Genomic DNA, 72,089 nt, shown 5'->3' with positions numbered 1-72,089 from the left:
GCTACCATGTTTCTAATGATACACAGCTTCATGTAAATGGGTGAAGTATCCCTTTAAGCAATCAGCTCTTATTCTCGTCCTGCAACTGTCTGCTTGTTTAATTTATGAAAAAACATGGCTGTTTTTTTGTTGTTGTTTGTTTGTATCAGCAATGAGTTGTTGTTGTTTTCCACCAAAGTAAGGTCTGAATTGAACAACTATTGAGAACCTGATAATATTTATTTATTGATCTGTACAAACCACTGTAGAATTCTGCATACAATCAGCAGATTATCAAAATAGATTATGTCGTATTTCTACACCTTAAATAGTAATAATCACTATTTGAGAAGTACTGGTCTGTAGGGTCTTGAGGTTGGGAACTGGAGGGTTGCCGGCTGAATTCCCGGTAAGGACCAAAAAATGGAAGTCGGTGTGGTTGTTGGAGAGGTGACAGACACTTTTTTACTTGATGTAGCTAAAGTCAATTGAAATGACTGAACTTGTACTCTTGTCCTGTGCTGGGCACAGACCGCGGTCTCCTTGGAGCACGGACACAGTCGTGGCAGCCTCAGCAGCAGAGTTGAGCCTCGTTTACAGTATGTTGACGGTCTTCCCAGAGACATAATGGAGGGGCGATACAGAGACTTGTCTCTCTAACCTGTCTCTATGTTCAGGCTCATCAGGATCACTGAGTCTTTACGTGGGCCATGTCGATCTCAGTTTGTCACCTGTCAGTGTGCTCACATAATCTGCTATGATGCTCTGGCTGTTTGTAGTGGCGGCTCTGGTTCAGTGGGTAGAGTCATCGTCTCTCAATTGGAAAGTCAAGGGTTCAATCCCCAGTTCCTGCTAGCAACATGTCTGGTGTGTCCTCCTTGGGCGAGACACTTAACTCCGCCCCATCCAACCAGCTCAGGAGCATCTGCCGGGGGCCGTTCACTCACCCAGAGTGTAAAAAAATGTGTGTAATTTCCCTTCAGGGATCAATAAAGTAAATGTTTTAGTTCTTCTTGTCAATAACACTGATGAGTTTGTTTGTGCATGCCCAATTCATCATATAGTTGTCTTTTTCTATCTCTATGATATGATTGGCCCATAAGTTGTAAGACTTGGTATTGTGAGCCTCAGGATCTCCACTTGGTAATGCACAGCTATGCAACGTTTAGAGCTGGGGTCACTGGCTTTTAAGTGTCTATAAAGTGTGTCGGGGTCATGTGGTTGGTGGATAATATCAGTGTTAGCACTACTCGGATGTGGCATCTACGGAGCTTGGGTCTGTTCAAGGTGGCATTGCTGTTATAGTCGCGGTCGCAACTAATTGCCATAGTGTGGGTTATGGGGCATGACTGGAGCTTCACTGAACACCTTTAATGACTATCATGTGTTAATTTCAAACATCATAAATAGTCTCCATGTAGCTTCATGTATTAACATCCCTTCCTGATCCAATCATACGGTATGATTAAAAAACACCTGTGTGTGTTGACAGAGACTTGAAGTGTTTTAATGAAACGTATTATTGATGTCTTTGGTCACATCTAAACTCCTGCAACATCTCCACGTCTGTTTGGTTTTAAAAGAGCAGGTCTCTGGGTCGTTCTAGTTCAGAAGAACTATTCTTGGAAATGACTGTACTGACTGTGGTGGAGTCAACTCAGTTTGTAGTGCTTGTGTGTTACTACGAGAGCTGGTATTCAGCGAAGCAGTGTGACATGATACATATGACTAATTGATTTCTAGTTTGCATGCGAGATCGGCATCTCCGTCTGCAGGACTGTTACCAACTAGAAAGATGTGAGTTTAACACGGCACTGGAATAATGTTATGCAATGCTTCTTTTTTGGAATTTATGGGTCATTTACAGAGCAAGTGAATTCTGTATTATGTTTTCAAGATCTGTTTTTCTCCACTCCAAAAAACAGGATTCAGTGTGGGAGGTTGGACGTTTTTCCTAAAGCCCATTAGTTAACAGTCAAGTAATAATTATTATTTTTATTAGATTACATAAATATTTAACCCCGCTGAATCAGAGGATGGATTATTTTTGAAATCATTTGCATACAGATGAAGTAATAATAAACATTTAAACCTTCAATTACACGCTCTGTTAGCTTAACTATTATAGTTTCACGTCTTTGATGTCTTTAAGTTCTTTCTCCTTTTAAGTAGCTGTGATGCACAAAAGAAAACGTTTCCCGTAATAAGACTTCCCACAATCACAAAGCCCAAAACAAACACAGTCCAAACAAAGGTGGAATTGAATTGTTAGCATAACCACTGTTAGCTTTTTTTTTTGGCTAAACAACAAAGAGAAGAACATTGAGGGTGGCTGGCGGTCGATCGTCCCTGTTCTCAGGTACGTGTGACTTCACTGAAAAGAAGTTTGGAAATACGTGGACCTTCTGTGACCTAGATCTGGAAGCTGCATGAGACTCCTACACAAATGAGGCCATCACTGTGTTGTTGTTGACTCAGATTTTGTGGTGACCTTGTGGCTCCTCAGTACATGTCATGAGTGGAAAAGGAGAAACATAACAGGGAGATACATTTTTAAAGAACAGCCATTTTCTAGGTCAATAATTGATCTCCTGATGAATGCCACACATATGTACATTAATTATAATTTGTATATTTTTTTGGTAGGCTATCCTAATGTCTCCCCTCTTGTGTACAAACATTTTGTATGACTCATTATTACTGCAGGTTGTCTACATATCCAATCAGATGTGATTTTACAATGACTAATCTTGTCCTTTGCACTAAAATGAGCCTGACCTCACAGTTACCTAGTTCACAGGCAGCACAGTGGGGGGCAATTTCAACTTGGGATACAGTTTAATGTTAATTACATTATTTAGTAGGTCTAATAATCCTACCTAACCAATTTAATCTTCAAGGATTTGATTTCAAGTTCACTTCCAGCTAATCACTCTCCAGTGTTTTATGCTTATTGAAAGATTTTTCCTTTATTGCTGGGACAACTGAACAGTGAGACAGGACACGTGTGGAAGAGCATCAAAGCTTCCTGATGAGAATCGAATCTGCAACTAACTAGTTTGTCTCTTCAAGTACTGTATGTCTTAAACATCAACAGATTGAGAGGTTGGTGTGTTTTATTCTGCACAATAGTTAAACAGACATGTTCGTTTTAATTGAGGGTGTACTTAAGTAGAAATGCTGTGGTTTGAGTCAGAAGTCATCAACTGCATTTGCACAATGGGCAGCTTATTGACACTGAGGGGGCTCGAGTTTTAAAAAGGCTTGCACAGAAGCCTGACAGCTTTCAAGCCTGATGTGAAGAAATTGGTGTCAGAATGAATATAATAAGTTTAATATGATAATCATGAACTATTTCCAAAAATGTTGTTGAAGATTATATAGTTTAACTTTTTGAATGGTCCTCCCACAGACGGTTAGTAAATGTTACATGTTCTTTTTTCAAGAATAACACATTTATTCTCCATTTCTATTGATCAATTAATTATGTTTTGCTGAATAAAGCTTGATAAAGTTTTGTAAAACTGTTTCAAATATTCACACTTTGTTCCACGTTAGTTATTATTACGCAGCCAACAGTGACTAATCAAAATGTTTTTAATTCTGCTGACTCACATAACAGGAGGAATGGGAGGTTTTCATTATTACGTAGCATTGAACTGAATGATTTTGATCAATGTTATTTCACTGAGATGATACTTCTGCTAAACAGGACACTGGTTGCAAGCTGCTGCCAAACCAGGATGTCTGTAGCAATTTGTTACAGTGAAAACATTTAAAAGATTCAGAAAAATACCCAACAGAGGCTGCAGATTCAACAGAACCTGCATGTCAGGTGAAGCCACATTTCTGTTACTGCTACATTTACATACTTTGTATCAGTATGATACACTGATCCTGAGCCACTTCCTTATTCTGTTGATGTTTTTTTCTTTCACTTTTACCAGCCTTTAAGCGAGGTATAGTGGGCCAAAGTGTCAAGACTGTAGGTCCTCTGAGGCGGGGAGAAAGTAGAGCTTGTTGTCAGGTGCTGAGGAGTGCTGCAGACTGAGGCACAGTTATATAATGTATAACACAAGAAGGCCAGGTTAGAGAATTTAACACACACATATCAAAAGCAGGAAATAACAGCTTCATCCATCTTTCTCTCCAAACAGAACTGTCAACCTGGAGGTGAAAATATCTCTATCCCCTTGTCCTGTACATACTGAATGTAGACTGTGACCATTTATAGGCCCTGTATTAAAGCCTCTAAAAATGTCCACTTCCCATAAAAAACATGAAATAAAATGACAAATGTCACATGTGAACAGAGTCAGGCTCACATGTTTGACTCCTGTCCTATGTTGTGTGTGTCATCCCTCTCCAAAGATTTCTTGTCTTTCTGCAGCTTCCTGATTTAATTAAGGCAAACAAAGAATGATAATCAAACAAACAAACAAACAAAACTTGCTCTCGTTACATTGTGCCATATTTTGACGGTTCTGAACTCCCTTCCCCAAAGCTCAAAATCTGCCAAAAGAAAAAAAAAAACAACTTAAAAAATTGTTACTCACAGAGATTATTCATAAAATTACTGCAATCTTTTCTGTATAAATAACTCAGAGAAACAGGAAAACAGTATTTCAATGTAAAAATGTTTTTTTACCGTCAGCTTACTAATAATAATGATGATAATACATTTTATTTTTAAAGCACTTTACATTCGTGAATCTCAAAGTGCTACAGAGTTTGAAAGAATATAAGACATCTAAAAGCAAAATTAGCAGAAGGCATTTCTAAAAATATGAGTCTTTTAGAGATATTTTAACCCATTGTTGTAAAGTATCTTGTATTTGTAATATGCAGCCGCTTGATGCCCAACAGTGAGTTTGTTGCTTTACTGATTCCACCGCACTTTGCTGACAAAGATCTTAAAGCAGCAGCAGTCACATGGCTGAAGCAGTGAAGCTGTCTAATCCATTACTTTTTATGTAATCTTCTGTTGTACATTGAGACGTAACACGAGACAAACCTGTCCCCCAGTGATTGACAGCTCTGTTTATTTATTGATACACCCAAAAGTTTTTCTTCGGTATGGGTCAGGAACCTCCAAAGGTGAGATTCATCCAAACATTTCCTCTGTTGCAGTCATGTTGCATAATTTAAACTACCCCTCTGTTGCATAACATTAACCTCAGTACTGAGCGTACTGCTCTAGACCTTCATGAAACTGGTTAAATATCTTGATGTTGCAAAGTTCAGGAAAATGATTTCCTCATGCTGCAAACACCACTTGTTGTTGATGTTTTTTTTGTCCAATAAAGCCATGGGTAAACGAGTGGCACAAATCCAAAGTACTTTTCCACATGATGAAATGAACCACATTATTGTTCCTCATCTCACCTGTCATTGTTTGTGTTGTACTTCCATGTTTTTCAAACCACATTATCATCGACAGCACTTTTATCTCCCTTCATGATAGAAACCTCTCTTTTTACACAAAGAGCAAAGTATGTGAAATGTCTTTGTTTGCACTCAAACTGGCCCCCAGGTAATAATTCTGCAAATGCTCATGAGGCTCATTGGCTTAAACAACGTTTGTATACATAACCGCATTTAGAGAATAAGACAGATTGAAGGGAAAGGTATTTTAATGATAGATTAACTTTGAGTCCAATCTTTTAACCCTTCTGCCCACCTTATGTTAAGATGTTCAAAGTCTAGTTTTTTTTTGTATTTTTTGCAAGCCGTCACATAACTATTGACTTTTAATCCTGGATATCAGCGTACATCCTACGTGGAACCCTGTCAGCTCTTAATTTAAAGTGAAATCAGAGTATCAGAGTTATGTATTTTTTGTTTTTTAGATTTCTAGGTCTTGTCTTAGTAGTTCTGGTTTCCTTTGTGTCTGTTCTTAATGTTTCCTACTTTAGTCTTTAGTGTTTCCTGTTTTATTTTGTATTTGTTATCCTTGAGTTTCTCTATATTTGAGGTGAATTGTTTTGAGTTGTGTGTGTCTTCAGTGATTTACTTTGTAGTTGTCCTCAGTGTTTCTGGTCTTGTGTTTCTTCCCTCTGTGTCAGTTCAATGTTGTAAGTCCATGTCAGTCGTCCTTTTTAGTCCGGGTGCTCTGTGTTTTTTTTTGTACTCTTTATGTTTTTTTCAATTTGGAGATTATTCATAGTCAGCGTGTTTTGCTTTTTTACATTTTTGTTTAAAATAAAATAAAATAAAATAAAATAAAAGGAATCAAGCAAGACTTAGTCGCTTTCTTGGTTCTCAATCCAAGAGTTGTTAGGCTGCACATCACTCAAATTATTGCAATCAAACTGCAAGGCCACGTCTTTAACCAATGAAACGTTCACTTTACCTCTGAGCTTAACATTTTGCTGCTCATGTTATACGTATCATTGTCATGAAAGTGTGCTGCACACCTGCACTTATTACAGAAAAATGACTCCCATTCCTGACCGGGCTCGTACATATTTTGACTGGACATTACCAGACACCTTAAGGCGGTTACTGATGAAAATCTGCTTTTTCTTATTCTGCACCGTACTCTAGGAACAACACGCAGCATCTTCTTGAGTGAAATAAATGTTTACCTTTTGGGTATTTTAGAACACCTTCAAACCTCTATACCTCTTTAGACTGATTTTAGCGGTCTTGTATTTATCAGTCTTCTGTTTTCCTTTTTGATTTCATGTCTGTATTCTAATTATTTCTGTAATGACTCAATGTCATTGTAATTGAGGTTGTCTGAAAATGATCTTTCAAGTATAATTTAAGGTTGAAAGGATGAATGTATTACATTACATTTATTTACCACACCAAATATCATCATAAAATAATATCATCAATAAAATGGTGATTATGCTCTTTCCTTCCAACACAGTAATTGTTTCATCTGTCTTTTTGTTTGTGTGGGGAAATTGTGTTTTTGTTGCTCTCCAAGTTAACAGGAGTGATATTAATCTGGAGCTCTTATTTAGATGAACTGCGTGGTTCATTTTTTCCATCTACTGTAGTTATATCCTGCTGCAGCTCTCTCTATTGTGTGCTGCCAGTTAAATATTTGCCTGTGCCTGCATGACCACCTTAATCCAAATACCACTGAAACATGACAGCGTCAAATGATATTTCCTGTTCACCAGAGTTATTGGAGCGCACAATTACACAATGCTCCTGTAAACAGTGGCTAATAGGATACTGAAGGTTGCTACAAATGCTATCCAAATATAAGAAAAGAAAGCAAAACATTCACAGTTCGCTTTGACTCATAAAAAATACAGTTTCCACGTTAACAACAAAGAGAACAACAACCCCTGTATTCCTGACAGTTTAGCTGAAAGGATATTGCATATAGCTCATGTTAACTAAGTTAAGTTTCCATACTCTTGTTGTGTTTAAAGTAGATGGCATACGTTGAGATAAAAAGAGTAAGTAAATAACATTTTACATTTGTGGATGTACAAAACTTAATTGCGCAAGTCAGTGCCCCGGTTAGGCCACCCCACTCAAAACAGTCTGGACACGCTTTATTTTCGGGATCAATGGCTGAAAGAATTTGAAATGTAGTTTCAGTCCACCCAAATTTTTAGCCCTTAGCTAGTTGCGTGTCTCAAAGCCCTGTTGGTTTATCTCAATAATATAAAAGTAAGCTTGATACAGCTTCAAATGCATGGCGTTGTTCATTCTGATAGGAGCATAAAGCAGAAAAAATTTGATGACATTACCAGAATGTTCTGCATAGTTTCATATTGTGGTCTCTGCACATTTGTGTATATTAGCAGGAGTTATTTTGTCGTAGAACCGTGGTTAATTGAAATAGTTAGCATCTTGCTAGCTCAATACTAAAGTTCATGAATAACAAATCGCACAGTGTCAAATAAAAACAACAACTGTAACACTAGCTTAAAACGTTTTGCCTGAAGTAAAATGTTAACGTTAGGCTACACTACACTGTTGATGATTGTGAGCGAATTGATGTCACTACTTTTAATATCAAAACTAAACCTGATACTCTTAAATGGCCTTATGTAATGTCATGTTTTTAAGATAAAGGCCAAAATGATTGTTTATCTTTATATATTTGCGAGATGAGGCACAGTGACACAGCGAAATCCTTCTATATCTTACTCTTTCATCTTTAATCCGCTTCACAAAAAGCTCCTCCTTTGGCTTAAACTCTGTGTCTGATTCATTCTGAGTGAAATCCCCCGCTGCAAAGGAAGATTTTTTTTAATTCTGTTTCATATTTTGCTATAAACAGAAGACGAGCTGGCCACCATGACTGACTAGACAAAGAAGTAATATCACATTACTACACTTTACCTACCAGTTAGACTAACAAGTGATCTCTGGGAAGTGAAGTGCACAAACTTTAAAGCAAAGAACACCTGGCACAGTATATGTCAACAAAATGATAGCACTTTTATAACAGCTCCAAACATGAATACAGTCGAGTCCATTGTTCGTCAACCTTGGTTTCTCACACAGTCACTTACATTAACTCAGCATTTCCAGCAAATTGTGCTGAGTCATGCCATTTTGTGAGAGGATTAAATCTCCCTAAAGAAAAAACAGATCACGATGAACAAACAAAACATCAGAGACAACTGCATTATTAGGTTGACAAAAAAGGCTTTTTGTTTTAATAAACTTCCATCAGAAGCTCGGTCGCTCTGTAGGTTTACAATATGAATTCCTTATTGACCCTGTCTGAGTCTCTTGACCTTTAATGTACAATAACTTGCATGTTTCCACTGTCTCCTTCATAAAGATAACACAACTAAGCCTTTTTAAATGACAACTGTACATTCTGGCAAAATCCTCAGCCTTTTTGGAATTTTTAAGATATTGGTTTTGCACTAAAGGGGTTTCATATTGCCTGTGCTCTGGTTTGCAGTTTTAAAACTGCATGTTTTAGAAGCATGTCATGCATGTAGCACAGTAAGTTTTTAATATTGGACAAAAATACATAGGAATGCGTGAAATGAGCTGTCTGATCCTTTACTAAAGATGAAACAGCAGTGTGACATTGATAGAATACTCCATTATGACCACAAATCTGGCATTTAAAAATGTAGTCAAATTATGTTAAAACACTACAGCTGTCTCAAACATCCAAACCTGACAAATTGTAGAAAATGCTTCTGATAAAGGTCCTGAATTGCTTGTAACGTGAAACTTCCGTGTGTCTGAGGAGTATGTCATGAACTTTCTGACGGGACAGGACATAACCTAAAAAGAAATAGTAGTAATCGTGTTTAAAGTAACATAGTCGAGAGCTATTGAGACAATTTTTGCCCTTATACCAGTCCATGTGATTTAATATAGTCAAGGTATCAATTGGCAGGAGAAACTGCAGGAAGTGTGTGTTGGCATCAACACCTGTAACCCATCAGGAAGTTTTCAGTATTTTTTTGCATGTGTGAAAGCACCCTATGAATATTTACCCCCCCCCCCCCAAAAAAAAAGAAAAGAAAGAGGAAATGAAGAGGCAGCTCTTTTGGTTATATTCCTATTTTCAATTGCCTTTATCAGCACCTACCCCGCAGCAGCAGCACGTTCACACTAAAAAGTAACCATATAGAAGCGATCACTCTTCTTGATGATGATCTTGATTGCTTTTGTAGCTGGATGGAAGTTTCAGTATTTATTAATTTGAGTATATTCAGGCTAAAATCTCCTCATTGTTGCTTTAAGTATTGTTTTGTGTTTTTTTTCCTTTTTTTTCTTTTCTTCTTATCTTTTAGAAAACTTAAAGGTGTTGCCATATTGGAGGTCAGAAAGAGCAAGCAGGTTCTGAATGAGGTTTAAAACGTCGCTGACACTTTATTAACCAGCTTTATTTGTTTAGCTCCACCTATGTATGTCTACTAAAGCTAAAAATGTTTAAACAAAGATCCTCCTTTAACATTTGATACATAACAAAATAAACCTTTAAGACGTGGTAAAATTAGGGCACTGAAATCAGTCAGTGCCCTAATATGACTCTGCCTGCTTTTTGCATCTCCCATTAATGTTTCATGTCTGTTCTTGTTTGAGACTGCAACCAGGAAGTACAGTATGTCATCACGTGTACAGGGCAGGCCACATTTTTTGTAAAACAAAATTTATGCACATTTATGAAATTTTGACAAAATATATAGAAGTACTCTGTACTCTGTCTGGAAGCAGAACATACGTCTTTAACCATCAGTGGGTGTTAATAAGTAAACTAAAACAATCGGAGTTCTTGGAAAGAGTTGCAATAAGATGAGGCAACGTTTTCCCAGACTTTCACACTGGAGGCCGCATGGTCAATAAAAGTTGGAATGAGTTCAATTAGGATGTCTACCTTGTTGAAAGAGAGCCAGGGTACACCAATTAAAGACATACAATGCAATCATCCGCTCTACATATTTCTAGATTGCTGCCTGCCAAACAGCTGTTGTTGATGGCTAGTTTTGGTGCATGGGGCATTAGGCTACATGCCAGTCCTGCTCTGCAGACTTTTGGGTGTTTCGTTCCGGAGAGATACACCAAGGAGATTAGTGGCCTTTAAAACTAGCATGTTTATAATATCTTCAACGCCGCTTACAGCCGATGCAAATTGAACTTATGAGTAAAACTTGTGTTTATATCATTGGCAAAATCCTGGAAATTGTGGAGGGAAAAAAAAGACATTTGTGAACTACATGTCATGATTCCATCATGGCAGGTCCCTCCTTCCCCTTTGTGTGGTTTGTATTCCCTGTCTGTGATCCTCATGTTTCTTTCCCCTGTTAGTCTCTGTGTATTGGCTGTAGGCGTGGCTACCTGGGTGCTGGCTGCACCAGGTGTACCTAATCTCTTCATCAACACCTGGCTGTACTTAAACCTGGGATTCCTCTGCCTCGGTGCCAGATCGTTGCGTCTACCAGTGTGGTAGTAGCGTTCTTGTGGATCACGGCCTTTTGTGCATGTTTATCTGGCTTGGTTAAGCTGGGAACTAACTCCTCTGTGCTTCCTCACTTTAGATTGTCGTGTTTTTTGGATTCGTGTGTGTTCGTCACTACCTGCTCACTGCCTGCTGATCTTCTCAGAAGGAACTGCACTACGGGACTGGAGACTCACATCACACTCGGACCGAGTGTTCACCTCACCATTGGGATTCCTGGAAACATTACCCCCTCCCCCTCACTGTCACTTGTTTATTAAATTGGATACTGGCTTGAACTTGTTTTACGAGTGGTGCTTTTGGGTCCGATCCAGTCGGAGATCGCAACACTACACAGCATAAAACATACATTTCTTGAAAATCAGACAAAAAAAGAAAGAAATGTGACTTACGACTTTATATTTATACGATATTACCTTATCAATCAAGTACTTTCATAACCTTATGAAAGTACTTGCCTCAAATACTTTTTAGTATTTCCTGGAAGTTGAAGTGAGCAGCCTGTGCAAACATGGACCATTTTCAGTATATGGCGACTTATCAAACATATTGAGCAATAAACTCACCATGTCATGTCATGTTTTGACACTGCAGAAACACTGCAATCTTATCTACAGGAAGTTATCGCAGGAATGTCAACATTTCAAAGGTAGCCATGGAGATAAGAGTGTTGTAAAAGGCTTGATGTGGGTTTCATAAAGTTGATAAGAATAAACTGCCTCATGTCAGTTGTGTCCTTGGGGATGACACTTAACCTGCTTCCTCAGTGGCGTATGATTGGGCATGAATGGGATTAGTTACTTCTGATGGACACCTTCGTGTGTGAATGTGTAGATGTGATCTGCAATCTAAAAGTGCTTTGATTAGTTAGAGGACTAGAAAAGCGCCATATACATTCAAGTCTATTTACCTTTTAACAATGAATTAAGGCTGACAGGAAGATATTATTTTACATAATCTGCAAATCAATAAAAATGCATTCCAACATTGGACAAACATGTAGTGCAATGTAAAAGAAAAGAAAAGCAGAAGGCCCAAAAATGACCCTTGTGGTACACCCCAGTTAAGTTTTTTTTTAGAAAAGTTAGGCTTACAAGCTCCTTGGCCCATTAGATACAAATGTTCACATTAAGAACGTAGCTAACATGAAAATTGATATTGAAATTGATATTTTTTTGCCAATTTAGATCATTTTGCCTTCAGAGTCCCCAACTCTGTTTTCTTCGAGGAACAGGAAGTGCTTATGATGGGATGGTCCCACCATAATGTATATAGGTTCAGTATGTTTCACTGTATGTCACAGTATGTGAAACTGTATAGTTGGAGCTCAGTGTTTGCAAACATAGCAAATGTTTGACATTTTCTTGGAAAGGGTGTGATGTTCTCGGAGGGGAAAACAAAACAAGTGGAGCAGTGGGTTTAGAGGGAAGGGGTTGAAGAAGTCTGTGTGACGACGCTCTCCGTCAGTACTCGTTGACAATTCAATAAATTACAAGCTCAATGAAATAAGACATGAAGTCCAAATGATCTCCTTTGCAGGTTTGCCTAAGTGCACAATTTGTTCTCCAAATTGTCTTCACATCTTGATGACTCTGACAACTATGACTTAGTGCTCTGTTACACTTATATGTTTTCAACTGAGTTGTTTAAAACACCTCTGAGAGGTCAGAATCAAGACCATCATCTTTGTGTTTGTGTGTGTGTGTGTGTGTGTGTGTGTGTGGTGAGGTGGTGTGCTCCCGTGGCATGGCTGCCCTCTCGCACCAGAATGTGTTTTTTCTCGCTGTGTCACCACCTTCGAGTAAGACACACCAAATCACACAGCAGGCTATGATCTTTGACACCCGGAGAGTCTGTGAGGCGCTGCCATGTACCTGAGAGTCGGTGACCTCAATCCTGCCTCATACTGAGGGTATTGTATAACGAAGCTGAAATTCATCCGAGTTGGTCAAAGTAGTTCCCAAAGAAATGTGAGTTTGCTGGGAAGACAAATCGGATGAGAATTTTACGGCACAGAGTACTCCAAATTTATTTTTATTCTGAAAAGAAATGATTTATTTCCACTTTCCATTATATAATCAACAAAAAGATACAACACTTGATAATGGTCTTTTAACTTACTAAAATAGAATATGAAATTAGTAAATGAAAACAACGAGAGAAATTCTCTAAGAATGGATTGAGGCAGCTAATAATGCCAACATTGCTCAGACTCGAGGGCTAATTCACTGAGCATGTGCTAATGATAATGAAGAAGTTGTCCTGCTCCGAGCACTTTGGTCTTGTTTAGCGTCTGAAGGTGAAGCTTAGCTGGAGCAAAAGCCGTTGAACCCCCATATTCGATGGCAAAAAGCACAAAGAAGGTGCATCCAATGTTGAAAATCTAAATTTTTTAGGGGAAAATAAGAAGCTTATTTTGAACTAATGCTGGCAACAGGTCACGTTTACCACTCTGTTGCATCTCCTCTTTTTTCACAACATTGTACGTTTTTTGAGAATTGAAGAGACACCATCCTATAGTCTTAAAAGTGGAATGTACTATGCTTGCTTGATGTAGGATTGTAGCCCTACAACAGTTCAGCTATGTTGAATGCAGTGATGAGCTGTGTTCACAGTCTAAGGTTTCCTGAGTGTTCCTGAGCCCATGCAGTGATTTCCAAAACAAGATTGTGTTTTTAATAAGATCACAGCCACCAAATACTGTCTTTTGGCTTTTTGGTCAGCTGCACACATGGATTTCTTGAGATTTTTCTCAATCTTTTTTGGGGGGCTTTTTATGCCTTTAGTAGAGAGAAAGGACAGTGTTTAGAGTCGTAAATCAGAGAGAGAGAGATTGGGGAATGAATTGGATGATGAAAAGCTTGGAAAGCATGGAGGACCACAGGCTCCATAACCACTGCGCCACCAGTGCCCCACCCCTTCAAATCTTTATTTCACTAAACTCAATCTCTCTGACAGGTTTTTTTTCTAACTTCTTGTTACTGTTTTTTTTTTTAAAAACATGTCGACATCAAATTCAAAGGCTTTTTTAAATTTTTATTTGAGGGTTTTTCATTTGATAGGGCAGCAGATAGAATCGGAAATCCGGGGAGAGAGAGTTGGGAATCACATGCGGTAGAGGAGTCACAGGTCGAATTTGAATCTTGGTCGCTCGCTGTGAGGACCACAGTCTTTGTACATGGGACAAAAGTAACTTTTTGGTAGCAGTGTTGTACCTCTTCTGATAGTTCCACGTGTACCAGTAATAAAAACACAAAGCTCTGCACAACTGACACGTTCTTAACACACATACAAAAGAGACAGATTTCTATAACTTAGCGTTACAAACAGCATGAATAACAAAAAGGACTGATATAATAATAGACCTAGCTTGTATAGAAAGAAACAGCACAAAGACATGGTTCTGTTTCTTGAGAATCCTGCCTCATACTGAGGGTATTGTATAACGAAGCTGAAATTCCTCCGCGTTGGTCAAAGTAGTTCCCAAAGAAATGTGAGTTTGCTGGGAAGAAAAATCAGATGAGACATTTATATGCAGTAATAAAGAAAAAAAAAAAATACAGTACAACAAAGATTAATTCAGAGTAAGAGAACAGTTTGATGACAAATGTAGGAAATATTCAAAAAGCCATGCTTGAATGACTTGAACCATTAAAACTCAGATTGCTATTTATTAAACTGTGTGAAATTCCTGGGATACCAGCTGCACAGTTGTTGTATTTTTAATGAGGAGCAAGGAACTAAAACACAGAAAGCGTGACATTAAAAAAAAGACGTTGTTTTGAAATGCTGAGTTGCTTCTGAATGTTCTGTGTCTTATTATGACTGTTACTTGAAGGTCTTTGTGTATTTCCTTTCTTTGTATCCTCCTGTGTACCTGACAAGGACTACAATGTGACATTCAGCTGCTGAGTGCTGGCCCGTGTGTGTGTGTGTGTGTGTGTGTGTGTGACGTCTGATAGGATCCTGGACTTCACATGACCATAACATCACACACACACCCTGTGCTTAATGGAACACTGAAACCTGTGTTTACTGTTGCAACAGTCCTTGCCTTACGCCTCTGTGTGGGGTTGTGTTTGGGTGTGCCTGAGTCTGTGACGGCTTGGTGTGTGTGTGTGTTTGTGTGTGTATGTGACGTCTGACACATGTGATCCTTTTTCCGTGTTAATGTATGCAGGATGCTGCTCTCAGAGGATCAACCAGGATCCAACCAGCAGCAGCAGCAGCAGCAGCAGCAGCAGCAGCCTGAGCTTATGTAACGCTGAACCTGACACATCCCTGAGACACAGCTCTGGTCCAACCACACACACACCCACACCTTCTCACAAACACACAAAACACTCTCTAAATCATAAAAACGGTTCATTTCATGTCTTTCGCAAAGTCGTTGATCGGTGGTGACATTTATGGGCGTTTAGCTGATGCTGTTATTCAGAGGGAGCAGACGGTTTCTGCCTGCACTCAGCTGTTATGGAAATTGAATCGGAGTTACATAAGAGCACATAAACCAGAGACCTACACCTTTGGATATATACATGGTGGATTCTGGTTTCAAGGACGCTCTGTAGCACCCATGCATCATGATTACTTGAAGTGTACTCACTTTAAAACAGCTACTACTGGAGGGCAGATCATTTTGCACATCTCTATCTGCTATGTGCTGTGTCATGGACAACAGCTTCTGAATGATACAAACAAAACACATCAGTGACGTTACAGATCAATGGAACAAAATGAAACATAAATATCTGTATAAATATCTAAAATGGAATCAATTACTTAAATTATAATTGGTTTGTACCACGTAGTCTATTTTTAATAACAGCAATTCAAGGTGATTTATATACATATTATTATCTACAATAATATTATAATTTCCCTTTATAATGTAAGCTAATTCAGTTATGATTAATGAGATGATTTTTTTAATGATTTTTTACTTGGGGGGGTCCTATATATACATATGTATATATGTATATATATGTATGTATATTTATACATATATACAAATACATATGTATATATAGGATATATATATGTATACATATATAGACATACATATGTATATATATATATATGACCCTGACTCCACCTTTAAAATGTCATTTTTTTGAATCTATAAAACTCTAATATCAAACTGTTACTTTTCATTTCTTATGGGGCTTTTTTAACATTTTTAATGTATACTTTATTCAGTCAAGCTTACTAAAAAATGTTTCTCCATACGTGTTACAGTGTCTACTATTAGGGCAAGTGTGATTCAAAACTATGTGCAGATTGGTGCTGCTGAGGCTTTTTCCCACTCCGATGGTTGGTTATTACCAGTGACCATATTCCTGGAATTTACTGAGCTGCACAGTTAATCCAGCCAGGAGAGACAAGGAAGGAAAAGGGGGAGGGAGAGGTTGGTAGTTGAAGAGTCAAAGAGAGAAGCAGAGGGAAATTAAAGAAGGGGAAAAAGAAGAGAGAAGAAAACAGCAGGAGTGGATAATCACTCAAAATTAAAACAGAAGAAAGAGCAGGAGTAAAGGCTTTTTGTGTGTAGAGCACTGGACGCCTTCATTTAGTCAAGTTCAATGACAACGAGCAGGTTAGTTTGGATAATTTAACTGGAAGGAGATGAGTTTCGTGTCACTGTTTTGCTATTATTAGAATGCAATTATGTCCTGCCTGTGAAGCTCTATAGCTTTAATTGTGGTTATGAAAGACACATATCCCATAGCCTCAGAAGCCATATTTCAGTGACACCCATTGTTCTTTTACAGGTATTAATTCAAGCTGCACCTGTACGTACTCAGTTATGTACAGTCACTGATTTGATAATTGTGACACACCTCAGTTAAAGACTTGGTGTTCTGTTTTTTTTTTTGTTTTTTTTTTAGTTCATGTGGTTCATGAAAGTCTTAGTTCAAACACAGACGACACAGTGGACTCCTGGGAAATATAGCATCTGCTCCAACCTGTGACTACAGCCACGCATATGGATATCTGATTTGTATGCTCACTTATATAATAGACATTATCAATACAGCAGGAGAGACAGTGAAAGAAGGTTGAATTTAAATGTGTCCTGGGCACAGAGGAGAGTGCTGACAGCACAGTGAGGTAAGGAGAGGAGAGGTTATACAGCAGGTCATCATGCAGAGGTCAGAGCTCCAACGTGTTGTGTAACCAGATTTACAACAAAACCCTGTGCTGGAATGTAACCTGCATCCTGATCTGGTGATGCTGTGCTCTCCCTCTCTCTGTTTGTATGTGTCCTTCTGCCTCACATGCACACCCACACATACACACACACACACACGCAAATCAATAACACAGTCACACCTGCAGCCTCAGCCACACAAACATTGCTATCTGACCTTTGTTGCGCAACATATTTCACTTGTGGGATTATTATGTTTATCTATCTTCATGGATAGCTTAAAGTCACACAAGCAAGGTCACCATATTAGTTCCAAGAATCCTGGTATGTTTACTTCAGATCATTGTGCGTTAGAAGCACAGCATACATATACATGCAATTTTATTTACAGTTTTTTTCCAGCACAGCTCTATTTAGCTTTGGTCATTGAGTGCATCTCCATGGACTTGAGTAGCCCTGTTATGAGCCTTTTTCATCATAATGCCTTCACCTTTAAAAAGAGAAACCTGGTCATTCATGTCCCTGTATACATAATAAAAAATTTATTATGTGTTTACAAATTATTTTTTATCACACAAAGCATTTAATTGTAACATCAGATCTAAACTCTTAAACCAGTGGTTTCCACCCTTTTCTCCTTGAAGCGCTCGCCCACTTGTATTAAAGAAAACACTCCACTCCTCAAGGATTCACTCAAATAAAATTGATACATCGCTGCCAGAAACCTTCAGACCTTTTAATACATTATTGTTTAATTCATTATGCAAATCTAACTTTCATAACATCAGAGCATAGAGCCTCATAGACTGCACTGTAATGTTTGGCTCCCTCCTAGGGAGGCCTGGATGCAAGATTGGGAACATGCTTTACATATTTTGTGATTTAAGTCATGGAGTGTGTTGATCTTAATTGGAAGTTGTATTTGTTTAGATGGATCTTTTAGCAGCTGAATCAACCTCTACAACATTTTTTTCCCCCAGCTCTCCTGCTCCTCCAAATGGTTATGTCCAGCTTGACTTTGGAGTCAAGGTTACCAATCTAGAAAGAAATGTAGAAGTTACCTAACTCCCCTCCCTCTGGTTTGATCGCCTGTGAACATTACAAGCTGGTGTTACATGTCAGTAGTATCTGCTAATTGTACAGGAACAGGAAGATGTATTTTATTACTAGATGCCTCAGAATCTGGTTATTATGACAGGAATACATCTTTGACTGTTACATACTGAGATGCCAACTGGGACAGAGAGAGGTTATGTAAGCCTTGGTGGGACCAAAAGGATTTTTTTTAAATTTGCATTCATAATAGAATTAAATAATTACATTACCTAAAGTGCATTTCTACTTTGACTGGACTTGAACTTTTGTTTTTGTGGCTCTTTTTTAATGCCTTAATAAGAAAGAGCGGATAGAGTTAAAACTCAGGGAGAGAGAGAGAGTGGGGAATGACATGCATTTAAGAAGCCACAGGTTGGACATAAATCTCAGCTGCCTGCTTCAAGGATGACAACCTCTAAACATGGGGTGAGTAAACCAACCACCAGTGTTCCATGCAATCTTTAAAGGTCACATATTATCCTCCTTTTCAGCAAGTTTAAATAAGTCTCAAAAGTCCCCAAAATATGTGTATTAAGTTTCTTGCTCTAAATCCACTCTGATCCCATATTTGATCATGCCTATAAAGCCCTCTATTTCAGCCCTGATCAGAACAGGCTGTTTCTGTGTCTGTAGCTTTAAATGCAAATGAGCTGTGTCTGACCACGCCCCTCTCTGGAAGGAAGGGGATGGTTTTGGCTTTCTTGCTCCATGCCCAGTTGTTTACGGTGAGAAGGCAGACTCAGAGGGCAGAACAAACAGCTGTGAGAGTGTCGCCCACCTGGGCGAGGGGTCACTGCCCTTTGTGATATCATGAAGGGAAAATCTCCAAAGGGCCTCTTTGAATACACATTTTTTAAAGGGTGGAGCAGGATGGACTTTTTTTCATTATAGGAGGACTTGTTGATGGGCTAGGGCCACATGTTAGCGTTTGAAAAACATGGTAAATGTGTATTGATCTTCAATCAAGTCTGGGACTCTTATACAGTGTAGTGCAACATTTCCAAACAAAAGCTGCTCTAAAAGAAGAACAAAAATGCTAGCTGTTTTATTTCACATTTATTTGTTCATCATAATGAAACATCATCACTGATACAAAAAAAAACAACATCATCCCCTTTGTGTGGGTAAATTACAATCTGAGCGTTCAGCCTGATCCACAGGAAGCAGTGACACTGAACAACAGTAACATTGAGCAAGAGTTTCTCCACGGCTGACACTCCATAGAAAAATAAGGCAGGTGTTTCTGCACTATTCCTTTTTAAAAAACTGTTAAAAATCAGCTGGGGACGTTCCACTTTTACTAATCAACAAGATGACTTCTCATCTCAACCAGCACAATATACAACGGCAATGTATAAATTGGCTCAAACATGCAAAAAGTAGAGATATTTTGAACCAGAGGAGCGAGGGAAAATCCATCCAGCCTGAATACCTGAGAAACCAAAGGGTAAAAGAAGTGTGTGATTTGGGAGCGGTTGGAGGCTCCAGCCAAACACTCGTGAAGAAATTTTCAAGAGAGTAAGGTTGTAAAAATGTTTCAAAAACTTTGATACTTTCCTATACCACACGTTTTAAAATGACACCATCTTTGTCAGTTTAATGTTTCAACAATATCAGGGCTTTAAATATACATTTTCCGCAAGCTGCCGCGATAGTAGGAGAGAGCGGCGAAAATCTGTTTAAATTCACAGGTTGATTCAACTGGATTAGAAGAAGTGAAAACACTTTCTTGTTTTTTACAGTTAAGACTGTGGCCGGTTTACTTGCAATTAATGGTAATAAAATAACAAAGAGGGCCCCCAATATTGGGTGGCTAGGTCTTCTATTTTTGTTTCCATGGTATTGAGGATAGGTATCATTTAATTGTTTTTTAACATACTATGGTATCAAAGTTTAAAATGCTGGTTTGGTGACAATCCTACGTCAGAGTAAGCACGATCTTAATTATCTAACATTCATAGCAAGTACAGTCGAGACCCTTCGTCAATGAAGCTTTATCATGCCGTGGAAAGCTTCAGTTCAAGTAATGTCATGTAAGTAAAACCTCACCAAAACTGGGTTTCAAAGGTTCGCTTTCACAGCAGTGATTTACATTATGAGCCACAGAAAAGTATGAACTACAACGGTATACGACTGTCCCAGTACAGCGGCAGAGTTGTTGAAGACAGACATTTAATGAGTGTTAGTGATAGGCTATGCTACAAGTAGCAGAGGAGCCACAAGCCCCAAAAGCAAATTCTTACGATGGTCTTCCCTGTAACCTTCCCGTAGTGTGGTATGACAAGATGATCTTGTCTTGATTCTTTTACGTAAGATGTAAGAGAACCATTTTCCAGGAAACTATTAACGTTAATTCAGTTCACTTTAGGACTTATTGCAGCCGAGTGTCGTCACTGACAACCAATCAGCTAAAGAAATGCTTTGCCTCGTTACAGTGACTTTTCAGAAAACCCTGCTATGAAGTATTCCGTTGGTTAATTCATCTAAGATGACAAAATAAAATATGCAAAAGATGATATATAGAGATCAAATTTTCTACAAATATACAAGCTTCAAATAAAGAAAAAAAACTACTGTCATACAGCATGAGAAAAAAAAACAACCTAATACACGTTTTATATATTTATATATATATATATATACTAAAACAAACGCTGGATTGTAGAAGACTTAAAAAGCTGAATCCCCCAAACAACCCACTCACAATGAGTGTCAGTGTACCATAAAATAAAGATTATTTACAGAGCATATACACTTTTCCAAAAAGACCATGTTTGTAATCCAAAAACATGCACATATTACACTATTTCATTTGAAATATCTATTTGTATCCGCAAAGGATCAGTAAATGTTGTCCACTTTGGCTGGATGTGTCAGAGACACGCAACGGCATCGGAGGAAAGGAGAGATGAGGTTTCGATGTTGTCGATTTGACCAAAGGCACTGATGTAAGAGATTTGTTTTTCGGCTTTTATTTAGAGAGATGATGGTGGATACGTTTGATTTGAATCCTGGCCACCCGTTTTCGATGAATTCCACCTCTGCTCATGGAGCGCTCACACTAACCACTAAGCTAGCGGCGCCCCGAAGAGGCCAATCATAAAAGAAGAGTGTTGTGCTTCAGCTCGACAAACCAACTTTTACAATAACGAAAGCTAATCAGAGTCATCTTCAGTTCATTTTCAGATTTTACAAAGAATTTAGATTATAGGATTTTTTTTTCTTCCACAACTTAAAATCGCGTAATTTCCTCGGCAAGTCCCATGTTGTGACTTAACATCATAACTGGTGTTGTACTGTATTTAAATGAGAAAATTGACACCACTCCACAGGGCTGAATGTAGAGCTAGCTAACGTCTACAAACTACGCTAGTATTGGCATATTACCTGAAAGAAGGGGGAAACAGCTAACTTACTTTGCCCACATCAATGAACCAGCTAAGGAGTTGAAACATTACATCTGAACCACTTTCCTGAATTTCAACTGAATAGTTAGTTGAAACAGTTAAAAAACTAAAATTTAAAAATGTTTTTTTTTCACAGATATTGGTGGTGTTCCAGTTTCTGAATCAGTTCACTTTGAACAGATTTTCAATTGTTGTTTTGCTCAAATGCCCGACTCAATTTCATATTTTTTCCAGCGATTTGGAAAAATAACAACCTTTACCTATTGCAGACTAAAGGTGTGCTGAAGACTGTTGGATGTGTTAAAATTGTTCTTCATACAACCTGAAGGGCCTGGTTTGAGGCCAAGTAAGATATTATGTACAACAAGTTAATTTTCAGTAGACACATTATGTACACTAATACCGTTAATGTTTCAATCCCTCTGTAATAGAAATACTGGAAGCATCTCTTTGCTTCGTGTACAGCACCAGATTAAAATACAGACGGCGAGGAAGCTCTGGCTCTCTATCCACCACATCAAGCTGACATTGTATGTGCATGTAGACTCCGGCAAAGCTTCTGATTGTTGGTGTGTTACAGAGCAGCAAAACTAAACCACACGTTTCTGAATAAGATGTCCTCTTGTTTTTCTGTGTTGCTGGTTGACAGTTGTTTTGAGACGACTGTGTGATTATTTCAGGCCCCTTTTGGGGATAGTTGCTTGGAAAACGTTGGTGTAGGGATGTTTTACTGTCTACTGTTTGTAACTGTGTGTTCACTCTACACACAAAGTGTAACGTGATACAAGTGCATCCGGTAAGTATTCACAGTGCTTCACTTTTTCCACATTTTGTTATGTTACCGCCTCATTAAAAAATGGATACATTGTTTTTCCATCACATCCTTAACAAAACATCCCATAATGTCAAAGTAAACGTAAAAGTTTGTTTGAAATTTCTGTGTTTTGAAAAATCAGTGGAAACAGGATGCACTGAGCTCCGTTTTGATTGTGATGGCACGTGATTTTTTTGTTCTTTACTTTTAACAGAGTCGCAAATTTTTTTTTTTTAAATCTATTTTGAAATAAGGCAAAAGAGCGAAGAGGAAATAAGGAAAAACTGAAGTGCTGTGAATACTTTTTGGATGCACTGTACACACAAAGTGTAACGTGATTAAATAAGTGCTCCTTGTTACATGGAGGATGATACATTCCAACCTCTAAATGTCTTCTTCAAGTGCACAGAGGACCGAAGAACCTCGCATCGTCTGTCCAGCCTTGCGGGTAGCAGCTCACAGATCTGCCTCAGGGGAGGCTGCATAGTTTGTGTTTGTTCAGTTTCTTCATAGCTTGGAAGAAATCGTGATGATGGTGGTGATTTCGGGATGTCTCTGAGGCCCTTTAAACCAGAGTTTGTTCCTCCACATCTCCAGGTTTTGAATCTGTTGTTTCTGTCTTTTCTTTACAGCAAAAAACAAAAACAAAATTCAAGCGGGCAGAGGCAAGCCTCTCGCTCTTTGGGGGAAAAACTGAACCCGGTGCAGCAAAATATGGTTCCTGTATATGATACGTTTTTAAGATCAATATTGTAATTTGAGGAAGGGAACCACTGATGGGCAATGTTCCCTGGTGTTTGAGAAAAACCAGACGAGACGTAGAAGTTCGGTGGCTGAAAAGGGTTTGCTGACGAGGGAGAAAGGGGTTTAGTGTCCCCCGCTGGAGCCAGGGGGGTTGTGGATCCAGTCGAGTACGATGAGTGACAAGCTGCCAATCATGAAGATGATTCCCACGATTAGGAAAATGAACGCCTGTAGAGAGAGAGGCACAAGAAGAGGCAGAGAAGGGATTAAATGTTGTCTGATGTGTTGCTATGCACCGTGAGGGGGTTGTGGAAATTTGTAACGAGTCACGTGTTGAATTTGTTATCCTTTACTTGGGGTGAGAAAAATGATACAGTGAGAAGTTAATGTGGAGTGAGGAGGTGGAGTCTTTGTGTGCATTTACCCCAATCTTTTGCGGTGAGCGGAACGGCACAGATTTGACCAGGCGGATGTAAAAGGCAGCAGGTAGGATGAAGATGAGCATAGTGGCTGCAGAGGAACCTGCAATCAGAACGAAAGGAGAGTTTTCAAACATTTATGACTGTAAATATTTCCAGTTACGATCAAAGTTCAAAGAAAATTAGGACTGGACCTTTAAATTAAAATTCAATATCTGTAGGAATAGCAGTAGAAAATTCAGTATTATGTCTAATGAAAGATCAAAACATTTAAATGATGCCAAATCAATGTATCTGAACTTTATGCTGGTTTCACATACACACAGGAAGCAGAATCAAGTGTCAGGTTTTTTAAAATATTTTAAACTGAAATGTAAGAGTTATACTTTTGATCACAAAGAAGGAGCTGTTCCATCTTGTCTCAGCGTCGTCATGGAGACGATTTGTGGGAACCGCGCAGTTCAGTCTGAGTGTCTTCAAAGTGAGACCGTGCGAGTTGAGAACATTTGAGGTGCCCAAAGATCCGTCTTAATTGGTGGCGTGAATCGGCGGTGCCAGGACAATATTTGAATTCCGAAGATTGGATCTGTCCCATCACCAGTCTTCATCATCTAAATGATGTTCTTGTGAGATATCTACGTCCTCTTCCCTCATATAATCACACCCTGTCTTTCTCTCTCTCCTCTCCTGTGCAGGCTTTTTTTTCCTTTTCAGCCCACAAACATCCTTCCTTTACACCAAACATCACATCCATGCATGTACAGCACCCAAAATATTTTTTTGGTTTACAGTGATTAACATATCGTCTTCCTACATGGCTTGTTGCAAATTAAACTGTATTCAATCTAATCTAGTCTCCTATAGGCATAAAAGCAGTGTGCACATTAGGAAGCACCTTTACACTCTTTCTGTTCACCACTATGTTCTTTTTAGGGTTAAGACTACTGTCATTACTCTGTAGCTTCATTCTCCATCTTGGATATCTTTTATCTGTAGTGTATTTTTTCCATCATGTTTTGCCTCCTAAACCAAACTCTTCCTCAAAAGGGATTTCATGCCAAGAAATTCTGGGGCAGGCTGTCCTGAAATTTTCTACAGCAGAAGGAGTGCATGTGTGAAAACAGCTAAAGAGACATGCCTACATGTACGTGATTTTCCGTCGTCAGCAAGAACATACGAGTTGAGTTCCAGTGGTCACAGAGGGCTCACGCGACTGCATGGCTGGCACGACCCGACACTTTAAGCTTCTGTACTTCCCACGTCTTTTCTCAATAAAATGACCCCTGAACCAAAGGTGCTAATCAGGCCTTAACCCCCGTCCTCCCCAACACACCCTGTTTTATTAACTCCTGTGTGTCCACGTTATGGGTCCTTCAATCTTTACAAAATTGCAATGTCCTTTTTAAAACAGTAAACGATTCCCTCTCAAGTATTCAGCGGACTCACCAATGAAGCCGAAGATGTCTCTGATGGTGGGGACGAAGATGACCAGCATGTTGTTAAAGGCCAGGATGGCGGCGGCGATCAGTATGTGCCGAGTCCAGCTGAACTCACGCCCGCTGAACAACAGCGTGGTGATGGAGGAGCGGATCTGGGAGAAACACAAAGCAGGAAATATTAAGACATTTCAAATCTAGCGGGTATAGAACAATAAGCTCATTATTATTATTATTATTATTATTATTATTAATATTATTATAACAAAGTTTTAATAAAGTTTACTGGAAACTGAGTGACAATAAGAGGCATGTTTAATAACCATCAACACTATAGTTAGGTCGTGACTGCAAAGATATGCACTGATGGAGAGACGTCAGAGTGACGGAACTGCCCCCAGCAGGGGCTCTGAAGCTGGGGGGGGGGGGTGTCTCACCTTGACCTTCCAGTTGAGAGACACTCCCAACTGAGTCACAGCTGAGCCAACAACAATACAACAATAATCTCAGAACAGATTGTATCAACACTGTTACAGTAATACAAAAACACAGAAAAGGAAAACAAATGTTCTGATAACCCCGCCCCCGCTAAAAATTCCTATATCGTGACACCAGTGTCTCCTAATATACCACAGTTTAAAAAGTCAATATAATAGGAGGGAAACTCAAGCTCTATCGATCCCTTATTTGATACCACGGAGACAGAAATAGAAGTCCAAGACACTTAATACGAGCAACATTTTCTTAATTAAACAAAGACATTAGCTTTGTTTCAATAAGTATTTGTACAATGTAAGGCAAGGCAAGTTTATTCATGCAGTATATATAGCATATTTCAGCAACAAGGTCATTCAAAGGGCTTCATACAAGTGCTTAGTATGCAGAAGTTTACATGTTATTTTTCTATAGATTCATTCCTAAACACCTGTCTCATGACATCTTTGGAAGCACTCAATGCCATTGTTCATTAAAACAACAGATCGATCAACGATACAACAGATGTATCGTTGATGAAAAACTATAATATACTGTAAATAATACCAGTTCTTTTTAATCTTAATAACAAAGGTTAAAGGTTAATAATTGCTTTTTTGAATTTTTAATGAGCATTCACTGGTGTACTCTCCAATATGCACACAGTGTGCATTTTTCAAGTTCCTGAGTTACTAATTGTCCAAATAAAAAAAGTAAATATGTAACTTAATATTTCAATCTGGTAAACTTTAAATGAAATATGTCAGGATATTTACTTTCAACATACATACAGTGTGCCTGCATTAGGAACAAATCATTAAGCAGTCTGCATTTCTGCCGGCTTCTTTCTGAGACTGATTCCCACACTTGGCTGCTGACTGAAGTGTGTCAAGTACTTTGAGGCCAGTGTAAGTGTGTGTGTGTGTGTGTGTGTGTGTGTGTGTGTGTGTGTGTGTGTGTGTGTGTGTGTGAGAGAGAGAGAGAGAGATACGGAGGAGGTCTCAGCTAAGACGCCTGGAGCTGCTGAGCCACAGGCAAGGCCGTTCAAGCCTCCAGTAGGTAAAAGGTCGCAGCTGTCAGGTGAAACCTGAGGCACCGTCAACTCGCTGGACTGCATGGGGAAAGGTTACTAGGGGGGCGGAGCTTATGGAGTCCATTCAAAAAGGCTGGGGATTATCTCCTGCAGCGCAATGGAACCATGGGATTGCATCAGCCGGTAGTGAGAGGAGGGCGGGCTCGGCAGCAGCACGGGGGGTAGGATGCGTCTTTACACGAAGCTGCTGTTGTCACTTTTTTTAAACAGCCAGACGGTCTTCCTTCCTTTTTCAGTTACTAGTACCTCATTATGACTGATCATGGCCCCTGGTTGCAGTGGCAGCAAATCTAAACACCACATGCACAGCAAACAGAGAGTATATTTGTGGAGTAAAATATATGTGCTGCAAAAATAGTTTCCTGGAAATAAACTACTTTTTTTATAATCGTTCCCATAGACAGATGCTGTATGTGCAACCTTTCCTTTTTTTCATTGGCAGAACACCACAGGCCTTCTTTGTAATCTTTCAAGTCTGACTTAAGCACAAGATGAATGTTCAGTTTGCATGGCTCTGTGGGGGAAAAAAAAAATCACATTAACTGGATTTTCTGCACGGTCAAATTGAACCAAGTGACCTCCATCATGACTGTCAGGCGGCACTGGGATGACTCCTGCGCTTCACAGCCCACATGCCAAGAAAGTGTCCCACTTCAAGCCAACACTCCTTTCTAGTGGGAGATAATGACGATCATTTAAGTGCATCCATCCTAGACTCTACAAGAATGCCCAGCTTACCTCCCCTTCCCAGCATCTGTTGCATAATTAGGCCCACTTGGAAAACTCGAGTCTGGCTGTGGTATTTCTCTCAAAGGCTCCAAACTATTCATCACCCGGCTGTTACCTGGTGTAAAGCCTTTGGAGTGCACTGTGTGATATTTGCACACACCTCCTACTACCTGTCACGCACACATGTATATAAACAAACACATTGTATTTGGGTGGTGTAGTTTAAGGCAGCCAGATTAAACTGGCCACATCTGGCTTCAGCCAGGTAAAAAGAAACCAGGGACTGAGATGTTAGCTTCAAAGTTGGTCCAAACTAGTGGAAGATTAAAACAAACCATGGGCACTTCAGTCTTTTTTTACTGCTAACTAAATACTTTAATCTTTTGTGAAAGTAAATGTTTGTGCACATAGGAACAACTGAGTATATTCAAAGCTAGAGACACAGGAATGTAACAACAGTTTTCATCTCTTTCAGAATCACTCATTTGAATATCAGCAGCTGCTTGCTGTGTATGAAGTGAAACATGCAGTTGGGTAAAGTCCCCCCTGTGCAATAAAAATATCAACAGCAATACCACAAGTGTTTCTGTGATCAGTGAAACAGGAGGACAAAGATAAGTTTCACACGATGTTCTTTAAAGAAACCAAAACAAACTCAAGAGATAGAATGGTCCCAAACATGAGTGTCTAATGGTGAGACTGCTCTGCAGCATTTCAACTCCCATGGGTTGAGAGAAATAAGAATCACAGACTGTGGTACTTAATGAGAGATAAATCCTTAAAGTTTCTAAAGCTTTTAAATTGCCAGGTTATGAGACAGTCTTGATGGTGTTAATCTAGCAGGGCACTTGATCTGAAATGTAACTTTAATGCACTCATGTACAACTTACATTCTTCAAAGAAGCTAGCGAATTACTACTTAAATGTAATACAATTATTGATATTTATAACAAAGACTTGATGTAGGCTATTTTTCAAAAAAGGTTATGTGTTTTTCGACTTTATTTGCAGAATTTAGGGTTGAAACTATACTAATGTATTTGATGATGAAGAGGAGAAACAATGCAAAAACAGGATTTTGTTAAACCTGGCAACCCAAAATTCTATTTTTCAGCTTAACCGAGCAGTCAATTTTGTTTTTGTGTGACTTAGCAAATGTTCATAACTGATGGCTTACTCTTGGTATGCGTTGTATATATGGGACTGAGGACACACTCGCCAAAATTGAAGTCTCTGAAGGTTGAATTGTAGTGTAGCTAGCTGAGCTTTTTAGACTCCACTGTTATATAATGTGATTGTTTTGAGACATTTCATTTTCCCGACATCAGTAGCAAGTTTAAAATCACCTGAGAAGTCTAAGCTTACAAGGAGACATGCAAAGAATTAAAAGGCCAATATACGAGGGGTTGAATAATGCTGAAACCATTTAATGCAAGCTAACTAGCTTATAAAGGCTAACTAGCTTGCCACTAATTTGATTGCAGTCTTTGAATAAGTGATGTGTTGCGTAGTTAATACTTTAGTAAAGAGAGAAAACACAGATTGTCTGACTTTGTAGATTTGAAAAATAACACTGACTTCAAATGAAATGCCCCCCCTCCGTTAAACAGAAAATGTTTAGCATGATGAGTTCAGCGGAAATATTAATCACTTGTGAACAGTCAGTCAGCCATTAATTAGTTAGCAAAGCAAGATCCAGCAAGTTTACCTTTGAAACACTTGGACTAAAAACAAGTGACCTACTTTTAAATAAGTACCAAGTGGTAATTTAAGGTTTTAGTGGCAAGTGCTCAAGCTAGCGCTTCACAACAAAGGTCTTCATTAAGGGGAAAATTGTACAACATGAAGGTAAGACATAAAGGTGACATTGGTGCCGTTCATCAGGCCAGTGGCGTCTCTCTCCCATGCTTTCAATCTGCCACTGGAGCCTGAGAACTGGGGCATGTTTGACTCCCCATAAAGCCTTTTCATTATGTTCTGGATCCTGGCAAAGCCCTGTGTGATCTGGCCTCTGTTAGCATCTATCCTTCACGTGACTGCACACCCACACACACTCCATGCAATTTCACATCCAAACATGTCTGCATGATGCCCACTCCCACACATACTATCGCTTTTCTCTTATACTAGCATTTCCCCGGGGGAGCCAAGGACAGTCGCAGACAAAGCTAATGTTAATCTCTGACTGAAGGCCGACAGCATTTCTCTGCAAGATGAAGGTCAGGATGATTGAAGGCGAGATTCTCAAATGTCAACTGGAAACTTGGCTGAGCGACTCAGCACTTCTTTTGAACTGATGTCTTGCATGCATCCAAGTTCGTCAATCTTTGCACCATCTTGGAGTAAATTTACAGCTACTGCGGTGATCTAAGCCACGTAAATCATCCCCAACACTCCAAAACAATGCAGAAATCGACTTTGCAAAATGGCTCAGTTCTTTTACTGAGTCTAGCTGCAACTGACACATGTAAAGCCGGTTATGACTCATATAACTTTTCCTCTGTATCCATGCAAGTATACACAGGCTAAAACCTGTTCTGTATACAATGCCACTTCAGGAATCTTCTTGACATTTCAAAAAGTGGCTACTTTAAAGACAAAGAGCACATACTGTTTAATGCAATAAGGCAACCCGGAAAAAAAAAAAAAAAAAAAAAAAACTCGATTGCACGTGCCTGCAGTGGAATCTGAACCCCTCACCCTGACTGTGTCACTCTTTTGCTCTTTTCACTAAGCTACAAGTCACACCAGCTGCTTCGTGGCATCTCATTTCAGTCTTGTATTTTTCCTCTGTAATCTTAGTCCTCTTCACTTTCACTCTCAATCAGCATTTATTATTCAAACACGGCAATCGATTAAAGTTGAATGTATTTTTTTTTTATTCCATCCAACCTCACACGGTGGACATAGAGCGAGCACGACTGAATTACATTTTGTTGCCTGAGCACAGAGACGAAACCGAGCCGTGAATATTCAGACTAACAAAGAGTTCGTCTTTTAAAGTAGGAATCATCAGAAGACATGTCTGTTTGTTTTCTGCCCCACAGAGGCCGAGGGCAAAACTACAGGAGCATTGAAAATGGCTCCGTGTTCCTTTATTTGTTTGGCTGATGATTCTAAACACCATTTGCACAAAACCTAAATATTACGTAAAAACGTGTGTACAGAAGATGCGATTCAGAATGCACAGTGCAGCATGTGCAAACAAATCGTCTATTATCTGCCCTTAAAGCCATGCTCACGGGTTTGCTTACACAAAAAAACTTTAGCTTTCACAGTTTGTAGGCATCAAAACATCAACAGAAACTCATTAGGAACCACACTACTGTTAGAAAGGTGCATTAAGCAGCACAAGCAATTTACGTGGATGTAAAGCATTAGCTGTAGTGTACAGTATAAAGATAATCTACTAATCCACCTTACTTATGTTAATTTAAAGCTGAGGTTAATGCTACTAGTTTAGCTCCCGTTAGCATCCTCGCTTTAGCTATTTAATTGACGCCATGGAGGGCACGTAGGACAGAGAGAGTCCACAGAAAATGAAGCGAGAATAAAGTTAAACACTACAGCTCCTCTTATTTCTTACTGCAAATTGAGAGATGAATTATACTATATAAATGTAAATATCAAGTTTTTTTCTGGCCATACATTATTTATGAGGTAACGACAGCTATCTTAGTGATTTATATAACGTCATTCTTCCTGGGACTGCAGATAAAGAAGCAAGCATGGTTAGATTTGGCACATATCCATGTGTAATCGAATTGCACATATTGATTTATGCATTTTGTAACTTCTTCTGTAAAATCAACACAAAATGTTATTCTTCCAGTGTCATTGTTTTGTATTTACAGATGCTGGTTTTTAAGCCATTTTCCATCATTATCACAATATTTTTTTTGGAACTGTGCAGCCCTGGAAAAGGTTTGCCTTTTTGTCTCCCACCTCTATCAGCCCACCCCCTTCTTTGTATCACTGACTCCGCCTCTTTATCTCCCCGAAGCTTGCAGTCAGGGTGAGGGTTTTTCCACTGTCCACTGTGGAGCTGTAAACTTCCACTACAGAGACAAAGCAATGGGGGTGGGGGGTTCCTCTCTCTCACGTTCCCTCAGACTATAAAACCCTAGCAGTGTGGTGAGGGAGGGGTTTGTATCTGTGTGTTAGTTAAAAGTATATGAGGGAGAGTGGGAACACCCAGTGTAAGAACGCAGGCATCGCTTAAGTTTTACAAAATGATGGTGCTTGAAAATGTTCAGAAATACAAATGAGGCAATGGATAAATAGTGAAGACAAGTTTGAAAGTATATATATTCTAAATCGATGTAAAAAAAGTGCGTGCGTGCGTGCGTGCGTGTGTGTGTGTGTGTGTGTGCGTGTGCTGTGTCAGGGCTGTGTGTTTCCCTGGTGTGCAGTCATTGCTGCATCATTCTTGGTCAGCACTTCCCAGCAACACATCTGCTGCCCCCTGGTGGTCTGCTGCTGAACTTGCAGCCTCTTCAGACATTACTCCCAAACAGGCAGCTGCTTCTCTTTACATAAATTGCATGAAAGCTTATACGGTTCATGAAACTTCCTCTAGCTTGCCACCATTTTTGTTCCACCTTGTGTCAAATGAGAGCAAAGCTAAAATTAGAACACGGACATATATGGGGCTGAAGGCAGGATATGTGTGAATGAATCTGATGATAAGTTTTGGTTACTAGACGTCACTCAGTCCCTGACCTTTGACCACTTTTTGAGAGAGTAAGATGAAGAGAGGCTTTGCTGTTAAGATCCCGGAGTGCGGGTGGTAAGTGTTTGTTTGTCTGCGTAATTAGGAGGTGTGGCAGTTTAAGACCTGAGCCTGAGATTTTTAAGATGACGACATGAGCAGAGTGCCAAACTGAACAGTGTGTTCTTTTTCACCAAACAGCATCGAAAAAACGACAGAAAAAAGTCTGACTCTGCACCAAACACAAAACCTGGTCTGTGAGCAGAGTGACACTAAGTGGCAGTAACGCTCGGATGAATGAATGGTTTTACAAAGTAGCTGGTTGGCGTCAGCGGGCAGAATTTATGGGTGGTGTATGTTTGCCTGAAGGAAATGTTTGTGTGCTCTGACGTGCATCAAATTATATCACTGCCCAAATGAGGCTCCATTCTTTTGAGCAAAAAGACGCCATCGCTCCGTAAATTCAAGCTCGAGGAATGAGAACCCCTTACTACGAGGAAACATCAAACTCTTCAAATGACAGGCTGTGTTTTTTGTATGATTTACTTACAGGGAACAGCACAATGGGGACAGTCAGGGTGACGGCGGTGAGGACAGCCAAACGCACAAGCAGCAACATGGTGTCGAACTTGTAAACCTTGGTGAAGGTGTGGAGCAGCTCTGCCTCTACGTTTTCTGTGTCGGACGGAATACACAAGAACGTATGAATACAGAGCAAAGAGCAGAACATTTGTACAGCAAAGACATAACATTGTCAGACAACCCAAACCCTCAATGTCCAATTTCAAGGCTTTACAAGGCTTACATTTTGGTAACACGTTTATTCATTTAATTCAGGGAACAACAATTTCAGCCAATTTTTGGGGCTGCTTTTTCTGCCTTTATTCTAGAGACAGGACAGTGAGACAGGAACCAGGGAGAGAGAGAGAGAGAGAGAGAGAGAGAGAGAGAGAGAGAGAGAGACCAGGAAATGACCATAGACTGTATGACATGTGAGAAAGGAGCCACAGGGCGGATTCGAACCCTGGCTGTCCGCTCTCAAGCTAGGCCTCTTGCTGTGTACCAGTTGAACTGGGAAGTGGCAAAGTCAGAGTTCCCAGTCAGAAGTGTCAACTGGAACGCATCCAGAAGTCGTGTTTACTAGTCAGAAAGTCTGAGTAAATTTGCAGCCTAAGTTAGAATCCAACATGGCTGCTACGTACGTACATTAACCGTATCGTAAAGCTATAAACATAGTTTTTATTAAACGCTTGCTCCTCTTTTTGTGAGATTAAAATCAATCACAGCGATCGTATTGTGCGTACGCGACTGCATCTGTGGACATGCAGTCATGTTATTTTCATGTAGTGTGTTGTTATCGTCTGCTCGTAGCTAACAAAACAAAGCTACTCCTGAAGGTGTCCATGTTGCTTTTCTGACTTGCAACTGGAACACGCTCAACTCGGGTGTGACGTCACGCCCAGATCCGACTTCCGAGGTAAATGGAACGCGGCATCTGTAACAAAGGCCATGCACACTAACCACGAGGCCACAGGGAGAGTTGTTCCGGTTGCTGGTTTTCTTACCATAAAAGGTGAGGTAGCCGAACAGCGCCGACAGCATGTACATGATGAGCATGGTTAAGATTGACAGGTTGGAGACATTCTGCATCCTTTTCCTCGTGCGACTGTGGAGCAACACAAACATCACTTTTTATTAGAGGCTTTTAACAGATTAAGTGTCACACTTGAGACTTGAGGCATTAAAACTCTTTAAAAATAAGCAGACGTAAGCCCCTTTTAGCCTCTCTCTCCCCCTGTACTCTGGACATGTCTGGACATTGCCCCCGAGGAGCTGAGCTGAAAGTGTACTTCTTTCTTTCACTGACTCAGCTCATTAGGCATTTTCTTTGCCCTACTTTACAAACTCAGTCCAATTATATGAAGAGGAAGCTGTTGAGCCGTTTTCATACGTGACAGTCGTGATGATTTCTAGTAAATGTCAGGACAGACTGCTCGACAAACTTTCAGAGGGACGTTTTCTCCAAAATGGATGGGAGGAGTTTCTGGAGGCCAGGCTGCAGAAAATCCATGATGACAGATGAAGTTACAGAGGCTATTTCCTGCTGCGGTCAGATATTTGCTTAACCATACTTTACGCGGAAATTTAACTTGGGAGCTTGTAAGAAAAAGGCAAAAAAGTCGGATTGGAAATTTGGCATTTCACATGTTCTGTTTGCCTGCTTATCAAAGTTTTCAGTTTAACCAGTGACCCTTTCCACCTTTCACGACTTTGCACGGTCGCAGAAGTCTCAAAATCTTTGCTCATAAAGACACTGTTCGCACGGCTTCGTAGTGAGAAAATGTGTTTTCCTTGGATGAACTTCCCTCGATGTTTATTTTAGGCGGTGGCGATGATGATTGGTTGCATGATTTCAGAGCAACAAAGAGAAAGCACTTACTCTTTCAGCTCGCTGTAGATAGGCAGGACCTCAGGGTGGCACACAAAAGCAAAAGCCAGGATGGGCACGGTGTATGCAGTCTGGAGAAAAAAAGTGAACAGTGAAATGTTGGACGTCAGCCATAAAACATGTTCACACATTTTTTATCGAGTTATTGACTTTGATTGCAACCCCTGGCACGCTCTCTTTCAGAGACTTCTACCAAAAAGTTGCTCAATACGCTGATTAGTCAGAGCACAATGTTTTATTCGCGGTTAGCCAGGTGCTGGACTTCAAACTTTCTCTTCTTTCTCTTCGCTTCTGTTTGGTGCATTTCAAATTATTTATTATCATACCACCTTTTTACAGCCAAAATCATTGATCTACAGCTTGCATGGGAATTATAGAACCATCACAAGACAAAAAGTATTCAGACAGTAGCAGCTCTCTTGCACGCGAGTAACCCTATGTCCCTCTGTAGATATTCTATACATTTCTATGCTATGTGTCACACTCTTATCTTGTGTTAAGGCCCTCAAACAAATCCATGAACACACAAAAAGACCCAAAACACACCCTGATACTCCACCCTGACTAAACATGTCTTGGCGAATGCCTTGCATTCTTCTTCTGGTGGATTTGTAGTTTGTAAGGTGCCACGTGTAGGAACAAGAGTCTTTTTTTTTTTTCTTCCAAAAGAGTTTTTAATATTGTTCAAACATCGCCCGTTCACAAGGAGGAGACACAGCTATGTTCTTCATTTGAGAGTTATGCTTGGAAGAGAGATACTCTATTGTTTGGGTTTCGTTTCAGTTTTGCAGCCACAGATTACATTGAAAAAAAAAAAAAAAAAAAAAAAAGAGCTTGTGAGAAAATTACACCCTTTTGCAAATGCAACAAGGTCCCACCTTTTTAACTGATGAGTTGTCTACGTAGAAAACTTCAGTGTTGCAAATTAGACAAAAGCTTGGAGAGAAAATAATCTGGCTTTCTACCAAAAGCCAAATATGAGTGTTAGCCTGAAGGGTTCTTCCTTTTGCCTCGTACCTGTGAGTTGAAGATAAAGTATTTGGGCGTGCACATTTCCTCGTCGTCGGGGTGAGGCTCGTAGTGGACACTGCTGGAGTGGTGAGCGTCGCTGCCGGCGATGACCGCCGGGGAAACGTCCGCACGGGAGAAGTCCATCTGTGCCGAGCTGTTTACCGGCTGGTACAAAGCTGACATGTCCGATGCGTTTATGCTGAGGTTTGACGTGTGGTGGGAGAAGAAAGGAAGAGGGCAGGGCAGCTGGGTCTTCTTGTATATCACCTGGAAGTGAACAAAATCAAGTTACATTGCATTCTTTCAAATGGTTTGCATTAAATTACAGCCTGACGAATACGCTGATCTGCCAGCACATTCGGTCAATATGAGCCACTTTGTCACATGTCAAACCTTCTTCGTGCCTCCTGATCAAATTCTGTGGTTTATTATTTGGATTTTCTTCTTGTTACTTGTTGGACTTTTTGCTTAAATACTTTTGTTTTCTGCATGTGGGTCCTGCTCTTTCTTTTTGTGACAACACTATTCATTAACATGCCATTCCTCTACTTTGTCTTATTAGTGCACACTCTATTTTCATTCTAGTGCCCTACAATGGCGTTATTACTGGTCATTTGTAAATCTTATCCTTGATATTCAGCATTAGCCTCGACCTTAAATGTCCCTTATCGTTCTTGACCTAAAAAAAAAAAGGAAAAAAAGAAAAGAAAAGAAAATTGACCAAATTCTGAGTGACAGAAGCGATCTAGTTGTGCCCGTTCTTCAGGTCTGTTAATATGAGAAGATAGACCCTGCACACATACTCAAATGCTCCATTACGACAAAAAGGTTTTGTGTGTGGGCTTATCTGCTGTTGCCCATGAACCTATTTGGTGTGCGTATAACTCCCTACCTTCTCTCAACAATTTGTTACAACTTCACTTCCTACATGATGTCTTTTCTCAAAGCGTGAGCTCCAGTCACGTGCTCCTAAACGAGGCCCTCACAGTGTAACACACACTGCGGTGGCCTGAGCGTGGGTTGTGAACGCTCTTGAAAATTAAGGACAGGGTCAAATGTCACGCTTTTAAGTCCTATAGGTTAACTATCCAATTAGCGTAGCATTACTGTTATACTTGTAAAACTGAAATAACTGGGTTTTTTTGTCCACTTGGAGGCAGCAGAAACACAATATTGACCTGCTGTGGTTTCAAGTTGATACATTAATATATAATTTATGTACAAAAGAACTGTATAAGCTTTTATTTTGAAGTTTAGTTGGACATGTTGTGTATATAAGTTCAATATTCACTTTCCATTAAGGCCTATTTTAAGTGAACACCTATTATAAATAGACTTAACAAACGAGGTGGACTCACACAATAGTTAGATAGAAGCATTATGTTTGCTGTCAGCATCTTAATTTTCTGCAACCATTATTGGACGAGAGGGTGAATATGCATTTCGATGTCCCTACCCTGGTTGACAGGTCAACCTGGTAGCTAGTCTTCATGGGACCATAGTATGACCCACTACTAGCAATTAAAACCATTGGCTTATTTGGAAAATATTTACCGAGGCATCAAATCAAATGAAAAAGTGGAGAATTTTGTCTCTTTCTGTAATACAATCTGACTTGGTTCGCAATTAAGAAAGTGCTGTGAAATAAAATCTGCCACTTTTTTTTTTTTTTTTTTTAAAGCTCCACCACCACACGACACTGAGTGATGTTTAGAAAACTGAACTTACCACACCCAGGAAGAAGACCATGCAGGACAAGGAGAAGCCGCTGGTGTAGCCCAGGTAGCCTAAAGAGAGAAAAGCCAATGATTCAGTGTTACAAGATATTGATGTCATGCTATGTCATAGATGCTATTCTTACTAAAAGATGTGGCTCACATCTTGTAATAGATCATGACCCAGATCCTTAAATAGACCGAAGAAATCGAGCAGGAGCAGGAGTTCAGACACGAGATAAAGCATGGATAAAGCGTGTAAATGTGTGGAAGGGACACTGAACCGGTTTAACATTCATCAAACAGAAACACATCTTATTAAATCTGCTATTTATTAAATCACACTCTGTTTCAGGCGTTTAAATCTATTTTCCTCTTTGTCAAATTGTCCTAATGATATAATCCAAGCAGGGGGCTCAGCGTGCAGCTTAACTGGAGTTGAGCCTGTGGAGGGGAGATCTGACTCACCGCCTCATAAATAGAGGGCAAGAGCTGAAGCCTGATGGCAGTGTTGTATTACAGTAACTGCTAATTGCCTGAGCTGACTAAGGACTTGACTCTTTTTAAAAGTTGGTTTGCTGGAATTGATTAGAGACAGCTGCAAGAGCATGGGCTGAATTACTGAAACACAAATACTGCAGGAATTGAAATAGAATAGTGCCTCGGGAAATTTGGCAGCATTTTCTAAAGTATCATAAATAGAGCTTGCAGTTTATGAAGTTTCTAGAGTAATTGCGATTTGTGAAGAGTGAGTCCTTACCCAGATTTTTCAGTAGGGACAAAGGCAGAATGATTCCAATCGACACAAACACTACCAGGTAGTTTCCATCCATGTACCATTCACTGCAGAGAGGGTCAAATGAGGTCAGACACGAAATGCCGTGTGTACTCTAAACACACACAAATGTGAAAGTGTTAAATGAACACACACTCACCCAGAGATTTCTTCAAGGCCCAAGAAGGCACGGATCACTTCGGGGAGCTCATACTTGACGATAAAGAGGTAGCTGGACATGGCTGCAGGACAGTGAGGACACCAATCAAGACACAATGAGCTTCCAACACTTCGATATTTATTTATGTATTCGACATTTCATATTATTTTAGGACAAATATGTAAAAAGTCAGAAACCTATGAAAATACGAATAAAGTGATAATGAGACAAACATGAAAAAAGACAAATAAATTCTCGCCTACCTCCAATGTTCTGCATAATAATTGATCCAAAAGCTGCTATTTTGCCGGGCCAACCGAATGCTCTCTCTCCCAGCTTTTCATAAATGAGGGATCCTGCCAGAATAAACCAATTGATCACTAATTAACGAGGAAAAATTAGTCAGCAACTAAATAAAAAACAATGAGAATGTATTACAAACGTAATCAGAGGGGAAAATACATTTAAACCTTCAGCCTTATCTGTAAACATGTGAGTTATGAATTACTCAGAAAGGATTGGGAGCATTACAAAGTCTATTAACAATTGTTGAAAACAACTGGTATCATTAAGTAAAAGCCACATAATTAATAATGTATAGTCTGTATATGTGTATCAACACTACAATGACCACTAGGTGGGTGCATCAGTGCAGGAATACATATTTTCTAATCACTCACCACAAAGGACTTTGAGCTCCTTCACAGGGATACTCGGTCATGAGTCACCATGACAATATGCTTTAATTATGAATTACTTTTCGAAGCTTAAACACGTAGAACCAGATACATTTAACCATTAATTTTTTTTTTTTTTTTAAATAAGCAGATATGAAACAGAAAAGGACCCCAGGTTTGGAACTAATATTTTCTAATATCTAACTTTGTTGGTCTTTTGGAGGTGGCTTGTGTGTTTGTGAAATTGAAATCAACGTAAATACCAACCTCCTTCTTTGGCCGTGACAAGGAGCAAATGTACTGAATATAAGGAGAGGATGGCCACACCCATGAGGAGGATTCTGCAGAGAGAGACAAAACAGCGGTCAGCGATCAATGCAAAGATCGACACATCATTCTTCATTTTTATCATCAAAACAATGCATGGCAACAAAAAGTATAACACACTGTATCTGGGGCTGCTTTGAATGATCTGTCTTTAGAAAACAGCTTTGGACACACAGCAGCTGTCGGGCATGTACGTGCGTCACTTTTGTTGTGTATTTGTTGGGGACGTTGTCAAGGGGAACACATGGTTCTAGCCTGACCTGTGCCCAGTTACATCGTGCTACGTCCCTGCCTCCATGTTTCGCATTCTTTAGATAGCATTATATGTCAACAGTTTGACATTGGAAGGACGAGACAGAGCACGACTCTTACAGCGGGCTAACTTAATTTCAAGAAAAAAAAGGTAGCTAAGATAACAAGCTAAGTTTTCCATTTCTATTTTTAATGTCCTAGAATTTATTGCAAAATGTTTCCACCCCATTGACACCAAGCCTCAGAGAAGTGACACCCACTACTTTTCTGGCAAGCAGCATCTTAGAGAGTGGACAGCAGGAGGTTAAATAAAGTGGAAAATGTAGGGGAATAAGGTTTGGATGTTGGTAGTTGTTCATGAATGCTGATCACGCATATATATACTGAGTGATAGATGCCAGAGGAACAGGGTCAGGGTACAGAACCTTCAAACATTTGCACATGTCAGAGCTGCTCTGTTCCACGTGGTAATGTGACTATTAGATTAACTCTGGCTGACGTATTAAAGGACCCCTCTTCATTTAACGCCATGACAAAAGAACAACATTTTAATTTGTCAAATATTCTTCTTCATAAATAAGTACCTGCCAACTTACTCACATATTCACAATATTTCAATCTTACCGTTCTTGTTGAGTGCGAATATTTAATGGCAACACGCTAAAATTAGCTAGTGAGCACTGCCCCTTTAAACCTCAAATAATAAACATGTAAGCAATGTTAATGTGGAAATGTCAAGCTAACATTAGCTTTTAGTTCAAAGCAAAGCAGTGTTTTAGTTTGCACGTTGTTTTTATCCAAGTAGGATATGTTTAAGGATTTACAAAGCTATGATTAGCATGTCAGCATGCATGTGTGAGCAAGATACTAACATGCTAGCTGTTAGCTAAAAGTAATCACAATTCATTTACACATCACACCAACTGTCCAGGTTTGCTTTTAGCATGGAGAGACGTTCTCACAGGATCCACCCAATATGATGCAACTTCACCTGGCGGTTTCTTCCAGCTATCTGTCTGCAGTATGTTTGTTTGCACAATGCATTGTGCAATGTGAAGTGTTTATTTACATCCTTGTCTGCTTAATGAGCACCATAAATCAACGTGACAACACGTTTGTGGATGATTATGTAACTTCACTCCAAAAACTCAAATCTTATTTGTGTAACTGCTAGACAAAACTTATCTCTAGATAGTATATCTCATTCCAAGACACCTAACATGTAAAATATGATTGCTGCATTTGCAGATATCTTCAACAATTACAAGTAATCTTTGCTTTTTACATATTGACATAATGTGGTTATCTGAACATGACACTTTTGCTCAGAATAGATTTTTGCATTAGAATTAACAGAACACACGTTAAAAACCTTGAGAGAAATCACTCTGTGGTTCCCAAGAAATGTTAAACAAGCTTAATTGCACTGGTCTATTCTCTGTACTCCTCTGGAATTTTGGTCGCAGCGCCCTGCCTGTCCTGTCACGCCTTTCCTTTAACAGCCTCTAACATGCACACATGTGCTTTACGATGGTTCCCTTCTTCTCTTCGCTGCAGTACTCACGTAAAGAGAACAATGCCGGTGTTAGCCATGGCGTAGGACAGGCCCAGGATGCCGCTGCCCATGATGGCGTTACTCAAGTTGAAAACGGACATCCCGAAAGAGGTGTGACCGGGATGCTGCACAAAAAGAGAAACGTAGGAAGAAAGGTAAAGAGAAGAACAAAGTGGGCATACTTAGAACAGGGAGCAGAAACTTGCAAACAATTTAAAAATGCTTTATTCCATTATTAAATAGTTTGCCCACCACCAGCTGTAAATCAAACACACCCTCACTGTAAAGATATTCAAAAGTCAAAATAGTTCATTAACAAAAACAAGGAGGAAACACACCAGCTCCGCACAGACAGTAAAATCCAGTCAGTGGACAGAGTCTCTCTGCACACATGTACGGTGGCCCAGAAGGGACGATGGAGCAGCTTTACTTTAGCATCAGTCTGTGTTTTATTTTGTAGGAAGAAGCTTTTGACTGTCTTTAAATAAAGAAGCTTTTACTTGTTTTTTTATTTATGAAACTAACAACTCTGAGAAAAAGTTTTCTGAGAGTTGTTAGAATTTTAGAGTTTTCCAGCACTGTGTAGAGTGAAATATATAATTCTCAAAGGTTACTTTTTTAAAAACTTTTTTTTACTTGTGCAGTGTGTTTCTTGCAAATAGCAATCATGATATCTATGCTATTGCATTAAATTGTGCAGCCCTGCCTCACATGACAGAATGAAACCAGACTGTTCTTGTTTTTTTTTTTTTGTTTTTTTAATATATACAACCCGCCTCAGGCTAAAACATTGGTACATTAGAACTGTGATTTTAAATCCTCTTACATATTCTTCATGGTATTCTTCGTATTTCTTCTTCTTCATCATCCCGTTTGCCAGAAACTTCTGACTTTCTCCGTCGTCGATGTCATCCAAAAACTGACTGCAATCGCAAAAAAGACAGAGACAATAATCATCAGAAAAGTCTGAGGTTCAAAAAACCACCACAAGCACAGAAGAGCTTTACATTTTTTTATTTTTTTAAGAATCTGAGAGTTACAACTTTTCCTCAAATCAGCCTCATTGGTTATCACTAATATAAATACTAAAGTGTATCTTTGAACTGCTCGACTTCAGCGTCTATAACAAACCTAATCAGTCCTACCGGTTTCAACATCATTGTATGTATCATGTATCGGTATATAATTGTTTTTACCCTTCCCAATTTTTACATCGGTCCCAAAATTCTGGTAAATAGCATTAGTTTAGTTTGTCCTGAATCCTTGATGTTCTGCCTTGATCATTTCTGTGCTGCAGTCAAAGGCAAACAGAAGACAGATGATGATACATTAATGCAAACAGTCTGGATCAGCTGACCCGGTAATGCTGAGTATTTAAGGTCATCGGGTGTGTCAGAGTGCCCTAAATTAACCATGAGAGTGTCAAAATGCAAACCTTGTCAACCCTTCCTTTAAAATCAACACTACTGGACTATTACATTAGCATTTTCCTGCTCTAAATACACATCGCTGTAAAGTTGAAAGTAAAGCTAATGTGCTTTGATCCTGTGCTCAGATTATTCACACCTGAACAAACGGTGTTTACATGCATAAAATGAACCAGGCTGGTAGTAGAATCATGAAACAGGGGATATGATAGAAAACTGTCCCATTGTTCTGATGGGTGGTAATACACATGAAACTATGTTACAGTTAAATCAAAGTTGATTTGACGATTTGTACTCCAGGCTCTCTTACATTAGGGCTTTAACTTCTGCAATAAGGGATCAGTTGTATTCTTGTTTCTCTTCTAAAAATGGTCGATGCTCCAAGGCATGCATTGCAGAGCGGTCTTTTGGGGCCCTGGGCGTTCATCTCCATTATGTAATAAATGATCTTATTCCAATTTTTAAAAAAAGAAAAAAGAAAGAGCTAAAATGATATTTTAAAAGGTTTTTACTCGCATTACTCTCAAAATATGAAGTTATGAATATGAAGACCAATAAAACCTAAAAAAATAACTCCATATAGTGTACAGACGTAATCAAACTTCCTTCATAGACTGGCTTTTTAACCCTTTCCTCTCTTCTAAATGCACAAGTCTTCATTTTCATTTGGTGAATTTTACAGGCAAACGTAGGTTTTCACAGTAATATTGCATTTGCATTGGTGGTGCAACGGATGAATTGTCAGCTCTGTTAAAACAAAGCGACTTGATTGTGTGTGTCAAATATGTGGTAGTGCCAGCTCACGAAAGGAAGGAACAAGAAAACTTGACTTCATGTTTGCTGACCTGTCGATGGTGGCCTTCTCCGAGTCAATGGGCTCCGTGTAATGGTCGTCAAGGCTGTCCATGCTGTCATCATCAGCCTCCGTGGAGACTTTCCTCAGCTCCATACGATCCACGACTCCCGGCATGGTGGCGCTCAGCAAAATGAAAGGCAGAGATGTTTCTTGGGGGGGGGGGGATTTCAGCTCTGGACAGCTCTTTTTTGCTTCTTCTTCGACTTCTTCTTTAGTTGCCTATTAACACTCCTGAAAAAAAAATGGAGAAACGTTAGAGGAAAGTATCAATGGGTACGATGGGTAACTGCGTATTCTCCTGCGTATATTTCACTATATGTCAAGTTCACCACAGGAATACAGGAATGCAAATTTTCCAGGCAGGATTGGAACATGTATTGTCTGGCCTTATCTCCCTCAAAGGAGCCTACTGGCCTTCATGAAGAACACTTCAGACAGGCATGAGGCCCTCTAGCCTGCAAAGAAGTCCATCCCATTTCCTGGAACTGAAAGGGTATTTGTCTTGTTGCCTTGAAGAGGAAAGCTGGGATATGATGCAACACTGGCGTCAACATTAGCTTTATTGCCCGTCAGATTCTACACCGGCTTGTTTTATGGTATAAACAAATGTCTTTTGAATTAGATGACTCAAATACAATATGCAATAAAGATTTCAATTTATGGCTCATTAGGGACGACATAACATGCCAATGCTGACGTACATGGAGTTAAGTCAACAAACCCTGAAACCAGGTCAATGATGCAACGAGTTGGAGGCCTCCCGACCACCTCCATCAACCGACCGCCTTGTTCCTGTGCGAGTTGTTTACTCAGCCTAGCCCACTGACATTAAAGAAAAAAACCAACAGAGCTGCACAGGGGCACATGTCTACTTTCGACACCAGTGGCATTCATCATGAAGTTATGTAAAGGAAGAACCGAGGCTGAAGGCACGGCATGTAAATGCTACTTATAGCCACACTTTTATTGACACTGGTCTTTGTTAGCGAGGAAGAAAGGTGTCGATCACGAGCCCTTTTGATGAATAGGATTGTGCAATAGCTCTGTAAAAAGGCTCCGCCGTCATTAGGTCTTTGTACATCTGATTCGCACCGGCGTAATACTGGTGTCCAGGTCTGAGAATTCACATTGTGAAATGGCGTTCTTGAAGCACAATGTGTAAAGAAACAGAGGAAGCTACACGTACTCAAATACTCAGAAGTGCACATGCACAGCACAGTCCTCGCCCACTTACTGTACTGATCCTGTCCTCACGTCTTGTGTTGCTACCTCCGATGGTTGTTCAGAGATGGGATCATTTTGCCCCCCCCCCCCCCCCCCCCCCATTTATAGTGAAGGCAGGACATTACAGGGGCGTAACTAACACGTCTCGAGCTGGAAGTCTGAATAGGACACACTCAACAACAAGTTGGAAACCCCTTCAGAAAAATGGGTTGTCTTGTGTATTGGGGCACAGGGCGACAATAAAGATTAAGGAGCAAGCTAGCGTGTTGAAACGGAGGCACTAATATTTTACTATCACTTAATGTGGTTAAAACGTCAAACAACATGTTAGTCAGTAAGTTTAGATAATGTTGATGATGCTCAAGTGCTGAAAATTGTGACCCGAGTTCGGCCGAGTAAAAAGTTACTGTATAATGTCGAAAGTTACAGAAAAGGCTGAAAATGATATTTCGATAGACTGTCTCTGCCCAAACTTTACTGTAGATACTGTATGTTGACAGATGCACTCGAGGACCTTCGACAAAGCCAGGCTAGTCTTTAAACTTAATATGTCACTAACATTCTGTTGGCAGTAAATAGTAAACCATGAAAAAAAAAACCTCACCCTAACCCTATTTTTTCTTTTTTAAAACAATGCAAAGAAGCTGTAATTTCGAACATTGTTGGCCTAACATTACTGGTGTGTTTTGGGTATATTTTCTGGTGTAAGAAAGCAAGGAGGAAAAAAAGCAGAATGATTCACTATGTTTGTTTACGTCCCCAGCAAAGGAGAAAAAACCTCTCTCCAACAGAAAACCAAAACACAACTCTGCACGAACGAATCATACTCTGAGCAATGTTTGTACTGAAAGCTTCAATTTATGAGGGAACTTTACCATTTATTGGAGTTGTGCTTAACTTTTAAGCCCTTTCTCTCAGTCAAACCGTACCAACTTGAAGCTCTACTATGTTGAATACGCAGCTCTTTTCTGTCCGTCTCTCCCTTTGTTTTTAGATAGTAGTGCATTTTTGAGAGGATAACAGATCGCTTCTCTTGCAAAAATGTTTTTTATTAAACAGAATGCAACACTGTGTATCTTGATGACAAAAACACAAAGCTGTAATGAACTGGGATGTGTATCTGAATTTTCACAAAAATGTTTGTTTTAGTGCTGAATAAATGTAAGGGTGTTGCAGAAACGCAGTCATTTAATTTAGTAGTAACAGTTTTTCAGACAATCACTACATAGACCTTTTGAAAGAAACCAGTGGAAGCTTTTTAAGGAACAGGATTTTTGCCCGATGACGTCCGCAGTGTTTACAGTGAAAACATCCCATCCAGGTACAGAAAACTTTCCATGTACAACAATGTTCTTTACTACTAAACATTGTCAGAGGTGACAGAACTCTCCACTCTGATCAACAGGACAAAACTTCCCTTTAGTAACTTTTTAACAATGATTTTTTTCACACTCGCAAAAAATCACTAAAAAAACTCCTGAAGTTTTTGACTGAAGCTAAGAGCTGAATTGTTCACTTGAACATCATGCAGAATTTCTCCTTCTCTGGTGTTTTTACTGCACAAAGTCTGAATGAGCTGACGTAGGACGTTATCAGGAGAGTTCACCTAGAGTGAGTGATGACCTTTTTGCCATTGTTGCATGACTTATGACTGCGCCATGAGACCTGTATGGTCTCTGAGCATGTAAATAGGGAAATTCAAGTAAAGATCTCTGGAGATGCTGGGGATTGAACCCAGGACCTCATACATGCGAAGCATGCGCTCTACCACTGAGCTACATCCCCTTGCATTAAAGGACCAGCATGTACATCTCCAATCTTTTATTAAATTTATTGTTCTTTTTATTCTAACACACAAAGCATTGACGTAAAGGCATGATAGCACAGTATTGTCCGTCACTTCCACGTCACACCTTTTACATCACGTCTTGGACTCTGAGTTCCCCATCCTATTCTACTGCCAAAGTCTCCCGCTGTGAGGTGTATGTGTGAAAAACCAGATCAGAACGACTTCAGGGGCTCTCCTCCTGCATTTGTCTAGAAATGTTCAGGAGTGCATTTAAGAACGCTTATGTTATTGATCGGCCGTCAAATAGTGCTGTGGTACTTCGGAAGTAGAATGCTCTCCAACCTGACTTATATGAGCCAACGGAGATTAAGCCTCTACAGCACAGTTAAAACCACATCACACACCCAAACACATCCCAAATCTCTGTGTGTCACTGTCAGCTCTGTGGCGAGAGTGAAACCAAGAACAGCTTTCAATTTCATTGCCAAGAGGATTAACCTGTCTGACTTTGTTAACTTCACAAGCTCCCTGGTTTAATACTGCCGTTGTTACAGCCATAATGTAGGAACACACACGTATGGCAGCGTGCCACACAGCACATGCAAAGCTTTGATGTGGAGCTGAAACAGACTGCCGCTCACTCTTGAAATAACCAAGAGTAGAAAAGGCATCTCAAGTGCCTACTTATCGCTGGAACATTCCCTGCTTTTTACATGCCAGAACAAAGACATTTGCAATTGACAACAAAGGTGTCGAGGAAGCATTGTGGCCCTTAGCGTCCCAAATGAAACCAATGCTAACGAATGCTTAACAACAAACAAATGCCTTGAATAACATCACTGAAACAAGAAATAAATGTGAATGCCGTCCTCAGACGAATGCGTCCATGACCACTTGTGGCCGGACCATTTCGAGGCTATTGTGTTCTCAAAGTGGCCTGCAATGTCCTTCCACCTGAGTTTCTAGTCGTCGATTTAAATGTTAATGTAAGTCAGACAGACCACTCACTGGCAAACTTAAGTAACAGCAAACTTCTGCAGCTTTTTCACCATAACACAAGTCTTTTCGACTCCTACTTTTTAACCAAGCAACTTGATTTCATTGGTAACGCTGTTCAATAAGTTCAAATATGCTTGAGTGATGCTAAAGTATTGTATTTATGTTATGTGTTTTTTTAAAAGAGGTAGGTACTGTTTTATCCCAAGAAGAGTGAGATAATAACAAAAGATATGAAATGATACATGCAACTGAAATCCATCTTATTAAATAACATATTCATTAACATTTGTTTAGTTTGCTCACATTTATTAATAGTGGGCATAAGGAACCTACCTATCTTTGTGTTTCTCTGTACTGGAAATAATAAACAAAGGTTTTGTCAGAATCATACAAATATCTATTTAGCTTCTAGCTATCGGTTTTGCATATGTATCGTAAACAAGCATCACAAGGGAGAAATATGACAGCGTAAAAAAGTACATTTTGTGTACGTTTTGCCTCTGCATGCATCGCAACTCTTGAAATTAGAAAATGGATATGCAAACGAAATTAGCCCAAGTGCTCAGTCATAGTTTTTAATGTGGTTTTTTAATGACGGTACGCAAAAACAATATTAGTTTCCCAGGACAACAAAATGTTTCAAACCATAATTTCTCACAAGTTTTGGATTCCTTATAAAAAACTGCTGAGCATGTGTTTCATTTAAGCTTGATTCGAGAAGCTCACATATTTTCTGTATGAAAAGACCTCGCATTTATTGACAAAAAAAAGAAGTAACGTGCATTACATCAAGCACTGGAAGGAATACAAAACAGTAACTTTGAATACACCATGTATATGTTTTAAAAAAAACTTTCTTTCCAACAGATGCCTCCAAAATGTGCAACAGAACAGACTACTTCATGCATCCTTCATCCAAACAAACTCTTGCATCAGCCAACACCTGAAAGAGAAATTCCTTCCACTAACAAACACAACAGCACAGAAACTCACTCTACCTGATTGCAACTGAAACCATGTGTTCCTCAAACACACTGCAGCGGCCAAACTGAACTCAAGAAATGGCTTTTGCATCAAAATGGACACTTCTTTCTTTACTGAAACCCTATATTTCATATTTCTTTGTGAATTAATTAGCACTTTAAATTCCTGCATTGTATGAGTCCTGTTTTAATGCAAAGAAGGCATACTCACTTTATCTACAGTTCCTTAAAGATGTCCCTTGATTGATCCTTTTTTTTTTTTTATAAATGTTTTTTCAGTAAAAGATGACAGACAAGTGAGAGGGTGAGGAGCTGCACGTCTTTTGTAACTCAGGTGAGAACGCAGGCTTTTAAAAGGGAGGAGGGTGGACCTCTGTCAGCCAATGAGGACAGATAGAGTTTACTCAGACCCCACCTTCTTTAAGCACGGTTGTAAGCAGACTTGCAACTCCCCCAATATACACACACAAACGCCACTACAAAGACACATGTGACACAACCCAAATGACCATGAAGGCCAAAGAAGGACCCCAGAGAAGACATGTCAGTTAGAACAAAAAAGTGAACTAAATGGAAGGAATGAGCAGACAAACCGAAATACATTTTACACAATTTTCCTGATTATTTCGGCCGCTTTTTTTTTTTTTTTTAGAACTTGAGCCAAATCCTTGAAATGACAAAAAAAAGTTGAAATGGAAAATACGCATTGCTATCCGAAGACAATGAGATAAAAAAAAGTTGGAATTTCGAGAAAATGGCAGAAATAGACTCGCTAGAATGGGAATAAGGAGCAAAAATTAAATGTATAAATGCGCATCCATTTAGAACTCCTCCAGACTTCAATTACAAATGTAAATCTTTAATTTTATAGACGGTACTGTAAGTTAAGCAAATTGTCGAAAGATAGATCGTAGATAGTTAGAACACGAGAAGAAAGCAGTAAACTGTAATGTAGCCTCCATCAGACTGAAAACTGAGAGTGCGACAAGGTTTTAAATACCCCTGGTGGCTTCAAGATGTGATCACGTGACATGCCATGTGACCAAGACTATTCCATTTTATTCTAAAAGGACTATATAGTCCAAACTAATGTAGACTGAGGAGAGGTCAGGGGTTGCATGAGGCTGCAGTCCGACCTTGTGTGCACCAGTAGACTGATCACACAACATCTCCCACGTTAAAAAAAACTTCTATTGTCACTGACTGTACAGCCTCTTCTATGCCAACACAAGCACATGCCTTAGTGTTTGCACACGCAGGTCCACACATGCAGATGCCCAGGAGGGTCTGTGGGCAGTGGTGTGAGGGGAAGGCTGTGTCGCCGGCTGACCAATAAGACAACAGTGTAGGGGATGTCCCTCTGCCCAAGGTCATGCTCACGTCAGGGATGAGTTTTTTTTATCTGTGTCTACTGTGAAATGCTGTCTAAATTGAGCAACACACAGAAACACATGCGTCATGCAAAGAAAAGCGTTGCGTCAACCTGGCTGTTAATTTTTTTTTATTAGTTTACAAACTTTGAAATCCTTTATGCTAACAGGCTGTGCTACATATCGGTGGCACACAGCGTCTTCTTTAGCATCTTCAGTGTTTGGCTAACAATTATGATACAGTAAGTAGCGGATGACATCGACAAAAGGTTATAAATAAATCCTTGACATCAATATAAAACAACAATAATAAATCATGAGTAAATAACTGTGAAGCCACTTTTTTTATTCTCACTTTGTGTCGGAAACTTCATACAACAACAAAGCCAGGGAAAAAGCATGACGAGCTAAATTCCCAGAATCTATAGACCCGTCACCATGATCGTCCCTGCAGCTTCAGGGACATCAGGGTCGTTAGTGTGCGTTGGCTTTCAAAACTCATACTTGGCCAATAACCTGTGAGCCAATCCTGCCACACACCAAAAAAGGACAGGGGTTAGCTTGGGGGATTGGGGGACATAATGTTGTTAACTACTGAGTGGAGCAGCAGCCGGTGACAGAAGGGACGGAACTGATTCTATGAGGTCAAAGACATAGTTTATGAAAACAAAAAGTCAAACAAATTGTCAGGACCTTTTCCGGCCCCCCTTTTCCGGATTAAGATCTAGCCTACCTTATGAATTTCAACAATGGAAAAACAATTTTTCTACTTCTTTATCTGTCGAGTGAAAACTTCAAGGGGCACGTCACCATTTTGCAGGTATCTAAAGTCAATTCAAGTCAAACATACGTCTACACTTGCACCAAAACTGTCAATGCAAAGATGTAAAAAAGCAATAAAGCAACAGAGTCCGCTACAAGCCGCTATAATGACAATGGTTGCATTTATATCAATGCTACATGCCGTCCAAAGGAATGACAATATCAACAAATGAGCAGAGAAGAACATACCGGCGAACAGGAAACGTTTATTTATCATAGATTGTTGTGGTCACATGCATAGTCTATGCAACATGCAGCAGTAACAATATAGAAACACTGACGACACCTATCTACTTAAACAGTTTATGTACTATAAACTATGTTTATGGACATGTTTAAGGTTTCCTACTCCTCTTTGTCAGCTTCCAGTAAAAGAGGGTCATGTTTTCCCTCATTGTCTGCGCTGAACGCCTTCTCAGAATACATGTGGTAAAATGTTGTCATCTTACTGACTGACTGTGTCCACCTACTGCAGCTTGCGAGAGCATTTGGACTGTAGTGTGAGGTTCAATTGATGCCTATTGCTCAGTTTTCCAGAGTTTCTTTCTGTGTAGTGGAATAGTTTGGTTTGGTAATGATCAGAGATTATGTAACCATGTTTTCTTACTTCACTCTAACCTAGTGTACCACTCCTGATTGTTTAATAAACTGGTTCATTGGCTCTCTGAGACGTTTGTTTGAACTTCAGAGTGTATGACCTCAAAAAATCTGGCGTTGGAACCTTTTTAAAAAATTTAAACGCTATACGAAGTGTTCAGCTGTCTTGCTTTGGAACATTCTACAAGTTACCCTGAGGGCAATGTGTGAATGTGGCTATTTCTGAAGCAGGACAACAACACACTGTTGACATCAGCAGGTAAACATACGCGGGGCATTTACTTCATAGATCTAAGGGTTATTTACCTTCTCTTTTTGACCTAAATGCCTTTTACACAACAACATTAGCATAGCATCCTAAAACCACTATTCCTGTTTTGTTTTAAAAGCACATAACTTCCTCTGTGTTGTCACATGACATCTACACTACTGTGAAATAAGATCTCAAAGGATGCATTCCAATTACGTCGTCTCATCTGCCATCTTGGATTTCTGCACCTTTTTTTTTCTTCCGTAAAACATATTAAAAAATGTCCCCCCCTATGTCTGATAGGGAAAGCTTCCCACTTTGAGGGACATGCGAATTAGCAACTCACAAAGAGGCAGGTTGTACTTACAATTTCTAGTATTTCTTTTAAAGTGCATGTGAAGCAAGATTTGTCAGTTTTAAAAAGGATAAAGTTGTACTGTATTCTTCATTTTTACTGTGCAGGCAGCCCGACTACTCAGTCAGTCTCAAGAGCTGGAATTTAAGGACCCCTAATTTAAGCCTTTACCTCTTCACCCCTTGTGACTGACCGCAAATACCACACAGAGTCGGCTGCTGAATGATTGGCCAGATGACAGCCAGCGCCATGCCTGAATACAAAAGATTATAAAAAATATTATCATAAGACCAAACTGAGGCAACCGATCAAGACGGAGAATGGAAAAGGAGGTTGACATCAAAACGACATTTTGAAGCGAATGAACTGTCTGAAAGTCAAATGCCTCTAAGAATTTCACAGGTCCAAAGCAGCAGATATTTCTGTCCATTGCGTGTAAAATGTATCAGGTAAGTGCCCCTCTTTGCAAGTAGTCGACTGTTATATGACATAACATGCACGTGACACTTAGTCTTTATGATTTATACATGTTGATGCTCCCTCTTCCAACAGAGAAGCGTCTAACACATACGTTTGATTTCTTCAAAATAATGGACTATAGTATGAACCTAATCATATTTATGCTAAAGTTTATTTTGACTTTAAAGTTAGAAGGTCATTTCAGAGCTAGAGTCTTATTCCAATGTTGGATGATTGATTCAGTGTTTTTGAAAGTTCTGTGAACTTCTCCAGGCATGCTTTCTTCACACTCACATGTTACAGACACATATAACACAGCACAGGAGCTTCAAATTATAAATACAGACCTCCACTGGAAGCTAAAATGTAAACGTAATAAAGCCGTTTGGAGTTTGAAAATAAGCTGTTCATGGGAAATTGAAATCTTATGATTAATTATCAGCATAACCAGATTGCTTTTCTGTCTGCTGGACTCGCTCAAAAAGTCAAAATAAAAATAGAATCCCTGAAACGGCACTAAAATGTAAAGAAAACCTACATTTGTATGTATCTCGTAGACTTTATGGAATAGGGATGTTCCATAAAGTTGTTGTTTTGTTTTAGGCCACCCCGGTTTTAAAAAGTGTAGACACGCCTCTGCATGAGACAGGTGCAATATCTGTGCATGTAATGAGACTGCTTCAGTACGCTTATCGTCTGCCTGTTCGTTCTTCTCCACTCTGCATGTAGAACCGTCGGACAAGGTCGGCCTCCCGCTTTTTCATGTGCATGTGAGCAACATTTTCTTCGAGGGGAAAGATGCAGAAAAGATAGATCAGTAAAGGATATAATGGTCCAAGCCCATCCTTTTCTTTATTTCCATAAATCAACATGTGAACCCTATAAAACAAGTTGAACACACTTTTGTACGAAGGACCTAAAAAGGTTGCACTGCTCACAGTGTGTGACCCTGTTGAGTCTTATGTAAGTGCATCAACCTTAACCAACCGTTCGTAGTTCCCAATGAAGCATGTCATGTTGTACAGATTTACAGCAGCTGGTTACAGTCAGCACATACAGTTATGTGGCTCCTTCATCATACTGTATGTAGCACTTGGGTCCATGGGTGGCAAATGTTACAGCCACAGGGATTTGACCACATCACACAGAGAAGGGAGTTAAACACATCTGGAATATAGTGAGAGCACACGGTCCTCCAGATGATCGGTCTGTCTGTGCTTCCACATGGGAGCGATTTTTTTTTACATGTGACACAGTAAGGCGTCCAAAGAAATGAATACAGGTCATTTCTGGTTGCATTTCAAAACAAAACATATCCTATTGATTGCCAATCTCAAACCCAGTTGTATCCAATAAATGTTAACTTGCTGACCATTTAGGTCACACAGTATGGATTCCTTAAAACTCTGAGGTCTAATATTCGCCCTCAGTATACTTCTGATATTCAAGCTGAACACTTGGCTCCAAATCCTGCACACGTGGAACATATGCAAATGCTTCAGCCAGGGTCATCATTTTTCTCTTGACAGGTCCTACAGGCGAGTTTTATTGCCTCGTACGCCATTTTGTGTTGCTATAAAGCAGTCACAGCTTGTTTTCACTTTGTGGCTGTAATTTACCCAACTTCTACTATACTTTATGCTCCCTTACAACCCCATTTCTATATGAAAGAAACTGGTCTCCTCCGTTCCCTTTGTTTTAAGAGTTTGTCAAAAAGAAAAGCTGATGCTACAGAGCACTAAACATGACCCTGACCCAACTTTTTTTTAATGGTCTTTAGCAATTTCTCAATGAAATATAGGACTATAGGCGGATCTTTTGCTAAACATCCCATTGTGTTTTAAGTGTTTCAACACTTCATTGCATGTTCTTTTGAACGTGAAACATTTGCCTTTTGGACTCACAGGCCACCATAGAAGCTCTTCTGTGATGCTGTACTTAATGCAAAGCATTAATTGGAGCTAAATGACAACATCATGCTGTCACAAGATATAATGCATCCTGATTTCTAGCATGTTTGTTTGTTTTTCATTATTGTCAAAGGTGTAGTTGGCTAAGTTAGCATGCTAATGTTAGCCAATTGGCAAAAAGTTACGGGAGCTTTTAAAAGTTTGGCAAAGTCATTGGTATTTGCTCCCAGGGGGCCATAAACTACTGCACAATGCTACTTGAAAGGGTAAAAACCCAGAGGGAAAGGCAACTAAAAGTTATGTACCAACCCACATACCAGGTTGAAAAGCACTGTTCTAATTTGTACTCTTTGTTGTTACTATAAGTCTGACAACAATATGTCCCAGAATCTGAACTTATGCAAAGTGTTTTATTGTGAACACTTACTGGAAGCTCAATGATCTAACACATGTTTTTAAGCTGAACTTGGAAAGCTAAGATTTATAGACTTATGAAACATGAGCACAAGGAAAAACCACCGACAGGACACACATTCTCTTCTTTCCCACCAGCACTTCGTGAAGTAGGCTTGTAAAAACACAGTACAGTATCAATGTATGAAAGAAAAATCTTAAAAAAGGGCGATGAATCCGCTGAAGTTCAGAATGATTCAGTGAATTAAGCACAACAAAGTACAGCACAGCTTACAAAGCTGATCTTTGTTTTCTATGACTGATTGAACTCATCAGGAAAACTGTAACTAATTAGTTTCCAGAAATGAAAAGTCAGTTTGAATTCTCAGAAAGGAAGTAATTGACATTGCCTATGGGTTAGAAATCCCGATTTCTGATGAATGCAGATACATCGAAAAGGCAGGATTATTGATAAAGACAAATGGACATTTCTTTGATAAGGAGTAAAAAAAACAAAAAACAGATCACTGTGCTCAGAACGAAAGACAAAAAAAAATGGTTGACTAAAAGTGCGTCATCATGAGGTATAAAGGGTGGCTTGGCTTTTGTAAACACCGTACTGGCCTCTTATACATTAGCATAGTTTGTCCGTACCTTGTTTTTGAACAAAGATGACCCTGGTTGTTATCTTCTTATCAGGTAGTATTGATCTGCCTGCTCATGTACGCCAACAATGACAGCTGACTGTGGATTTTAAAGATAGATTGGTTTCAAGTTAAGGACTCAACATGGAAATTATCATTAGTTCAAAAACTCGTATTGCTAGGACTGAGGGTTTTTTTTTTAATTGAGCAGAGTTGAAAGACTAAGAAGCTTCAGTTTGTGCTGCGTGTCATCATTATGTAATTTTCACTCATCCAACTGTGAATACTTTGATAATGTTGGACTCATCTGTTGCATCAGTTACCATGAACAGTGCAGGCTTTGATCATTCAGGGGCATTTTGAGGTTGGTTTTGTTTCCATGCCATCATGTTGGAAGAAGAAAAACTAGATAGTGGTGTCAGACTCTGTCGTTTCCGCCAATATTGCAACATCCTTTTAAGGTCATGTCCTAACTCCTGAGACCCCCCCCCCCCTCCAATCACACTGGGAAAGTCTCCGACTGTGAGGTGCATGTGTGAACAGACAACTTAGAAAATGTTCAGGAGCAGCCTGTCCTGAAATTTTCTCAAATCTTTCAGGAGTGCATGTGTGAAAAAGGCTAAAGTTGGATTTTGAATGAAGCCCCACTTTATGCTAATATGAAGCCTTAGAATTTAGGAAAGCTTACTGCTTCTTAAACTGTAGTTTGAACCCGCTGCAAAGTAACTTATCTATCACTACACCAGAAATAATACTTCCCAAATTTGAAAGACTTTGAGTTTTTCTCTATCTGAGTTGCCAAAGAAAAGAAGCTGCACATTCACTGCATGAATAAAAACGTGACTTGGTATCTGAGGGGTTTCATGGATCATGATTAAGGCGGCTTGCCAAGAGAATCATTTTCCTTCAATGAAATGTCATTTAGCAAATGTGGTTTTCAGTGTAGTGAACAAAGTGGTCAAGCAGCTGTGTCGGCAAACATCCCTCCATGTTTATAGGACATACAGCGGGGCACTGATCCCCTGTAGTTGCCCCCTGACCTCTGACCACCATGTGTGGCGAGCGGAAAAGGGACTTTCCCCCGCTAGAATCAACAACAGTTCATCAAAAGAAAAGAAAAGCTTCAATGCACTTGGTTGCTTTGTGTACAGTTTAAGTGTCCTTAAAGTAAATTCCACTTTATCATAATTTACAATCCTGCTGGTTAAAATATGCCACATCTTCTCACATTTCAATTGAATGAGGGGAAAGAATTTTGGAAAACTGCCAACTGCTCCTCTCCGTGGTGGCCGTGCTTCAAGTTTGTCTTTATGTTAACAATATCCACTCCTTTGAAACTGACTCTTCATCTGGCTCGCAGCTCGTTGACTCATTCACGCTCTAAGTTACATCAGCCAGCACCCGCAGCGCCTCGGACCTGCAGCTGCTCAGCAGGCTCTGACCTACATGTGTCATTCTGCTCTCCTGACAGCCAATGAGAAGTGAGAAGCCACAGCCAAGCTCATCCCTGCTGACAGGTGTTCACACCTGAGCTGGTGTCGCCTCTTAACGGCAGGTTTGTAAACTTGCATAAGATTCTTGGGTTAGCAATGCTACTTACTTGAATTATGGGATATGTCGGATAGATACTTGGCACCAAATGTCAGTTCATTTCCATTCATTTATTTGAACAGGGGCAGTGTACAATATACATTAACCTCAAAAAGGACAGATGCATTGTACCAGGTTGTAGCACTTGTGCTAATTTCCACCTGCAGTCCCTGCAGTTTATCGAGACTTTGCTGCTTCGATGTTGACAAATCTTTTTAATTTTAGACTCTCTGAGACACATAATGTATCTGTAGGCAGTTAATACCAAGCTAATACTGATCATCGGATATATTATATAACTGGACTGCTGTCCTTGTCCCCGTATAAAAGCACCTTATTGACATTCAAGTATGTCTGCCTGCTCTAAGGTGGCGATATGCCTCCCCTTTTAGCCAGTTGCTGTTGGACCTTCGTCCAGTTGACCTTACTAACAAGTTAATAAGACGCAAAGTGGCTCAAGAAAAACGGGGAAATTTGACAATTTTTTCATGCACGCTATCCCGCGAGCGTAAGGGATATCCCGAGGAAGATGTCAATGTGACTTTTTGCACAGAAAATTGGATCAGTGTGAGTCCGTTGTGAGGTGACTATATGCACGAGTGAACAGTCCCCAACCTAGGTATTTTAGGTCAACTTAAAGAAATGTGATTACTGACGGATTAACACGTTTACCTGTATTTTTAAAGTTTCAGTTGGACTCACACAGAAAAGCAACTTCCTACTGCATGCTAACGTACCGAGTGATACACTTGATTTCAGCACGTACAGGCAGGAAGTGATCAATTTGATAACTTCACTGGAAATAACTGAAGTGAATGTTCAAGAAGAGGTCACACTTTTGTTATTGATTTGATTTCATCTGAGATAAACACCCACAGACTTATCTTTTTTTTTTTGTCTTTTGCAAAACTAGTCGTGTTAAATCAACCTCGCAGGACCAAACATAAAAATGTAATCAAGTGTTACACGCATGGGTATAATGATGCACATTCTTTAGTAAAGCATCACAGCACAGTAGCCAAATGTTTTCATTTTCAACCCTGCACAAGGTAAAATCAAGATATCGGCCAACAAGGATCTTTTCCTTTTAGCATTAAAATAAAATCTTACCAGTCCCACATCAGTTGTGCTCCGATAGCTTCTTTTTGTTTAGTTTTAAGTTTTCGATCACAATAACCTTAAACTGAAAATGATTATTCCATAAAATAGGGATAGTCTGACAGCTATTTGTCCTTTTCTGTACTTGAATTTGCATATTAGCAAACTTCAAATTTAAAAAACAAACAAACAATAAAAAACGAAACAGCAATCGTTTTCTTTATTGTTCATCATAAACGTGGGTACTTGAGGCGGTATCAGAACAAATCCACCATAAATCTTTTTTAAATCCCACCACTACAAACCGGACTTGTCTGTTTTCATTTCTGTGATGCGCCCTTCTTAAAGGAAAACTCTTCTTTGTGTGCACATGTTTAAGTGTGTGCAGATTTACTAAGTCACTATGACTGCGCACTCTTAACTCTAACATCACCTCAGCCAGCACACCCTTTCACATGTTATTACAGGTGTAAAATATTTAAAAATCCATTTGAGAAAGACAAAGGAGGAGTCTCATTGAAGGAAGGCATTACTACACTTTCAGTGTTACATAAGTAAGGTGCACAGTAAAGTGAGGGGGGTTGAAAATGTTCATGCACACTCACTGTGTAGCAACTGGGTATTTTTAGCAGTCAGAAGAGCTATGAAAGACAGCGATCTCACTTCAAAAATATGCTGAGGCCAAAATATTCACCTCTCTGGGTCTTTGGCTTTGTTTTCAGTCTTTCCACTGTTCAAAGCCAGGATCAGGTTGTGTGGCTTTAAGTGCTTAACTCAAAAGTGGAGCTGTCAAGGATGAACATAAAGCATTACAGCCATGAAAGTGGCAACAACTGAGCAGATTTATGGAGAGCAACCAACAGACCAAAATCTCCCTTGTGTTTACTGTTCTGTTTTACCAGCAGATTTCCCAAGAAAAGAAACAAAGAAACTTGTTTTTTTTTTAAAAAACAGGGTCAGAAAATCTGACAGAAAAAAAGGAAACACGTTTAAAAAGTAGAAAAGTTTAAGGGGAACCTGTAAATGTACTCAAATCATGATTCAAACCTTTTCTGCCCACATTACTTCCCAAGACGTCTTAACTACAGTTTGAGTCTGTGATTGAAGTCATCACATATTCATTAGTCCTCAGTGAACCCTGCAGGACACTCTCAGCATGGTGCTGTTACATAAACCTACTCTATAATAGCCCTACCATCATGTCTCTCATCTGCGTACACATTCAAACCTCTAAATCTGCTTTATTTGTTTTTCTATGTTACACACACTCGGAGCAGGCACCAAGCAGCTGAATGAAGATGCAAATAATAATAGTCGCCTTTGTGTTTTCTGTCAGTAAAAGGCGGAAAAGCAACACAGCACAGAAAGCAAGCACGCAGGAAAACACAACATGCAGGAGAGTGGTTTCAGCACTTATGATCAACTGGTGCCTTCAGGGGTAAATGTGTGTTTTTAAAGAGTCAAGAGTCAGACACTAAATTATCACCGTGCACCAAAATAACGCGTAATTCTCTTGGATAAATAAAGACGCGTGTTTGGCGCTTAACGCTGCTTCCTATTGACTGCAGACTACACCCTCGGCGCACGGCTACTGCTGCTCCCTCTCTTCAGTATATTACTTTATGGATGCGCTTTTGGAGAAAAACAAAAAGTAATTAAAAAGCAGATGCAAGTCTTTGAGAACTATCCAACTCACGCAAAAAAACATCTTTTTTTTTTTGTAAATTCTCTAATTAGGCAATAAAACCTCGGAGGTGCTTCATCCAAATGCAATTAATAGTCAGAATTAAAAGACCCGCTTCCAGCGCGTCAAACACGGTGGTCAGGATTAAACACATAAGCACAGACGGGTAGGAATATAAGTGAAAAGTAAACGAAGGGGTCTTACCGATGGTGGCCGACAGCTGCTGCAGGCGGAGGAGGCGGACTTGTGAAGACAAGAGTTGGAGACCCTTCCCATTTAACAAGCAAGGAGTCTGAGTGGAAATTTCCATGTGCCATGTGATGATGGCAACTCACAGAGCGTCGTGTTACAACTCCGAGCACTGCTGGGGGGCTACTGATTCTCTCAATCAACCCCACCAACTCCCATCCTTTTTTAGGAACTCACCTAAAAAAACGCTCAGAAACACGAGCTGGGGAAGAATAATCGCCTCAAATTGAGTATGAAAGTGGTTTAATCGTTTCCTCTCCTTCCTTTTAAAGATATGTTTTTAGATGGATTAATCATTATGCATATTTATTCATGCTGTAGGGTGTTTGTACAGATAAAAAAGGAGTTTATTTAATGATAGTGCGCGTCTACTGTCTGGGATCCTTTGTTTACATTCCGCCCGGCCACGTTTTAGGGGGCAGAAAGGAGGCTCCACATTACGCGAGAGCTGTAATGATGTTTTAAAGGGGAAGTAGGGAGAAAAAAAATCAACAGCATCTAAAACAGAAGAATTTGCTTCAAATTTTAGGTTGAAGAATTTGCCTCAAAATGTAGCATTATGCATACAGTCATGGTCTGTGGAGGTCAAAACCTCTAGATTTGAGTTGCTGTTGTAGGCTAACGTTGAAAGCTAATCAGAATCAGAAATACTTAATAATTAATCCCAAGGGAAGTGTGGTAATTACAGTTACACTTAAACACAGTATATTTCTATACAACTGAATGTAGCAGTAGGAAATATAGAAATATATGGAATATAAAATACTAATATTTATTCATTTTATCTGTTATGATTTTAGCATTTTATGTTTACTTATCTCTTACCATCATTCTATTGGTTTTAGCTTTATTCAGTTTATTGTTTGGCCTCATTTTAAAAGTTTTATGTATTTTACGTCTCTTGCCAGTGTTTCCTCCGAGGGAGCCCTCTGTGTCGGGAGCGGTGGAGGGCTGTGGCTGCCTGGGCGCCGTCCTGCGGTGTCTGGGTGGAGGTCAAGGGTCTCGGCCCCGCCTCCCCTGGGCACCCTGTGATGGTGCCCCTGATGGCCGCGGCCGATCTGCCGCTCTCGATGCAGACGGCTCCTCTTTGGCGTTTACTTACCTGGTTCATCCGTACTCAGCCTTCTGTCCATATCATTGATGCTGGTGTGTGTGCATGTGTGTGTGTGTGTTTAGGTCTGCGCGTGTGTGTTGGAGCGTGGGGTGACTGTGAGTATGAGTGTGATACTGTTTGTATGCGTGGGGGGTGGGGGGAGGGTGGGAATGATTTTAATGTGATTTTAATGTGATGTTAACATGTAAAGCACTTTGTGCTACTTTTAAAAAGTATGAAAAGCGCTTTATAAATAAAGTTTGATTTGAATAGAGTAAGCTATATAAGGAGCCTACCATGTAAGACGTACAAGCACGGGAATTAAATATGAACATTTATAAATAGGTCTAAATATCAGTAAGCCATTATTGGTATTGCGCCTATTCTTAACAAGTGTTATCTTGAGATGCTTTACAAAAGGGCATTGTGGGATATTTTTCAGGAAGGATTTCTCCTTTGTATTCCTTGTGTTCTGTGCTGCTGAGCTGGAGATCGGAGAAGGCCGTGCATGGATGAGGACAGCGTGGTTATGGGGAAGACATGTAACACTGTAGGTGTAGCACGAAGACATTGTTATTAAGCGTTGCATCACTATTGCACATGTGTCTGATCAAATTGTCCTGATTGGACAGAATACAAGCACTTCAGTCAACTTAGCATGTAGCTAAAGTAGTTATGGTAGTTTGTGGAGCATCCACGAGACACTAGCTGCAGAAGTCGCATTCACACACATTCCAAAAAGCCTGCAGAAATTAACCTGTTTACAGCCGGGTTCAAAAAACTAAATGGGTATGATTATCTCATGTTTTGATCTCTTGAATTTCTTTGGATAATTTATCTGTTTTGATTCTCTGAATAAGAGTTATTTACAATAAACTGCAAGACTGACCTGACTGACAGGTGGATCTCGTGTAACGATTCCAGCTCTTAAGGCCTTTGAACACTAAGTCTGTTTTTCTCGCCAATAACTGATGCATGTTAAAAAAAAAAAATCTGAACCTTTGATCGTCGTTATTTTCTTCGGAGCAGATTACATTTTCTGTGCTGTTTTGCATCCATCCCTGTGAGTGTGTGTGTCTGTAGTGTTTGTTCTGGTTTAGAGAGCAGTGTATCAAACTGGACCACTGACATGCTAAATACAGCTGGAAGTGATCGGGAAGGTTCTGCTGCTCCTTCTTCACAGGAAGAACTCTCTCCTTGCTCTCATCTTGTTTTCATGAACCTTTTTATTTCTTTGAAGGAGTGAAAGAACCTTAAAATCAACGTCACTGCTGCACGACTTTGTGATGGGTACGAGACATATTGTCATACTGTGAATTTTTGCAAATGAACAGAAAGTTAAACACATCAGACTCAGTGTGCTAGGTGTCTGTGCGTAACGTGTTTTTTTCCTCCCAGTATGGGTACAAAAAGAACGTACTCAGAGTGCAAAGGCCTTTCACCTTTCGCTTGGTTGACTTAGTTAGAGTAAGACAGCATGGCTCCAAAGATGACTCTCTGGAGCCCCCTGCAATAACAAATGGGTCACTCGGGCTTTGTTCGTTAATATTTACAGTCTATGATTTTCATTTTGCTTCCACACAAAAGATTCTTATCCACCGCAAAAAAAAAAGTTGACATTCTTCCCAAGGTGCCTACATATACTGTATATTTTGTTACCTTTTTCATGCCAACATCGTGTACCCCTGTGTTAAGAAGCTGTGGTTGTTTTCTGTATTTCACTGAGACCTTGGAATACAAGATATTAGCTCAACAAGAAATAATGTTTATAGTTGAGAACAGCTACAAGATGAATATCCTGATTGAACAGCAGGCAATTATCACCACTATAACTATTTTCCAGATTTATAAACCTCCCATAGTTCACTTAATCAAACTCTGTGTGGTCCAATGCTACTTTCTTTGATTTTCTCTGGCCCTCCAGTCTTTGTCTACCAAATCACCGGATATTTGAGCTTTAAAAAAAAACCCAGTTCCTCCTGTGTTTACTCAAGACAAACCGCATATTGGAAAGGCATCACTTTCTCCGAGCCCGAGGATTGTTCCGAAGACAGAAATCATTTGCCAAACAGGAATTTTAATGGTTTGCCATTTCTGTGCCATTTCAAACATGTGGTTAACCCCACATGTCATGGCAAAATGCAAAATAAAAAAAACATGTCTTCAGATCACGTAGACAAAACTGAAAGAAAAGTATCTACCATCATGTCAAGACGAATAAATGTGCACGTTTGGTTATGTCAAACTCAAGAAAAATAAATGCTAAAAGCTCACATTGTTAATGCCACGAATAATCCCGTTTTCATTTAAATATACGAACAAAAAAACTAAATCAATGAGTTCAAACAACAGCAATAAATGTAAATATGATGTAAGATGGCGTTCCGTTCTACCGCTCTCCGTCTTGCATTTTTACTCTGCATCCAGTGTTCTGATATTTCCTCCTCCTGTTTTTAAAGGTGGAAAGAGGAAGCTTCTTTCAGCCTGACAACATCCGCCCACAGTTTTCACCTCGCTCAATGCCAACAGGCATTTGGCCACGACAAACCTCATTTCCTGTAGGATGTACTCGCAGACGATCGCTCTCAGCATCCTACTTATACATGTTCCAGGGTTAACACACTGCTCACCAGGCTCTTAATTGCTTCAACAGCCTCTATCCATTCATTCATTATTTAAACCCACTTATCCTTTCAAGGCTGAATGGCTGGACCATATCCCAGCATGCATCTCTCACATGCACAGAGACAAATCCATTATCAAATTCACAAACAGGAAGTAAAATGTGCATAAAGAAAACAGAAAGCTCCTTGAAAATCATAAAACCTGCTCTTAAAGCAAGTACTGTAAATCTCTGGGACTCCACATGAAAAACGTTTTTTTTTTCTTTTTTTTGTACACGGGGCGATGTTAATTCAACCTATGTCCCCCTTAGAGTTTCCTCGAACACTGAAGGTGAAAAGAATGTGTAGCTGTCTTTCACCAATTGGCTTGGCAAACATCTTATTAGAGTGAACTGTACCACAACAAAGATAAGAGTTGTTTTCACATATGCACCTCTGAAAAAGGAGGAGGAGTGCCCATGAACATCTCCTGATAGGACTGTTCACACATGCACCTCACAGCTGCTACTACAGTACTACAGACAGTAGGGTGGGTCGGGATCCCTTCAGGCAATACATAACATGAAAAGCACAATGTGGAAATGGTAGACGATGCAACAGAGGCCACTATATGAATATTATCAGTCAGCAATGATGGACACTTAATAGCCACCACTGCCATCAGTGTTTAAATGTGTAGGTTTGACATTTATGGTGTAAATTTGCTCTGAGCAGTCAGGAGACTAGAAAAGCACTACTTGTTTATTTATCTAACCTTTATTTAACCAGGTTGGTCTCAATGAGATTAAGAACCTCTTTTTCAAGGGAGACCTGGTTGAGACAGGCTGCAGCAAAAAACACAAAGCTGCAGATACACAAAGGGAGACAAGGTAACATTTACAAAACATTTTGCATAATTATGGGACCTTCTCTGAGTCAAATCAGTAGATAGTAGTTCAAGCAGTTGAGCTAAAAACATCAGCATTCTTGAATCTGCTTCCAAGTCTTTAATGTCAGATTCAAAAACATTTAAATGACACCAGCTCATTTTCTTGCAACAGATGCCAGGCTGAGGGTGCAGAAAACCCCAAAGCCCTTTTCCTAATTTCTGTTCGAGCACCAAACAAGCTCCATTCCATTTACCATTTAAAATATGTTAAATATAGAGTGCAGAAGAGAAAAAACGTTTAACAGGAAACTTAAAGCTTTATTAGTCACACGGACATCGCAGCAGTCACATGCAAACAGTCTAAATTCTAAGTAAATTCTCCTGATTAGATCCTGCTGTGTTGTCACATCAGCTCACTGTGGAAAAAATACCAGAGAATATCATGATATATGTTGTATGGTGTTCTCTGTATCGTGATATGTCTCTACAGTAAGGTTGTGGGAAGCATCCATATTAGCTAGTAAGCTGCTCATGTCTGTTTATTGGATGTGTTTTTGAAAAGGTTGAAATTAAATGAAAACTTTCCCTTAGCTTTAGTTTGGATATGACGTTGAAGCAATCGATTGCATGGATATGTCTGTGTCCTTTTTAAACCTAACATACTAAATAGAAGATATTGGGAATACATTGCATTTGAGTGTTTCAATAAGTGACAGAGCAACATGACTTATGTGTAATGAAAGGTTGGTGTGTGTGTGTTTCCTGTACATTTCTGTACAAGTGTTTAAGTTGAACAAAAGCACACTGTGACACTTTGTGTGACTCTTAATCTATCTGATGAAAAAGCAGACTATGGCTGAAGTTTGTAACTAATGTCTCTGTAGTGCACAGGGCTACATCGCCCTGTTGCTGTCAACAGTTAGATTGTCACAAAAACATGACATGAGCGGCCTCACGTTTTGGATAAAAGCTCAGTAAATCGTCTCACATGAGTGTGGGCCTCTTTCAGCTGAGATGAATTAAACACTGCAACATTTTGGGAAATCCGGTTGAGTTCAGGTCGAAGGTAAGTAAACAGGTCGGCAGAGCATTTGAGGCAACCAGAAATCCTGTCTCTGTAACTCACTATTTGATTAAGCAGCTGAACAATTGAATCTTCTTCCTTTTATTTCCTGCCATTTTAGCTTCATATGTGAGACTGAGTATCGACACCCTGAGATACCAACAGAGTTTCACAGGAGACGGACAAAAAGGCAGGAAATGTTGAAATATAGATTGTATCAGTTTGCACAATTATTCGGGTTTTGTAATGACGTTTTATACCACAATATTTAGAATTTAAAAATAAAAATGATTATTTTGGAATGTGTGTGCTCTTTTAAGCTGAGAGTGATTTACTTATTGTTTAAATTAAACCCTGCTTTTATTTTGAAAAGGTAACAAAGGTAAATGTTTGATATTTTTCTTTGGACTCATCAGCTGAGCTTTCTGGGAGTTTTTTAAAGTGAAATGAGAAATTGAAAGATATAGCAGTGTCTTTGCCATCCCCGTGACAAGACTTATCTTCGGCGATCCGGTTAATTCCAGTTCTTAATTAATTGTGATTAACTACTTATTTCTAAAGGCCCTAATTTAAGTCAAGGTAAATGTTTTCACTGCAGCTCAAAATACTTAAAGGAGACACACAAGATAATTTACAGAGTTTAGGATATTTTTTAATTAATTTCTAAGATTATGTCACCACCATGAAATTATTTCCCTTTTGTGCAGTTGTAATACCAATCTACTATCTTAAGCAAAAACAAACTGTGAAAATTATTTTTTGAGTTAACGCACTTAAGCTGGCTATCGGATGATGTTAGGCCTGGTTTGAGCCCTCCCAATGATTGGAAGCCAGATTAGAGGCTTTTTGTTCTGAAATTTCAGTTTGAAAAATATGTATGTTGACAGACACATGTCACTGGATTGCACAGTTTTTCTGTTATGTAATGCTGCTTTTGTCCACAAACTGCTGTATGATGGACTGTCTTGGAAATGTTAAACCACGTCTGAACCGTGTGGATGGGACTCTGAAGCCAGGTGACCCAGTTTACTGAAATAGAAACCCCTGTTACTTGTACGAGGCTAGTGAGAAAATATCCTCAAAGTGCTCACGTGCGTGTACCTGAGCCTTTTTTAGGAGTCAGTCTCTTCATTTTACCCCTTTAACCCCAATAAAGATAATGGAATCTGTGAAATTACATTTGACCTACATGATGAAAGAAGCTACATAGAGGCTTCTGACCACGTGAGAGTTGTTTTTTTTCTTATATGTGAAGACTGGTCATCTATTTTTTTCCTAGGTTGACAAGTTTGATTATTGATTACGCAGCTTTGAATTTAAAATCAACAAGTCATTTTGCCCATTAAAGGATTTTTTTTTTATTTATGGGTTTTTGGGGCATTCTTTGGACAGACAGGACAGTGGATAGAGCAAGAAATCAGGCAGAGAGAGAGAGAGAGAGAGAGAGAGTGAAGAATGACATACAGGAAAGGAGCCATACGTAGGTGGGATTTGAACCCTGGTTGCCCTCTTTGTGGACTGTAGCGTCTGGACATGGTAAATGTCCTTCAACTTGTAAAGCACTTTTCAAAGCGTATCACACCTACACACTCACACCCATTCACACACTGATGGCAGAGGCGTCTATGTACAGTGACCATCAGAAGTAACTAAACCCTTTCACACACATGCCTACGCTGCTGACTAAACATTTTGGGCAGTTTGGTGTTAAGTGTCTCTGAGAACATGTAGTACATGCTGAAGTAGCTGGCGATCAAACCCCTAACCTTCCGGTGACCCGTGGACTGACTGCTCGTTCCAGCGTCCCCTTAAAAACACTTCATAACTACCTTAAGAACATGCCACAATAGTACCAGAGTGACGAACAACCGAACCAGCAGCAGCCATCCCCCTCACTCTGATCAAACACTGTTGATGCTGATGCTTCGGACATGAGCAGAATGCTGCCAAATAAAAATTACATAAACTGCAGACTGGAGAGTACCTGTTACTGCGCGACAACTCCCATTGGGCAAACTGGCCAAACAAAAGCTCTGCTTATGTAAGTAGCACAGAACTGACACGATAATTCACAGAGCACATTTCTGCTCTAGTTTGAATGATCACTGGGAGAACTTGAATTTGATTAACTAAGAATGAACACTGAAGTTTGCACAGGAAATTGAAGTCAATTTTTTTGGCATTTCCTTGATCACAGTCAGAAAAAAAAGGCATGTTTCACCCACTCAGTCATCCACTGCCTCCTGGATAATAACCACATCTGTGTTTTTCTGCAGTTCTGATGGACATATGGCACAGGGGGGTTGAATGAACAGACCCGGTGTACATGTTTTTCTTCAATCCAACATCTGTCTGCTTGATTTTTGAGAATAAAGACGTTCTCATCAGTCAGAGGGGAAAGAACACAGACCCTGACAAAGACCCCTCACCCCCTACAAATGGATGTTTATCCAGATGGGTGTTATTTTGACCATGAGAGCAAAGACAATCTAAGAATAGCCCCCAGTCTCAAATACTAATAACTGTACTAAGTGGAAGTGGCCCCGAAAACAAAATTATGTTTAAGCCTGTTAAATAAGGGCACTTAATAAAACCAACATGTCAACAGAACATTGACAATTATGTAATTACAAGAGTAGACATGGAGTCAACGGATCTCCCTGCTTAGTGGTAAGAAAGCAAATGGTACACAAAGCCAATATCTGAAATTATACGATGTGTTTTCACGTTCCTGCAGACAAGAATTGTGTTCTGTGGCATTCTGTGCTACCAGCACGCCATGGAGTGAGTGATGGACATTGTCCAAGATGACCTGCAATTTAGGGCATTTTAACACCTATGGACCAATTGGTCATCATAATTACCTCAAGTTAACTCTGTGCTCACAGGAATTTACAAGTGGGCCAACACGTGTGATGCCCAGGGAAAATACTCTCTAAGTGGTCGGAATTTCTTGTGGGAAAAATCCTGGATGTAAACAAAGACTAGTTGACTCCTGCCTGGCTGTGGCTGGCCACTTTTTAAATTCATCATGGACAACTACACGGATTGATGTTGGCTCTGGTCTTTGTTGTTTTTAATTGTTTTCATTGCATCACTGCAGAAAAAACAATACAGTCTGAAAACTGGACACACAACTACGGCTTGAAAATAATATGGAGATGTACTGAAATCGCTGAAGGAGGTTATCAAGACAGTTCAGGAGAAGGTGAATGACCATCATCTATCTGCTTATCCTCAAATATTGTTTCCAAAGATTCATTAGGTCTGCCTGTGATCTTTAAGACAAATTCACATAAGAAAAATGGAGAGGGCCCACGGTGGCTGCTTCCTGCAGTTGGTTTGGATCGATGTAGGTTGTTCTTACAATGAACCACTCAAGGGTCCAAAAACTTATAGGAGGAATATCTTTTCAAGTGGTCCACCATCCACACAAAGGTTAGATTGATAGCTTTTACTAAACAGGGACTGCAATTACATGCCACACAGACCTAGGTTCATGCTAACCAAATCAAACAATAGGTAGGAAAATACCTACAGCATCCTCCTCTTGGAATCCACTTGCACAGAGTCCAGCTCCTACCCCACAACTTCTCTGGCCTTGGATGGCCATTTTGATGAGTCTGTTGACATCAACACATTTTACGTAGCAAACATCTACCAAGTCGCAAAATGTTCCAACAGAAGATATCTGGAAAATGAGCATGACATTGTGTTTAATTTGTGTTTGTCCTAGAAAGAAATAGAGGTTTTTTATGTTCTTCTAACCCCTGATGTGGTTGATGTCTCCTGTGCTTTCTAGGTCAACCATCATCGAATACCATATGAAAACACTATACGGTACATTTATGTACAGTATGAGTTCATTTACTTAAGTCCAGAAAGCAATAACATTTGTCACAGCAACCACATGAACTACTGGAATTAAGTATACGTACCGAGAGGTTGTAGCATAGAAGATTCAAGATGCATTAACTCACACACCACTCCAAGCAGGTCAACAGGTCAGTCGAGGGCGTGACCTCAACTACACGTCTAACATTTCTCACAGATCATCAATTAAAAGGAGGGTGAAGCAAAGTTAATTCACATGATGGATAGGAACTGCAGCTAAGGCTTATATAGGATACTTACAAAGAAGTACGATTTATAGAAATGTTTCTAAGTACCGATCTGTGGTTCCCTGAAGTTCATCACATGGACATGGCACTCTGTTTCGATATTTCCTGTCCAATCCCTTTGACTGTGACCATCAGATAAAGACAAAAAACATGAACTCTTCATGTTTATTCTGTAGCTTATTAATTCAATTCATAACACATGAGTGTACATGTGCTGCACAGCATGAAAACAAGCAGCTTCCTTATCAGGACTAATCACTTTCAATGTGCTGGAATGCTATTGTCCTATCACGCTGTAAAAAAACAATATGAGGACGCTCCAATGTTCCTTTTTATCTAAAAGGCATCACACCATATTAAAAGGGGTTTTTGCAAACACAGTTGTGTGACATATTTCACCCAAGATACACTTGATACAGTAAAATGATTTCAGCCAGCCTATATTGATCTATGTATTTATTTATTTATATGTCCTAATCACGTGGCAAACTCTGATTTGAAAACAAATTAAGTCAATGTGGAAGTGCAAAAAACTGTAGGATGCTAGCTTTAAAAGCTTAAATTATTTTGCCATATATTTAAAAAGAGAAAAAAAAAAAAAGACAATAGGGTTTAACTCGGGGTCAGATCCTTAACTACAGCTATTGAGACAGGCTGGTCCAAAAGAACATGCACAGGCTCAGGTGGTGTGAGCTGGAATTTTTGGGCCCCATGCTCTAGTGGAAACCCCATTAACACCTTCAATGTGAATTATCACAGCAGAATGAAACACATTTACAGCCTAGTTCAAAAAGAATTTTGGTCTCTATTTTTTTTTATTGGTACACACTCGAGAGGGAATTTTTTTGTGTGTGTTTTGATCATATTGAGGCTAAAAGTTAAGAATAAAAAGGGGCTTACTTGACTGACTGGTAGGTGCATTGGAGCTGCCTCACATCACTCTCTGTCTTGGCCAAAAAGTTGCACGAGAATACATTGCAAAGACTACAGTCGACGGCCAACCACCATGTTCAGTGGACACATGAGGCGGCGGTAGTGTGTTGGGTTCTGATACGAGAAAACAATTTTCTGTCGCTCTCTACTCTTCTATGTAACCTACTAATCAAGAATAATGTCTGATAAATAGTTTAAAATGGCACTGGCATTGTTAGCTCTTGGTCTTTATAAAGTGGAAAAAGAAAAGAAGAGGAGAAATTGCATTAAATGGGTGAAAGCACTGACACTACATGGGCAGGTTCAAGGGGCTTTCCTGAACCTGTGTTGGAAAAGCAGACGTGGGGCGACAGGTAGCGATGGAGCCATACACACAACAAAAACTAGGCTGACAACGGCTCTTCGATGGTCTAAATAGGACCAGCGGCTGATGATCTCCTTGGTGTGCCAGGGCCTTTAGATCAAAAGTTAGTTAGAGACAGCGTTACTAATATAGCGACCATCATCGTTGGGCTTCAACATTTTAGAACTTCTGCTTCAGAAACCAATACACTATGTCCATCGGTCATCTGTAGCTGAGACTACGTCCATGTTCAATACAGTCTACGGTCCCAATTTGTTTATGAACTTTAATCTTTCATTCACAGTAGATGTCATAGGAAAGTTAATTCTTCAAATGGACCTTGTTTTTTCTTTTTTGCAAGTGGTTAACTTATTGTCAGAAAGGGCTTATAAGTAATACACCAAAAAGTCTTATAGTCTTTGTCATCTTCAGAAAAATCTAAATGGACTCATAAATGTAGTGATGCATGTGGGCTTTGGGCTTCCATAAATGTGGACACCATGGTTCTTGGTCTTTCACAATACCTCATATTGTCATGGCAAAATTGGTCACATAGTCGCACAATACAGTTTTCCTCATATCATTCATTTACAATTAATCAAAACCCGTCCTGTCATTGATGGTGTTATAAGTGTAAAGGGATTATAATCCGTGTCTAGTATACCGTTTTTTAAAATAAAATTACTGGTTCATCTTTTGTCAAAGGAAGTTGATGTATCTTTTCAGTAGAGCTTTTATCATTAACAAGTTGATTGTGATTAATTAAGAATGAAATGAATGAATATTAACACATTTTTACAGTGCAATTAATCACATGTTATTTTGTCCTTTTAGTGGACTGTTAAAAAAGAACAAGACTTTAGGATCTGCATCGAGTTAAGTTAATATTGTGACTTTAAATCTACTGGAGGGTCCATACTTCATTTCAAAATAAAAGTATTGTTGAATTCAAAGAGCAAAATACTGCTAGCTTGAGACAGTATTATAAATGCCAATAATTGCGATAAATTATTTAAATCTAGGCATCGATTGGGATTAAAAATGGAATCGTTAGAGAGCCCTAGTTTTAAGTTTTAAGTAAGATTCTCTAGCTGTGATAAGTAGTTAACATAATCCTGAACCTCTGAGCCCTCCTGTGTGCCCCTCATGCCAGGACGACAACACAATACTGTGAGGCCACGACATAATTTCCCAATTCTTCCGCTTCTCTACCCCAGCTTTTAATTTTTGAGGCTTGTTACGTAAGGTATTATGCAATTTGTTTTTCCTTCATCTCATTTTTCTGGCCCTTGCTCGCTAATGGGTCTGTGTGCAGGTTTTTTGGTGGCAGAAGCTGCTGTTGACATGCACATGCTCATGAAAGGAGCCCCCTCTCCGCAGCTCTCCTGCTGTAGGGGTCGGGCCACAACGAACCCAAGCAGTCCAACGGTCGGCAGGGTTGGAGGGACCACCGCCGTGACTCGCACGTG

The 72,089-nt window shown here is 39.6% G+C and overlaps 1 protein-coding gene across 1 annotated transcript; it reads right to left on the bottom strand.

Annotated features, from left to right (window-relative positions):
• Window positions 1–19,165: 19,165 nt before the first annotated feature.
• On the bottom strand, window positions 19,166–59,637 carry slc38a4 (solute carrier family 38 member 4). The gene is made up of 16 exons (XM_079334605.1): window positions 59,531–59,637; window positions 43,149–43,390; window positions 41,703–41,799; window positions 40,886–41,001; window positions 39,010–39,083; window positions 38,329–38,421; window positions 38,066–38,147; window positions 37,891–37,973; window positions 37,144–37,202; window positions 35,422–35,682; window positions 34,396–34,475; window positions 33,521–33,621; window positions 32,506–32,630; window positions 24,959–25,103; window positions 23,518–23,615; window positions 19,166–23,321 (listed from the first exon to the last, which is right to left on the bottom strand). Exons 2-16 carry the CDS (start codon window positions 43,271–43,273, stop codon window positions 23,217–23,219), a joined length of 1,644 nt encoding a protein of 547 aa, XP_079190731.1. The 5' UTR covers window positions 43,274–43,390; window positions 59,531–59,637; the 3' UTR covers window positions 19,166–23,216.
• Window positions 59,638–72,089: the final 12,452 nt, after the last annotated feature.

Source organism: Symphodus melops (genome assembly GCF_947650265.1).
Source record: "Symphodus melops genome assembly, chromosome: 22".
Lineage (NCBI taxonomy): Eukaryota > Metazoa > Chordata > Actinopteri > Labriformes > Labridae > Symphodus > Symphodus melops.
Note: the sequence above shows the minus strand (reverse complement) of the source record. Positions and strands in the feature narration are given on the sequence as shown.

What these genes read in the sequence shown, in the direction of transcription:
- slc38a4 (XM_079334605.1), bottom strand. Translation starts at nt 43,273, where the DNA reads ATGCCGGGAGTCGTGGATCGTATGGAGCTGAGGAAAGTCTCCACGGAG. An exon ending in GGCCTTGAAGAAATCTCTGG is followed by an intron (nt 37,974 to 38,065) that starts GTGAGTGTGTGT and finishes CCCTCTCTGCAG; the next exon opens with TGAATGGTACATGGATGGAA. An exon ending in CGGCTACCTCACCTTTTATG is followed by an intron (nt 32,631 to 33,520) that starts GTAAGAAAACCA and finishes CGTCCGACACAG; the next exon opens with AAAACGTAGAGGCAGAGCTG.